General features: G+C 54.2%; 1 protein-coding gene across 1 annotated transcript; it reads left to right on the top strand.

Moving 5' to 3' along the window:
• The first annotated feature begins 14,740 nt into the window (after positions 1-14,740).
• Positions 14,741-61,400, top strand: PDILT (protein disulfide isomerase like, testis expressed). The gene is made up of 12 exons (XM_028136999.2): positions 14,741-14,875; positions 21,520-21,724; positions 28,652-28,858; positions 32,560-32,693; positions 33,577-33,714; positions 37,032-37,142; positions 37,221-37,346; positions 51,665-51,862; positions 55,737-55,857; positions 58,526-58,704; positions 60,044-60,133; positions 61,011-61,400. Exons 2-12 carry the CDS (start codon positions 21,526-21,528, stop codon positions 61,278-61,280), a joined length of 1,773 nt encoding a protein of 590 aa, XP_027992800.2. The 5' UTR covers positions 14,741-14,875; positions 21,520-21,525; the 3' UTR covers positions 61,281-61,400.
• The last annotated feature ends 8,951 nt before the right edge of the window (positions 61,401-70,351 follow it).

Here is a 70,351-nt window from a genome sequence, read left to right as displayed (position 1 = left end):
CACTCCTGTTTGACATAGTACTGGAAGTATTAGCCATTGCAATTAGACAAGAAGAAGAAATAAAAGGAATCCAAATTGGAAAAGAACAAGTAAAGCTGTCTTTATTTGCAGACGACATGATATTGTACATAAAAAATCCGAAAGACTCCGTCAAAAAACTAATAGACTTAATAAATGAATTCGGCAATGTAGCAGGATACAAAATTAAAGCCAAGAAATCTATGGCCTTTCTATACACCAATAGTGAACTTACAGACAGAGAGACTAAAAAGGCAATCCCATTTACCATCGCACCAAAAAAATTAAGATACCTAGGAATAAACTTAACTAAGGAGGTAAAAGACCTATACACAGAAAACTACAGGACACTGAAAAAAGAGATAGAGGAAGATAGGGTCACAGGCAAAGTCTCTTCAAATTCAAGAAGATAGAAATTATATCAGATGGAAGAACATACCATGTACATAGATTGGTAGAATCAACATCATTAAAATGTCCATACTACCCAAAGCAATCTACACATTCAATGCACTCCCCATTAAAATACCAATGGCATATTTCACAGACCTTGAAAGAACTCTCCGAAAATTCATCTGGAATAAAAAAAGACCCCGAATAGCCACAGCAATCCTGAGAAAGAAGAATAAAGTAGGAGGGATCTCAATACCAGATTTCAAGCTGTATTACAAAGCCACTGTTCTCAAAACAGCCTGGTACTGGCACAAGAACAGACATATAGATCAATGGAACAGAATAGAGAATCCAGATATCGACCCAAACCACTATGCTCAATTAATATTTGACAAAGGAGGCGTGAACATACAATGGAGTCAAGACAGTCTCTTCAATAAATGGTGTTGGGAAAATTGGACAGATACATGCAAAAAAATGAAACTAGATCAACAACTTACGCCATACACAAAAATCAACTCAAAATGGATACAGGACTTAAACATAAGACGGGAAACCATAACAATACTAGAGCAATCCACAGGCAGCAAAATCTCAGACATATGCCAAAAGAAATTCTTCACTGACACTGCCCCTAGGGCAATGGAAGCTAAAGAGAAAATTAACAAATGGGACTACATCAAAATAAAAAGCTTTTTCACAGCAAAAGAAACCATCAACAAAACAACAAGAAGGCCTACTGCATGGGAGAACATATTTGCAAATGGTATCACTGATAAAGGTTTAATCTCCAACATCTACAGGCAGCTTATACAACTTAATAAAAGGAAGATAAATGATCCAATAAAAAAATGGGCAACAGACCTAAATAGAATCTTTTCAAAAGAAGACAGAAGGAAGGCCAAGAGACACATGAAAACATGCTCAACGTCACTAATTATCCGAGAGATGCAAATCAAAACAACAATGAGGTACCATCTCACACCTGTCAGAATGGCTATCATCAACAAATCAACAAAGGACAAGTGTTGGCGAGGATGCGGAGAAAAAGGAACCCTCGTGCACTGCTGGTGGGAATGCAGACTGGTGCAGCCACTGTGGAGAACAGTATGGAGTTTCCTCAAAAAACTGAAAATGGAACTCCCATTTGACCCAGTAATCCCACTCCTGGGAATATATCCGAAGAAACTAGAAACACCAATCAGAAAGGATATATGCACCCCTATGTTCATAGCAGCACAATTCACCATAGCTAAGATTTGGAAACAGCCTAGGTGCCCGTCAGCAGATGACTAGATCAGAAAACTGTGGTACATCTACACAATGGAATACTATGCTGCCATAAAAAAGAAGGAATTCTCATCATTTGCAGCAACCTGGATGGAATTGGAAAACATTATGTTAAGTGAAATAAGCCAGTCAATGAAGGAAAAATACCACATGATCTCACTCATTTATGGATAATAAAGAACATTATAAACTTAAACAAAAAGATAGATACAGAGACAGTAAAGCATCAAACAGACTGTCAAATCACAGGGGGAAAGTTAGGGAGAGGTGGGGGAGATAAGAGATCAATCAAAGGACTTGTATGCATGCATATAAGTATAATCAATGGATGCAAAACTCTGGGGGGTGAGGGCATATATGGGAGTGGGGTGGGGGGTGGCAATGGTAAGATATGTACACATATAATACCTTAATAAAAAAATTGGAAAAAAAAATGGAACTGTCTTATGACCCAATGATTCCACTTCTGGGAGTTTAGCCTAAGAAACTGGGAGCACTAATTTGAAAGAATATATGCACCCCTATGTTCATTGCAGGGTTGTTTACAATAGCCAAGATTTGGAATCAGCCCAAGTGTCCATCAGGAGATGACTGGATAAAATGGAATATTTACTTGGTCATAAAAAAGAAGGAAATCTAACCCTTTGCAATGGCATGCATGCACCTGGAGAGTATCATATTAAGTGAAATAAGCCAGTCAGAGAAAGACAAGTACCATATAATTTCATTCATATGTGGAATCTAATGAACAAAATGAACTAACCAACAAAATAGACACAGACTCACAGATAGAGAGCAATCTGACAGCTGTTAGGTAAGTGCTGGGAGAGGGGGTGGAAGGATTGAGTAAAAATGAATAAAAAAGAAGAGAAAGAACTCATGGACATGGACAACAATGTGGTGATTGCCAGGGACGGGGTTGGGGTGGTGGAGGAGGGATAGGTGGGATACGTGGTGATGGATGGAGACTTGACGGGGTGGTGAACACACAACACAATGAACAGACGGTGTGTTGTGGAATTGCGCACCTGAAAGCTGTATACCTTTGTTAACCAGTGTCAACCCAATACATGTAATAAGAGGGAAAACTAAAATGTACAGGCTATTTCATATTATTGCACTTTTTAATAATATAAGGCACTTTATTTTATGTAAATAAAGGATTATGTATATCACACAACAGGTGTGGTGCCAGTTGAGTCAACCATAAAATTAAATGAGATGTGTATGGTAGAACAGAATTAAACTCAGCCTACTTCAACCTTCATGGTCTACCCTTGCAAGTACAATTTACATGTTATAACATATTTACCCTTGTAGCTTATTGTGAATGACTGACCAGTTAAAAGCAATGGCGTTTTAGTAGGACAATATCATCAGTGTTCATTTAAGAAAGTGTGGGAATTTATTAGACTAATTGAAAATACTAGTCATGCCCTAGTGGACTGAAGGCTCCTGAGTTTGATTCTGGTCACAGGCATGTACCTCAGCTGCAGGCTCCTGGCCCTGGTCGGGACATAAGGGAGGCAACCAACTGATGTGTCTCTTGGTGTTTCTCTGTCTCTCCCTCTCCCTTCCACTCTCTCTAAATCAGCAGAAAAATATCCTTGGGTGAGGATTAACAAAAAAAGAAAAAGAAAAAGAAAAGTAAAGAAATACTAGTCATGCCTTGAACACTCTCTATCTAGGGTCAGAAACAGTTCAGCTTTTGCTTCCTCCCTTAGCTTCCAGCTGTCAGCCAGGGAACCCTTCTGGCAAGATCTACCAGAAATGGCTGATGACTTTAGCACACCGCAGTGAGCCATAAACAATTATTTTAGATGGTGCAAATGGATTAATTGCTCCAATCAAAAGATATAGGATGGCTGAAAAGATAACAAAATAAGAATCTTACATATGCTGTCTACAAGAGACTCACTTCAGATAGAAAGATACACACAAATGAAATTAAAGGGGTGGGAAAAGATATTTCATGAAGACAGAATTGAAAAAGAAATCTGAGGTAGCAATCCTTATACTAGGTAGAAGAGATTTTAAACGAAGGCCATCACAAGAGACAAAGAAGGACCCAGCAGCTCCACTTCTGGGTATTTCCCGAAGAAACCCAGAGCTCTACAACAGAAGGATGTGTGCCCCCTATGTTCACTGCAGCATTATTTACACCAAATGAATGGCTAAAGAAGTGGTGCATATACAATGGAATATGACTCAACCACGAAAAAGAATGAAATCTTGCAATTTATGACAATATGGATGGGCCTAGAGGGTACTGTGCTGAGTGAAGTAAGTCAGGAAAGAAAAACGCCGGATGATTCCACTTCTATGTGGAATCTAAAGTCAAAATAAATGAACAAGCCCTGGCCGGGTGGGTCAGTTGGTTGGAGCGTCGTCCTATACAACAAAAGGTTGCGGTCTCAATTCCCGGTTAGGGAACATACCTAGGTTGAGGGTTCGATCCCTGGTCAGGGCATGTACAGGAGGCAACCAATTGATGTTTCTCTGTCTCTAAAAAAAATAAAAAAAAAATCAATAAAGACATATCCTAGGGTGAGGATTAGCAAAGAACTAAATGAACAGCAGAATAGAAACAGACTCACAGGTACAGAGAACATTGCGATGGCTGCCAGGTGGGAGGGGGTTGGGAGGTGGGTGAAAGGTGAAGGGATTGAGAACTACAAATTGGTAGCCGGAGAGCATGGGGATGTGGAGTGCAGCCTGGGAGCATCAGGAGATAACCTAGAACATTGTGGTAACTGGATAGTGTCAGACGGGTAGTATTTTCTAATCTATCTGCAAACACAGCTGCTTCATTTTCTTTGTCTTATTTTATTTTTAAATTTCAGCTTCAATTCAATGTTATTTTGAATTGGTTTCAGTGTATAGTGTAGTCGTTGGAGAATCATGTGCTTTGCAAAGTGCCCCCCGGTATTTGCAGAGCCCTCCTGTGCAGCCTGTTTCCTTCTTGGTGCTCACCACAGTTTTGCATTATTTGCATTCTTCTTTTTTAATTCTCACCTGCGGACTTATTTTTACTGAATTGTACAGAAAGAGGCAGAGAGAGAGAGAGAGAGAGAGAGAGAGAGAGAGAGAGAGGAACCTTTATGTGAGAGAGAAACATCCTTCCATTGCCTCCTGTGCGAACCCTTGACTTAGACATGTGCCCTGACCGGGAAGCCCACCCACCACGTTTCGGTGCATGGAGACACTCCAGCCAACGGAGCGGCCGGCAGGGCCATTTTCTTTCTATTTGATGGACAATGTCCCCTCCACATGAACCATGAACCTCACCAGGGCAGTGCCATGCACTGAATGTGTCTCCCATAATTCACTGGTGGCTGTATCTGGAGAAGGGGACTTAAAGAGGTGTCACGTTAAAATGAGGCAAAGCACATACATGCACAACCTCTGCACACAGACAGCAGGCGGTGATGGCAGAGGGAAGGAGTGAGGGAGCGGGGTGAGGACATCAGTGACAGGGTCAGCAATAAGAATAAAGAAAAAATGGGCATCAGGGTGGGTCCTGATGGAATCCCACTGGTGTCCTTATAGGAAGAGGAAAGCGTAGGACACAGACTCGCAGGGGAGAGGCCTCCGGGGAAACCGACCATGCGAGCTGTGATCTGGCCTTCCAGCCAGCAGAACTGGAAACACATTCCTGCTGTTCAGGCCCCAGGCTGTGGTGCGGGAGGGGAAGGCCCGGGAGCCGCACTGCCTCACTCATCGCTGCACCCCGGCCCAGAGAGCAGCCGCTCAGCAAACTCCGACTGGAGGGAGCAGGGGGCTGGTCCGGAGCAGCACGGAATCTCCCCGCGTCCACCTGCTGCCTCTCGGAAAGGCTGCCCCGCTGCCTGCCGGAACCCTCCTTGTTCCGGGCCTGGGACGGGCCTGTAGCTCACTGGCGTGGGCGGGGATGTTCCGGGGTGTGTGTGTGTGTGTGTGTGTGTGTGTGTGTGTAACTGGCCAGGAGGCAGAGCGTCATTTTGGGGGATTGTTTCTTTAAAATGATGTTTTCATTAAAATACTTGTAGCTAGTCACTGAGACAAGTTGGAAAATAGAGACATGGAGAAAAAGAGAAAAAACTACCATCTTATTTCAATGCCCAGGAAAATCACTATTAACATTTTAGTGGATTTCTTTCCGTCTTTTTTCATCTACTCTTCTTCCTCATCTCTCAAAGCTGTGACTCCCACTATGCACATATTATTTTTAGTCTGACCCAAAACTCATTGAGCTCAAATTTCCCTAAGGGCGATTTTAGTGGCTGTGAAATACGTTACTGAGTTCGCTTACTACAAGTCAGTGAATCACTGGCCTATGGTTTGAATTGTTCTTTCCTTCCTTAAGAAATTCATGGCTTTAGATAACATTACAGTCAATATCTCTGAGTCCTTTTTGTAGCGATTCCCAGATGGAATTTCTAAGCTTAAACGGTGTGACCATTTTTTATGGCCCTGGATATAGCTACCAAATGGTTTTACCAAAAGGGCCACGTGGTCGCACTCCCGCTGCCAGTGACGGAGCTCACAGGTGCCCCGAGGCTACCCGGCGTCCTGCCCTGAGGGCAGCTGTCACTCCGGCAGCGGGACCCGTGGCAGCCGCTGAGGACGCCCGGGCAGCGGGAGTCGGGAGCCGGGCCCGGGCCTCTGCAGGGGCCCTCGGGTCAGGGCCGCTCCTGCGTCCTTCCAGGTCCCAGGGGGTCGGGCGATGCCTGTTTGGAAACGAAAGCCTTTGATGTCAGGAGGGCAGCAGGGAAGGCGAGGCAGCAGCGGGATTATTTGTCCTCACCTTCCAGGCCTGGCCCGAGAGGGAGCCAGGGAGGGAGCCCCTGGGTTTCCCCGCCTGTCTGTCCTAGAACCCCGGACGCCGACCTTCGGGGCACTCGCCTGGAGCAGTCAGCCCTGCACGTGCCCCTGGGGTCCGGTGAGTTCCTCCGGGTCGGAGAGGAGCAGCTGGGCCAGGCCGTGCGTGCCGGTACCGCCTGCGGGAGCCAGAAACCGCCGCCTGCAAAGGAGGCCGGGACCCTGGGACCGCCTCCCCCGCCTGGCAGCCAGGGCGCCGCTTACGGGTCCTGGGGCGCGGCTGCCTGCCTTCCCTCACCCACTACCGACCATGGGGGGCCTGGCTTCTGCGATGGATTTCAGACCCCCACCTTTCCCCTCCCCCCCAGGGCACGCGGGGAGCCAGCGCGCTTCCGAGGGAGGCGCCGCCCAAACTCCGGACAGAGGGCTGGGGCGGCGGTGAGTTTTCTGTGTTTGCCATGGCTGCGCAGCTTCTGTCCCAGCACCCTGAGGCACACGCACCCCGACTCTCCGACAGCATCGTCCCGGCAGGCTGCGCCCTGCAGCCGCGGGGAGGGTCCCCAACTGCAGCACCACAGGGCCAGAGCGCCGTGGAGGAGTTCAAGGCCAGGAGGTGCCGTCTGTCCACAGCGCGCAGCTCCGCCCGCAGCATCCTCAGCGCAGCCAGGGCCCGCACACTCCCCGCTGCTCGCGGCTCCGGCCCCCGGGCAGCCTGGCGATGCCTGAGACCCGCTGGCCGCACTCCTCCCGGACAAGCAGCCATGCATTTGTGGGCTCGCCCTCTGTAATGGAAGAAGTCTGTCAAATGACGCTGGCCACCACTCCACCCTCAGAAGGGCCCGGAGACTGGCTGCACGCAGGCGGTGAGCTCGGCCCGGCTCTGCTTTTCAGGCCGCAGAGCACACGGTTACCTTCTGCTCAGGAGTCACCAACGGTAACTTGCGTTTGAGCAGCGAGGAAAGAGGAGAAAACCAAACCCCGAGTCCCAAAGTTTAAGGAAAAAGGAACAAGTGACTCAGAAGAGAAAGGAACATGCCCACCAGGGCGCCGATGCCGGAAGTCCGCTCTCGGGCTGTCCCTGTCTCAGTCTGTATTGCCACCGGACAAGCATCTGTCCTTCCGGCTCTCCTACCAGCCAAGGCTTCTACCTACCAGCGGGCACGCAGGGCAGCGCCTGGGCGGGTACAAAGCGAGGGGCACGGTGCTCGGCACAGAGCAGTGCCTGCCGGCGGCCTTCCCTGAACTTACCAAATAGCAGTTGGAACGGAGGGGCCGTGCGGGTCTGTGGGGACCACCCCTCTCCTCCTGGGGCCCGCGGCTGCCCTCAGTGCCCGCAGTCTGGAGGGGAGACCTGGGTGTCAGCCCAGCCAGGCCTCACGCAGGTCGCCAGCCGAGCCGGCATTCTGACCTCACCTGACCGGGGAGCCTGCCCGCCTCACGTCCCTGGGTGGGGACGCTTTCCCAGCGGGGCCAGCCTTGGCTTCAGTGCCTTTTTATCCGCACAGTCTACAGCCTGGAGAGAACTGGCGCCGGTGAGGAGCAGCCCCCCCCCCCCCCCCCCCCCCCGGCTTGCTTCCCGCCTTGCCTTTCCCTCCCTCTTCTCTTAGCCTCTCTTCCTCCCCCCCTTCTCTTCCTTCTTCTGTGTTATCTTCTTTCCATAGTGATCGAACGTTTATCGAGCCCGGCCGGCCTGGCTCCGTGGTTGAGCATCGACCTATGAACCAGGAGGTCACGGTTCGATTCCCGGTCAGGGCACATGCCTGGTTGCAGGCTCGATCCCCAGGGTGGGGCGTGCAGGAGGCAGCCGACCAATGATTCTCTCTCATCATGATGTTTCTATCTCTCTCTCTCTCCCTCTCCCTTTCTCTCTGAAATCAATAAAAATATTAAAAACAAACAAACAAACAAACGAAACCCATTTATTGAACACTCTAAAGGGCATTCACACACAAAGAACTCACTGTGCCGCTGCTCCAGCCCTTGCCCCTGTAGTTCATCCTCAACCCAATATCCATCTTTTAAAAAATGTTTTTATTGATTTTTTTAGAGAGAGAGGAAGGGAGAGGGAAAGAGAGCTAGAAACATTGATGAAAGAAGGAAACATCAATCGGCTGCCTTCTGCATGTCCCTCCCACACTGGGGACTGAGCCCACAACCCAGGCATGTGCCCTGACCGGGAATCGAACCGGCGACCCCTGGGTGCATGGGTAGACACTCAAACACTGAGCCATGCCAGCTGGGCCTCAGTGACGCTCTTTTTCCAGTGATGCTTTTTAAAAATAGGTCAGATCATGACACTTCTATGCTCAAAATACAGCAACGTTCCTCCAGAAGTTAAACATAAAATGATCATGTGACCCGGCAATGCCGCTCTGGGTATACACCCACAAGAATCGAAAGCAGGTCTCACAGAGACATTTGCGCGCCCATGTTCATAGCAGCGTTATTCACAAGAGCGGAAAGGTGGGAGTGGCCGGGTGTCCTGCCAACGATGGATAAAAGGATAAAAAATCCGGGTGGGCTGGCCTGGACGGCGGGCTGGTACTTAGCCCTGCAGAGGACGGCGTCCTGCACCTGCGAACATGGCGGGCCTGGAAGACATGCAGAGGGACATAAGCAAGGCCCGGAAGGAAAGTGCTACATGGTCCCACGGATACAAGGTTCCCAGATAGTCACGTCCAGAGACAGAAAGCAGAATGGTGGCTGTCAGGCCTGGGGGAGAGGGGAGTCACTGTGCAGTGGGTGCAGAGTGCCAGTTGTGTAAGCTAAAACATTCTGAAGATGGACGGTAGAGTGGCTGAACAACAATGTGGCTATGACACTGAACCATACACCTAAAACGATTATATTCCAATAGTAAATGTGTGTCGTGTATGTTACTGCACCTCCAAACACCTTCAGTGGCTTCTCTCTCAGCGTGAAGCCACGCCCGTGGACCCTCCCGGATTTGCCTCTTGGTTAGCGCCTGACCTCAGCTCCTGCCGCTTCGCCCCTCACCCACTCCTCCAGCTCACTCGCCTACTTCCTGTTCCTTGGACCCACTAAGCCAGCTGTCCCCGGCTCCTCCCACAGAGCCAGCCCAGAGCTGTGTGGGAATGCTGGGCCGTCTTGGGGTCCTTGTGAGGTTGCCAGGGGTCCCGGCTCTGGGTCCTCACAGGTATTACTGGCAGTAAAAACAGTCACAGTAACAGTGGTATTTATGACGAGCCTGGCCACCGTCTCAAACATGCTGTGCGTGTGAGGTGATGTGCAGGCAGCTTCAGCTCCCCCGTGTCTGACCCCACAGCCGGCCCGGGCACAGGAGGTGCTCTCATCATAACGCGCCGCAAATGAGGAAGCTGAGGCTTACCGATGACTAGCGGAGGGAGCCACGGACGGGAGAACATATTTGGCAACGATACATTTGATAAGGGGTTAATCTCCAAAATACGTAAGGCACTCATACAACTTAGCAAAAGGAAGACAAACAATCCAATTAAAAAATGGGAAAGGGACCTAGACACTTCTCCAAAGCAGGCATACAGGTGGCCAAGAGGCATATGAGAAAATGCTCAAAGTCACTGATCATGAGAGAGATGCAAATCAAAACGACAATGCGGTACCATCTCACACCTGTCAGAATGACTACCATCAACAAATCAACAAACAACAAGTGCTGGCGAGGATGCCGAGAAAAAGGAACCCTCGTGCACTGCTGGTGGGATTGCAGACTGGTGCAGCCACTGTGGAGAACAGTATGGAGTTTCCTCAAAAAATAAAAAAATGGAACTGTCATTTGACCCAGTGATCCCACTTCTAGGAACATATCCCAAGAAACTAGAAACACCAATCAGAAAGTACGTATGCATCCCTGTGTTCATAGCAGCACAATTTACCATAGCTAAGATTTGGAAACAGCCTAAGTGCCCATCAGCAGATGAGTGGATAAAAAGCTGTGGCACATCTACACAATGGAACACTATGCCTCTGTAAAAAGAAGGATCCCTTACCCTTTGAGACAGCATGGAGGGACCTGGAGCATATTATGCTAAGCAAAATAAGCCAGTCAGAGAAAGACAAGTATCACATGATCTCACTCATGTGGGATCTAATGAACAAAATAAACTGATGAACAAAATAGATCCAGAGACATAGAAGCATGGAGCAGAGTGCAGGATCTCAGAGGGAAGGTGGGAAGAGATCAACTAGAGAACTTGTATGCATATATGCATAACCCATGGACACAGACAAAGGGGTGGGAAGGCCTGGGTGGGGGGTGGGGGACTAGAAGGAGTCAATGGGGGAAAAGAGGGCACATATGCAATATGTTCAACAATAAAGATTTAATTAAAAAAATGACTACATGACTCACCGAGAGAGCCCTGCTGGAGGACTGGCTGGTGGAAGGAGCCACAGCCCTGCCATAATTCTGTCCTTTCAGGCACAGTCGCAGTCCCGCCTCATCCTGGCGACTGGTCAGCTCTGTGATGGGTTTCCTGGTTTGGATTGGGCGGTCTGGGCAGTTACTACAACCTGTGACCGAGGGAGTCTTTTCACCCACTGATTCTCTACACCAGCTGCACCTTAGAATCGCCGGCCACGTTTGTAAAAGAAAAAGCATTGCCTGCCCCCCCCCCCCCCCGCCTGGAGAAAATGAAATCAGAGCCTTTGACAGTGGGCCTTGGCTTTGTATTTTATTAAAAACTAGAGGCTGGATGCACGAAGTTCGTGCAAGAGTAGGCCTTCCTCCCCTGGCCGGCTTCCCTCTGGCACCTGGGACCCAGGCTTCCCTCACAGCCCCGGCTTCTGGTCTAATTAGCATATTATGCTTTTATAATTAGCATGTTATAGATTACTTAGGTAATTCTAATAAAAGCCCAACTGAGCTCCTCTGATGGCAGTTCATGGAAACCACCGGACGATCTCCTCATGTTCACATTCCCGGGCCCTTACGCAGCCACGTCAGGGTGGGTGGTCAGTGCGGAGCCTTGGAATCGGTATTTAAAACAGCAGCACAAATAAATATTTTAAAAGATAATTTTATGGTAAAACGTTTACATTTTAGTGCAGGAAAGAACGGGGACGGAGGGTCTCCGGTTTGATTTCCCATGTTCTGAAACCTTTAAATATATCATTGGTTCTTAATCCCTATACTTCCACATGTGAGGCGTGGCCAGCGCGGCAGGTGGGTGAGCATCGTGCTGGGCACCAAAAGGCTGCTGGTTTGATTTCTGGTCGGGGCGTACACCTAGGTTGAGGCTTTGATCCCTGGCTGGGGCATCTGATCTCTCTCTCTCTCTCTCTCTCTCTCTCTCTCTTTCTTTCTCTCTCCCTCCCTCCCTCCTTTCCTTCCTCTAAGCATGTCCTCCCCTGAGGATTAAGAAAAACAAACAAACTTACACAGCTGAGTATTTTCTGTTCCTTTCTGCTGCTATTCATCATATAAAAATGTAGCATAAAATATATTATAGAAAAACACATGTTAAAAATATAATATTTTGGAAAAATACATGCTATATTATTTGTAACGCATGCTTGTGGGTCTTATAATCCTAAAAATTATAACACATTTAAGTGAATGTGACACGTAGTTCTCTCTGTTTTTAGTTATTACAATGTTATTGACTCTATCTCTTTGCTGTACTTCACGTCACCATGACAATTTGTAACAACCAATTGGTCCTTCTTAGAACCGTCACCTTTCCAACCGCCCTCCCGACAGCCCTCCCATCTGGCAACCATCACAACATGCTCTGTGCCTGTGAGTCTGTTCTCTTCCGCTTGTTCATTTATTTTGTTTTTATTTAATTTATTTTTTAAAATATGTTTTTATTGATTTCAGAGAGGAAGGGAGAGGGAGAGAGAGAGAAACATCAGCGATGAGAGCAGTCATTGTTTGGCTGCTTCCCGCACGTCCCACAATGGGGATGGAGCCCGCAACCCGGCAAGTGCCCATGACTGGGATTGAACCGGAAAGCCCTCAGTCCCCAGGCCGCGAAGAGTGGGCAGAGCCTGAAACGGGCAGTGGGCAGGGGCGTCCTGCCAGCACACTCCTCACGGCTGCCGGTGCCCGAGTTACAGTCCGGCTCCAGGGTCTGGAGGGGTCCTGGACCTGGCGAGGTGTCCCTGAAAGTCCAGGTCGCACCCTAACCTGGGACGGGAACAGGAGCTGGACTGTTTAGCAGCAGGTACAATAGTGGCAATAATGCAAGCCAAGCCATAGCCCCTCCCGCTCTGCTCCCAGCCCTCAGGGCAGCAGACAGCAAGCAAATCGGTGGCTGCAGGGCTGGTGCCGAGCGGGTCAGGGAGTGACCGCAAGTGTCCCCAGGGACCCCGTGAGGGTGGGTTGGGATTGCGCCGGTGGCTGCACTCTGTACACTTACTGCCGCCACCAGCAGCAGCAGCAGCAGCAGCTGTGCGAGCCGCCACGCGGTCGGCCTGGGCCTGCGGCCGGGCTGTGGTCAGCGGGACTCTGGGGACAGCGCTGTCCTGAAGTGTGTGCCAGGGCCTTGGGTTAAATATTGCCACCGGCCAGGTTCAAGCTACCGAAGCTTTAACAGCCAGCTGCAAAGTCCGCGAATATTAACAGCTCTGCGCGAGCCTCAGCCGGCCTGGCAGCGCTGCCTGCCCTGGTGCTCCGTGGTTTCTGCCGGAACATTCCCTGCCGGGTTCACTGCTCCTGCCCTCGGCCTCCTTACAGGGCCTCGCATGACCTCCCTAACCCAGCCGGACCCCTCCCGCTCACACCACTGGTCTCCGTTCTCTGCTTGATTTTCCTTCTTAACTTCTGTCACTTTCTAACATTCAATCTATAATATTAAAAGCGTAATATGCTAATTAGACCCGACGACCTTCCTGAAGAAGTCGGGGCTGTGAGGGAAGCCCAGGTCCCGGGTGCCAGAGGGAAGCCGGTGCCAGCAGCCGGGGGCAGGAAGGCCTCCTCTCGCATGAATTTCATGCATCGGGCCTCTAGTATATGTATACTTTTTCTGTTAATCCTCACCTGAAGATATTTTTTTTCATTAATTTTACAGAGTGGAAAGGAGGGAGGGGGAGAAAGAAAGAGAAAGAGAGAGAGAATGAGAGAGAGAGAGAGAGAGAGAGAGAGAGAGAGAGTGCTACCACTGAGCCACACTGGCCAGAGCACATTCAGTATATTTTATTTTATTTTTTTCTGTTAATCCTCACCTGAAGATATTTTCCATTGATTTTTAGAGAGAGTGGAAGAGAGAGGGAAAGACAGAGAGAGATATTGATGTGAGAGAAACACATCGATTGGCTGACTCCTGCACGCGCCTCAACCAGGGCGCGGGCCGAGGAGGAGCCTGCAACCAAGGTATGTTCCCTTGACTGGAGTCGAACCCGGGACCCTTTGGCTTGCAGGCTGATGCTCTATCCACTGAGCCAAACTGGCTAGGGCATATTCAGTATATTTTAAAAAACATTTGTATTTTTTCAAGCTTTATTGCAGTAAGATTGACAAACTACAGTGTGCATATTGAAGGTGTGGGATGAGAGGTGACAGTTCCCGGATTCGGTTGGTGCGCACACCCGCCCCTCACCCAGCGCCCGCAGGCCCAGGCCGCAGGCTCCGCAGGAATGACGGCCCGGTGCCCACTGCCTGTTGTCCATTAACACGCGCTGACGCCACTCCCCGCGGGAAAGCACCGGCGGAGGCGGTCAGTGCTGGGGAGAGGCGTCTACAAAGACCTGGGGGCGGCGGGCAGCGGTGGGAAAGGCCTGGCTGAGAGCCGTCCAGGAGAGGAGCGAGCGCGGGGCGCAGAGCTGCCCGCAGAGGGCGCTGCGGTGCTCGGGCCGGTGCTGGTGCCGGTCCAGCGAGAGGACTGGCAGGGCCCGCGGAGCTGGGCCCAGGCCTGAGGCGGGCTGGCTTCCTGCCGTCCAGGTCCCAGGCATCTCCTGTGACCCTGACAGCGCCCCGGGAGCCTCAGAAAAGCCCACTGACACCCCCAGGTCACAGCGCTGCTCAGGGGCAGAGCCTGGGAGTCAGCGTCCAACCTCGAGGCACCAAGTTCAGGGACTTCTGTGCCACCCCCATTCCGACAGACGGTGGTGGTGGGGGAGCTGTTACCCCCACTCCCTCCTCCCCTCTCCCCCCCCTCCCCCGTCCCCCGCCTCCAGGACCACTCCTGCCAGCAGGACAGGGCAGGGCAGTGCAGGGCCCTCTTACTCAACAATGGCCATTCTTCTCCCCACCCCCCAGAACCCCAAGCTCAGAACACAGCTGCCAGGCTGTGTGGTCTCGGTGTCCAGGAGGGACCCCGTTTCTGCCTCCGGGTCCCTAGAGCCCCCAGCCCGCTGCGGGCCCTGCTGGTCGCCGGAAGCCAGGAGCTGCATTGGCCACGACTCCCGCCCCACGCGAGCCAGGCTCTCCCAGGTCGGTCCCGTGGAGGGGCAGAGTGAGGACAGGCCCTGTGTCCGCCTTCCTCCTGCCGAGGGGTACAGATTTCAGCTCCGATGGCTGAGCATCAGGCCCCCCACACCCCGGGAGTGTGAACCGTGGGCTCGGTTTCTAGCAGCAGCGCTTGTTAAGGCTCCTCCAGAGAGTGACGCGGGGCTGTGGGCGAACTGCGGAGGGAGCTCGAGGAGAATGGAAGGAGGCCATTCGTTCAGTCACTCACTCAGCAAACCCCCTGAGCTCCAGTTGGGGCGTGGGGGGGGGGGGGGGGCCACAGCGGCGGGCCGCGAGGAGGAGGAGTGTCAGTGCAGAGCCGCGGAGAGGCGGGAGCCAAGTTCAAAGAAACGGCTGTGGCGGCGGTGCTGGGAGCAGGGGGGGCACGGGGCGGCGGTGCTGGGAGCAGGGGGGGCACAGGGCGGAGGTGCTGGGAGCAGGGTGGGCACGGGGCGGCGGTGCTGGGAGCAGGGTGGGCACAGGGCGGCGGTGGTGCTGGGAGCAGGGTGGGCACGGGGCGGCGGTGGTGCTGGGAGCAGGGTGGGCACAGGGCGGCGGTGCTGGGAGCAGGGTGGGCACGGGGCGGCGGTGGTGCTGGGAGCAGGGTGGGCACAGGGCGGCGGTGGTGCTGGGAGCAGGGTGGGCACGGGGCGGCGGTGGTGCTGGGAGCAGGGTGGGCACAGGGCGGCGGTGGTGCTGGGAGCAGGGTGGGCACAGGGCGGCGGTGCTGGGAGCCGGGTGGGCACGGGGCGGCGATGGTGCTGGGAGCAGGGTGGGCACAGGGCGGCGGTGGTGCTGGGAGCAGGGTGGGCACAGGGCGGCGGTGGTGCTGGGAGCAGGGTGGGCACAGGGCGGCGGTGCTGGGAGCAGGGTGGGCACAGGGCGGCGGTGCTGGGAGCAGGGTGGGCACGGGGCGGCGGTGCTGGGAGCAGGGTGGGCACAGGGCGGCGGTGCTGGGAGCCGGGTGGGCACGGGGCGGTGGTGCTGGGAGCAGGGTGGGCACGGGGTGGCGGTGCTGGGAGCAGGGGGGGCACGGGGTGGTGGTGCTGGGAGCAGGGTGGGCGCGGGGTGGCGGTGCTGGGAGCAGGGTGGGCGCGGGGTGGCGGTGCTGGGAGCAGGGTGGGCGCGGGGTGGCGGTGCTGGGAGCAGGGTGGGCACGGGGCGGAGGTGCTGGGAGCAGGGTGGGCGCGGGGCGGCGGTGCTGGGAGCAGGGGGGGCGCGGGGCGGCGGTGCGGGGAGCAGGGGGGGCACGGGGCGGCGGTGCTGGGAGCAGGGGGGGCGCGGGGCGGCGGTGCTGGGAGCAGGGGGGGCACGGGGCGGCGGTGCTGGGAGCAGGGTGGGCACGGGGCGGCGGTGCTGGGAGCAGGGGGGGCACGGGGTGGCGGTGCTGGGAGCCGGGTGGGCGCGGGGTGGTCCTGTCTGTGCTGATGCAAAAGGAAGTCTCCGCTCGGAGGGCAGTGCCAAGGGCGTAAGCGGGCCAGGCGGTGGCCACTGCTCCCTGTACCGAGGCCACAGGCCAGCGGATGTGCGGGGAGGCGGGAGGTGAGCACGCAGGGCTCGGTGCCGCCAGCAGGGAGCGCCCCTCCCGTCAGCCGGCTCTCACCACACTCACTCACCAAAGTGTCCTTCATGGCGCTCCGGGCGGGTGGGTGGACCAGAGTCCGGGCTGGAGTTGGTGGGACTGGGCTGAGGGCGCCGGGGACACAGGGCAGGTGTAGGGAGGGCCAGGGGGTGAGCCGGAGGGGATCCAGAGTTGGGGGAGCCCTGTGGCGAGGCCAGGCTGAGGGGCAGCCAGTCTCAGGAGAGAGCGCGGAGAGGAGGAGCGTCTCCCCGGCCCCGCCACGCCCAGACGCCATAGAGCCCGCACTTGCCCCTTCTGTCACCTGCAGCTTCGGAGCAACCTTCCCTGTGTCCGTTTAAACGTCCGCACCCACCCTGCCCCTGGCTCGCTGGTGGAGTGTCGGCCCTGACTGCTGGCGGGTTTGAGCCTGGTCGGCACGTGCAGGAGGCAGCCGGTCAGTGTTCCCTGCCACATCGATGCCTCTCTCTCCCTCCCTCCCCCCCTTCTCTCTCCCTCCCTCCTCCTTTCAATGAGCATAGCCTTGGGGGAGGATTTTAAAAAATGTGCACAGTCCCCTCACTTTATCACTTCCCAACCCCGGTTGGCTTGTTCTCAGCACTCCTCGCCTCTGGCACGCCACGTACGCTCCCACCACCGTGGTTCCCGTTCTAGACCACGGCTCCCGAGCCAAGAAATACTGTCTATTTGGTTCGCTTCCGTTACCCCAGTGCCTAGAACGGGACTTCGCATGCATGAAGATTAAAAAAGTACTTGATGAGTGAACAAATGAACCAATGCGTGAACGAATGAGCGGATGAATGAGTAAGATGGTGACTGGAGCTGGCAGGTGTCTGACTGAGCGGCTCCCCCGCCGGGCTGGGTCTCTGCCCGTGAGACGGCACTGGGAGCGCTCGGGGCCCTGCCCCAGGGGCCGGGCACAGGAGCCCCGCCTCCCTCCTGGCCTCCGCTGCCCCTTCCCACCCACTGCCCAGCAGCCGGACACTGCCGAGGCCTGTGAGGGGCCTGTGAGGGGAGCCACCGGGCGGCTGCCGACCGGTTAAGGCAGACGGCACCAGAGGGTAGGCCTTGGCCCGTGAGTTTGGCCAAAAAAGGACTCAGATCCAAGACTCAGCTGCAAGGCAAAGCTTCTTTAGAAAGTCCCTGCGGTCGCCCGGCCGGCGGCTCGGCTGGCGGGCATTGTCCCTGCGCCCGAAGGTCAGTTGGAATCACGCTGGATTCCCGGTCAGCGCACGTGCCTGCTTTGCCGGCTCAACCCCTGGCGGGAGGGTGCAGGAGGCAGCCGACCGGTGTTTCTCTCACATGGATGTCTCTCTCTCCCTCCCTCTTCCTTCCTCTCTCTCCAAAACCATTAAAACATTATTTTTAAAGAGAAAAGCACAGGGTAGGAGAAGGGAGCCAGTGGGCCGTGTGGACTCCGGAACCAAGTTGCAGAGGCCAAGGAGGGCCTTGGCGCTCAGGAGGGAGAGCGAGGAGAGCGGCTCCCTCCATCTTGCGGGGTTTCCGTGCCCCTAAGCAGGCGGCTGGGGCTCTCAGGGGAGGTCGCACGGGACAGCCACCAGCCTTCCGGGTGCCCTTCCGGGTCCTGGTGCACACAGCTGGCCCGCGCCAGGCAGGGGTCATCATTGCCGCCGGTCCTGCCGTCACCCTGGCTCCGCTCCCTCTGCTTTGGCTGCTTTTCGGGGCCGGGAGCCGAGACAAACCGAGGCCTCAGGGGCACCTCCAGGTTGACCACAGCCGCCCCTGTGGCCAGCGGCCCGAGGCTTCGTTCCTGAGCTCAGGATGCGGGTCAGACCCTCAGTGTCCTGAGGGCTTCGCGCTTCAGGGGGGTCGTGCACCGGCTCGTGGGGAGTCTGTGAGGCTGTTCTCCTGCCCCTGCTCCTCCCCCGAGGCTCTGAACCACATGGCCAGCAACATGAGAGGTCAGGGGGGAAGGTCATGGGAGGAGAGGTCAGGGGAGGAGAGGTCAGGGGGGAAAGGTCAGGGGAGGAGAGGTCAGGGGGAGAGGTCAGGGGAGGAGAGGTCAGGGGAGGAGAGGTCAGGGGGAAAGGTCAGGGGAGGAGAGGTCAGGGGGAAAGGTCAGGGGGTCTAAAGCTATATGTTCGGGGAGGAGAGGTCACCGGGGGAGAGTCCTACTCTACAATATTTGTGTTCCCAGTCTTGCTTGTTGCTAGGCACCGGGGCTTTCTGCCCTGGTGACGGCCTGTGCCTGGCCTATGGCACCTCCTGTGCTCGTGTCTGTTCACTGCTACTATGTCAAACCCACAGACTCACCGCTGAATGACCCGGAGGCTTCAGAGGTCAACACAGCCAATTATAATACGTTCATCTCGTTTGGACCCCAGTTCAAACAAACTTAAAAGCTGCGAGATCATCAGGGTAATTCACATACTGTCTGGATAGCAGATATGAAGGAGTCATTACAGTTTCTAAGTAGGATGATGGTATGGCAGTCATGTTTTATACTTAGGGATCAGTGCTCTGCTGCCTGGGACTGGCTTCAACCCCCCAGCGCGGGAGACGGTGAGGCTGAGTGGAATAAGACGAAGCACCAATTCTTTATCATGTCTCACAGCTCCCCGGCGAGGCAGGCGCAGCTCCCCCCACTACAGAGGGGTGCTAAGTTCTGAGAGTGGACTTGGTTTTTTGAAAATCTGTGAACACTTCCAAAGGCCAAGATCCCAGGAGTGAGTATAGATGTGGGTGTGACGGCAGTGCTGAACGGCGATTTAGACTCGAGGTTAGCGAACCGGTAGAGGCCAGGGAAGTATTTCTGGCTTTGCTGGCCACAGAGGGTCTCTGTGCAAGTACACACTCACTTGTTTCGGCGAAAGCAGCCACAGACAACGGCACAGACGAGGACGGCGGTGATGCAATGACAGTAGTTGTGCAAGAATAGGCAGGTAGCCCAGCTGGCCTGCTCTGCTCAGCCAGAGGCCGAGACTCAGACACACCTGAGTCCAGCTCCCCGCCGAGCGCGCTTTCTGGGTCGGCACTCGGTAAAGTGGGCGTCGTGGCTGCACCTGCCACAGGCAAGCCGGGAGGATGAGTGAGCGGGCGCGAGGGAAGCCCGAACATAGCTGAGCGCATGCGGTTTATTTGTAACTCCGGGCAGGCGCGAACTGGGTACGGGGTCCGCAGGCTCAGAGACGGGCTGGGCTTCAGTGCAGAGAAGAGACCGGGAGGGTCCTGCACATTGTGATTTATAGGAAATACAGATATTGGGTCATTCACACGAGCAAGATATATTTGTCAGGCACAGCAGCCTTCGTCATGTTCCTGCTCTCACTCCCAGACCCTTGGAGTGTCCTGAGAGGAGAGCCCTGGGCATCTTGTATTCTGACATCTGGTCTCTGCTTCTCATCCTGGGATCCCTCAGAGCCCTTCCCACACCGGGTGCTGTCAACGAGGCGACTGGGAGAGCCCAAGGCTGGGCTGGTTGCCAGGGGACTGACCTCCAGGGAGGGGAGGGGGCCGGGGATGGGGCCAGTCACCACTGACAATGATGTCATCTGTTGTGCCTCATAATTAGCCCCAGAATCACCCGGGAAGGCCGGCTTGGCGAGCTTTCAGATTGGGGAACAAGACCACCCCAAGTGCTGCCCTGCAGGACCCCAAACCCCGTGGAGACAGAGACCCTTTGTTTGGGACCTGGCCCTGTCTCTCGTCACAGGGCTGTTCCTTGAATATCCTTTGCGCCAAAGGGTAGCCTAGCGAGCACACGGGCTCCCTGAGCGGTGAGCACCCAGCAAATGCCGGAGCCCGAGGGCGGGTGCAGGACGGGTTCCCAGCCCGTCCGTCCGTCCGTCCGTCCGTCAGAAGCACAGGGAGGACTGGGACTGGGACTGGCCTCTGGAGTGAAGGAAGGCCAGGCCCGCCCTTAGCCCGAGGCTGTGACAGGTGGTGGCGTGGGAAGCTCCGGAAGCTGAGCTACAGGCTCTTACAACGCTCAGCGCTGAGACTGGCTCACAATTCTGAACCATAAGGTTGCATTAGATCTATTTTTTTAAAATCCTCAGCTAGTTTGCCAAACACCTTTCCCAGGTAAACATTCATTCATTCATTCACTTGTTCATTTTCTTACCATGAATGCCAGATGCTAGGAATACAGCCGACAACAAAGAAGTGAAGATCCTCATCGACTGACCGTGAACTGACCAGAGCATGTCTGCTGTGTGCTCTAGCGAGGACACGCGCAGTCTGTGTGCTGCACAGGAAAGCGTGTGTGTGGCCTCTGAGTGGTAGGGAGACATACGTTGTTATGGAGACAGGTAGCTTCTGCCCCCCCCCCCCCAGCCCCAAACAAACAAACAAACAAACAAAACCCAAGAGAAAAAGAAAAGGAAGCCATGTTACAGATCTAGTATGTACTGTTATGGGAAGACACTTAGAATGACTCCATGTTAGTGAGTGAGATCATCGGACACCAGACAACATGCACATCTGATTCTACAGGGGCTTCAGCACCTGCAAGGACTTATCCAGACTCTTCACAGCAGCTTCGCAGGAATGGGGTTATGGGAAAGATTTTTATTTTCTACTTAACATGTTTTTATTGTATTGGTTGGCATTTTACAAGTATGTACTCTAGTCATGGCTTTTAAAAGACCTCATCACACTAAAATGGGGCACATGGTGGGGGGTGAGCTCCCTGTGTAAGGGGCATTCAAGCAGGAGCGGGAGGAGCAGGAGCAGGAGCTGTGATGGGAGATGGACCCGTCATCTCTGAGAGCCAGAGCTTCACCGAGGACTCATCGCTGAAGGACTTGCTTAGTGGCTGGGAGCCACTGGGCTCAGCTGCTGGCCTGGGATTTGGCTTCCTGCTGCCCTGAGTGGGGCCCTGCGGCTCTGAGTCCTCCTGTGCCAGGTCCTGGGGCTACTCGATGCGTGGCCTCTCCTCCAGGGCACTGCCAGCTGCGGGCATTGCTGGGGAGACAGTGGCTGTGCGCAGGCCACGTTCTCGGGACGCCGTCGGGGAAGGAGGGGGAGGGCGTGATGCCGCCGCCCGCCCAACCCCTGTGTTGCTGAGGGCCTGGCTTCTCGCCCGCAGGCCGGCATGGCGCTGCTCTGGAGGGCCCTGCTGCTGGTGGGCTCCTGCGTGTCTGCAGTCCAGGCCTGGCCGGAGGGGGACGGCGAGGACGTGGACGTCATGCCCCAGCCCCTGCACATCGCACAGGAAGGCCACCTGATGGTGCTGACACCCGCAGGCCTGACCCAGATGCTCAACCAGACCCGCTTCCTCCTGGTGCTTTTCTGTGAGTGCCCACTCCGGGGGGCAGGGGGAGGTGGGGGGAGACCTGCCTCCTTGCTCCTGGAGGACAGAGGAGTTTATGTATTGCTACACATGAGAACGCATGTTATTAATATGAAAAAGCCATGAGTATGTAGCATCACTCCCCATCCCCAGAGGAGAGTGCCAGTGCAGGGAGATGGCGCAGTGTGCATTTGGGTAGCTTTCCCCCGCCAGCCTGTGCGCCATCGATGAGGCGGAGCGGAGGGAAGGCCTTCCTGAGCAGGAGACCGGTCAGCGGGGGCCTGGGGCAGGCGGGCCGCAGCCCAGGCGAGATCTGGGAGGAGAGCGTTCCGGGCCGCAGCAGCAGCAGCGAGCGCAAAGGCCGAGGCCGCAGGCGCCGAGCTGAGCTGCGGCTGAAGAGACGCAGTGGGCGCGGGCTCACAGGGCGAGCAGCGGAGCCGGGCGTGTGGGCCATGGCGATGGCCAGGGATGTGCTGGCTGGCCCCAGGAGCCCACCGGAAGGCCTCCCCCCGGGAGCACCTGGACACTGTGAACTGCCCTGCGGGGGAGGAGGCTTATTCTCAGAACACTGTTTCCTGCGTGAGCGGGAACCGGGTTTGAATCGCGGCTTCTCATCCTCAGCAATATGGGCACTGCTGGAGACAACTCTTAGCTGTGTGCGGGGCAGGGGGGGAGGGGGCAGTGCCTGTGCATTGTGGGGGTTTAGCAGCACCCTCAGTGTCTCCCACCAGAGGCATGGCACTCCAGCTTGAAGAGCAGAAATGTCCCAGACATGACCACCAGTCTGAGAGAGGAGACTCCTCTTCCTGTGCCGGGAGCTAACCGCCAGTCCCCGCTCTGGCTGCTCCCCCGCCCCTCCCGACTCGCCTGGTGCTCAGGAAGGGGCGGGCTCTCTGCTAAAGGCGGGCAAGCACTGGCTCTAGGCCCATTGCCACGACCATGCCTGCATTCTGCGGGCAGAGCACAGCCTGTTCACACTGCTCACCCCACGCCCAGCGCCAGCCACGGGCAGGCCGCGCCTGGGCTGGGTGCCGATGCGGTCACCGCCTTCCTTCACCCAGAAACCAGTGGTCTGCTGGGATCCAGACATCTCCATGGGACCCCTTCCAACAGGGAACCCCGTCAGAGCTAGGCCGAAGGTTGGCCACCCAGGTCACCACAATGGTTCACGTGGCTTGGCACTTCCGTGCCGGCGCTTTGCTTCCATGTAGGATCTCCTCAGGTGCAGGACCCACTAACTTCTCATTATACAGAGAAACCAAGGCACAGAGATGGTCTAAAAATGATCTTACTTGGGCCTCAAGCACCATAAGCCACGTGACTGTTTCATGAGCGAACCTAAGGATTTCACGTTCAGTGAGTGCCCAGCATGTGCCAGGCAGTGACCAGGTGGCTCTCAGGACCAGAGGAGGCTGTGCCCAGAGGAGTTCCTGGCCTCCCAGCAAAGGCTCTGACCATGCACAGCCCGCCAGGCCCCGCTGCACAGGCAGCAGCGTCCATCCAGGCGTCGCCATGCCCGGCCACACTAGCGTGTCCAGTCGGCCAGGGCATGGCCATAAGCTCTGGGGCCTGAGGGGCGTATGCATTCATCTCACCTTGACATCCTCACCCCTGCCTCCTCCTGGTTGTCGGGCCAGTGACCTGGGAGTCCCTGGTTCCTCTCCCACTCCCACTGCGGATCTGATCTTGGCTCAGTGCAGCCAGCTCCCCCGCAGCACCTCCAGGCTCCGGCCTCTTCTCCCCCCTCCATCGCCTCTCCCGGGCTGTTAGTGCCTTCAGCCCCCCTGGGCCCACTCCTCCCCTCTGATTTAATCTCCGTGTAGCATTCAGAGAACCCAGCCAAAAGGAAGTCAGATCACATCTCACCCTGCCTCAAACCCTCCAGTACCTTCCACCACGCTCAGAGGAAAGACCAAAGTCTGTGCAGTGGCCTGCAAGGCCCTATCTCAGGGCCTTTGTGCTTCCCGTTCCTCTGCCTGGCACACTCCCTTCATATACCCACATGGCTTGCTCTCACCTCCTTCAGTTTTAGGGAAATGTCCCTGCTCGGCCTCCCTGCTCAAACCCAGTCCCCCTGACCCTCCGCATTCCCAGCGCTGCTGCTGCTTTCTCCATGGCACTTACATCTGACCCAGAATTAGCCCACTTTTCTTTCTTTTGCTTATGATCTGCCTTCTCCAATGAGAGCGGGGGTTTCTACCTGTTCACTGTTCAATCCCCAGCACCTACAGCAGTGCCCAGCTCAGGGCAGATCCTAACTTAGGGTCTTGTGCTTGCCGTCCGGCTGGGTGGGTGGCTGGCTGGGTGGATGGGTGGGTGGGTGGATGTCTGGGTGGGTGGATGTATGGGTGGGTGGGTGGGTGAATGGGTGGATGGCTTGGTGGCAGGGTGGATGGGTGGGTGGGGGGGTAGATGGGTGGATGGCTGGGTGGGTGGATGTCTGGGTGGGTGGATGTGTGGATGGGTGGATGGGTGGATGTGTGGATGTGTGGATGTGTGGCTGGGTGGCTGTGTGGATGGCTGGGTGGATGGGTGGGTGGGTGGATGTCTGGGTGGGTGGATGTGTGGATGGGTAGATGGCTGGGTGGGTGGTTGTCTGGGTGGGTAGATGTGTGGATGTGTGGATGGGTGGATGTGTGGATGTGTGGCTGGGTGGCTGGGTGGATGGCTGGGTGATGGGTGGATGGCTGGGTGGATGGCTGGGTGGGTGGGTGGCTGGGTGGATGGCTGGGTGTTTGGCTGGGTAGATTGGTGGGTGGATGGCTGGGTAGATGGGTGGATGGCTGGGTGGGTGGCTGGGTGGGTGGGTGGATGGCTGGGTGGGTGGCTGGGTGGATGGGTGGATGGCTGGGTGGGTGGCTGGGTGGATTGGTGGGTGGATGACTGGGTGGATGGGTGGATGGCTGGGTGGGTGGGTGGATTGGTGGGTGGATAGCTGGGTGGTGGATGGCTGGGTGGTGGCTGGATGGATTGGTGGGTGGGTGGCTGGGGGCTGGGTGGGTGGGTGGATGGCTGGGTGGGTGGGTGGGTGGGTGGATGGCTGGGTGGGTGGGTGGCTCGGTGGGTGGGTGGATGGCTGGGTGGATTGGTGGGTGGATGGCTGGGTGGGTGGCTGGGTGGATTGGTGGGTGGATGGCTGGGTGGGTGGGTGGCTCGGTGGGTGGGTGGATGGCTGGGTGGGTGGGTGGGTGGATGGCTGGGTGGGTGGGTGGATGGCTGGGTGGTGGATGGCTGGATGAAGCCCCATTACTGTTACAGGCAGGTCCTTGCCTCTGGCTGTCAGCTCCTGGCTATCACAACCTTTCCCTCCCTTTGTGTGGGAGCCTGAGCTGGTGTGGAACTCCAAAAGCCCCCGCCCCGGTGGACAGCCATCCCCTGTGTTTCTCTTGCTTGGAGCTGCTTCCCTTAGAAGCCCAGGCTGGTGCTGAGGGAAGGGTACTGAAGGCAGTGATGGGTCAAGGCAGGGGGGACAGGCGTCCTCTGTGGGGGAAAGCGCCGATTCCCACTCGCTGACGGGGTGTTTGGTGAACAGGACCACTCACCTCCTGGCTGTGGAGGGCGGGCAGGGGCCTGTGCCGGCTGCCCGGGCTGGCTTTCTGGTCTCACTTCACAAAGGACTTCTCTGTAGAACTTGAAACTTGCAAGTGGGGTGCTTCCTGTTCTCCAAGTGCCCCAGATGGACAAGGGTGTTGGAAAAAGATAAAGGTTTGGGCTTAAAAAGGAGCCAATGGCCCCCTTCCCTGGCTCTACCCCTGCCCAGACACCAGGCAGTGAGGGCCCAGGTGTGAGGGCCCAGGTGTGAGGGCCCAGCAGAGTGAGGGCCCAGGTGTGGGGGCCCAGGTGTGAGGGCCCAGGTGTGAGGGCCCAGCAGAGTGAGGGCCCAGGTGTGGGGGCCCAGGTGTGAGGGCCCAGGTGTGAGGGCCCAGCAGAGTGAGGGCCCAGGTGTGGGGGCCCAGATGTGAGTGCCCAGGTGTGAGGACCCAGGTGTGAGGGCCCAGGTGTGAGGGCCCAGCAGAGTGAGGGCCCAGGTGTGGGGGCCCAGGTGTGAGGGCCCAGATGTGAGGGCCCAGGTGTGAGGGTCCATCAGAGTGAGGGCCCAGGTGTGGGGGCCCAGGTGTGAGGGCCCATCAGAGTGAGGGCCCAGGTGTGAGTGCCCAGGTGTGAGGGCCCAGCAGAGTGAGGGCCCAGGTGTGAGGGCCCAGATGTGAGTGCCCAGGTGTGAGGACCCAGGTGTGAGGGCCCAGGTGTGAGGGCCCAGTAGAGTGAGGGCCCAGGTGTGAGGGCCCAGCAGAGTGAGGGCCCAGGTGTGGGGACCCAGGTGTGAGGGCCCAGGTGTGAGGGCCCAGCAGAGTGAGGGCCCAGGTGTGAGGGCCCAGCAGAGTGAGGGCCCAGGAGTGAGGGCCCAGGTGTGAGGGCCCAGCAGAGTGAGGGCCCAGCAGAGTGAGGGCCCAGGTGTGAGGGCCCAGCAGAGTGAGGGCCCAGGTGTGAGGGCCCAGGTGTGAGTGCCCAGGTGTGAGGGCCCAGCAGAGTGAGGGCCCAGGTGTGAGGGCCCAGGTGTGAGGGCCCAGCAGAGTGAGGGCCCAGGTGTGAGGGCCCAGCAGAGTGAGGGCCCAGGTGTGAGGGCCCAGGTGTGAGGACCAGGACATTTCCCACCCTCGGCCCAGCCAGAAATTTTTTAATTTAAATTTTTATTACAGTGCTAGAGGTCTGGTGTATGAAATTCATGCATGGCAGGGGCGGGGTGGGGGGGTCCCCTCAGCCTGGCCTACACCCTCTCCAATCCGGGATCCCTCAAGGGATGTCCAACTGCCGGTTTAGGCCCGATCCCACAGTTGGACATCCCTCTCGCAATCCAGGATTGCTGGCTTCTAACTGCTCACCTGCCTGCTGGCCTGATCCCCCAACTGCTCTCCCCTGCCAGCCTGATCCCCCTACTGCTCTCCCCTGCCAGCCTGATCCCACTACTGCTCTCCCCTGCCAGCCTGATCCCCCTACTGCTCTCCCCTGCCAGCCTGATCCCCCAACTGCTCTCCCCTGCCAGCCTGATTGCCCTACTGCTCTCCCCTGCCAGCCTGATCCCCCTACTGCTCTCCCCTGCCAGCCTGATCCCCCCTACTGCTCTCCCCTGCCAGCCTGATCCCCCTACTGCTCTCCCCTGCCCGCCTGATCGCCCCAACTGCTCTCCCCTGCCAGCCTGATCCCCCTACTGCTCTCCCCTGCCCGCCTGATCCCACTACTGCTCTCCCCTGCCAGCCTGATCCCCCAACTGCTCTCCCCTGCCAGCCTGATTGCCCTACTGCTCTCCCCTGCCAGCCTGATCCCACTACTGCTCTCCCCTGCCAGCCTGATCCCCCTACTGCTCTCCCCTGCCAGCCTGATCCCCCTACTGCTCTCCCCTGCCAGCCTGATCCCCCAACTGCTCTCCCCTGCCAGCCTGATCCCACTACTGCTCTCCCCTGCCAGCCTGATCCCCCTACTGCTCTCCCCTGCCAGCCTGATCCCCCAACTGCTCTCCCCTGCCCGCCTGATCCCCCAACTGCTCTCCCCTGCCAGCCTGATCCCCCTACTGCTCTCCCCTGCCAGCCTGATCCCCCTACTGCTCTCCCCTGCCAGCCTGATCCCCCAACTGCTCTCCCCTGCCCGCCTGATTGCCCCTAACCACCTCTGCCTCAGCCCCGCCACCATGGCTTTGTCCGGAAGTTTGTCCGGAAGACATCCAGTCTAATTAGCATATTACCCTTTATTAGTATAGATAATTGGCATACAATGTTATATTAGCTTTAGGTATACAGCATAGAGATTTGTTTATATACCTGACGATGTGATCATCAGGCTGTCACAGTACAAATCTTAAAAAAAATTTTTTAAAAAAATATTTTTATTGATTTTAGATTGGAAGGGAGAGGGACAGAGAGATAGAAATATCAATGATGAGAGAGAATCATTGATCAGCTGCCTCCTGCATGCCCCCTACTGGGGATCGAGCCCACAACCAGGCATGTGCCCTTGACCAGAATCGAACCCTGGACCCTTCAGTCTGCAGGCTGATGCTCTATCCACTGAGCCAAACCAGCTAGGGCTCACTCTAGGGGGTGGCCTCAGAGGGTGGGGAGCATCACAACCTCTCCTCCCCTCCCCCCAACACACACTGGCCTCCTTACTGGAGAGTCCCCTGCATATTTTATGCAGTGGGAGGGCTGTGGGCCATTTGGCCTGTCAGCTCCTGGACTTGCCACAGGAGGGCGCTCCTGCTCTCCTGTCTCCCTGCTGCTCCTCTAGTGTCTGACCATAGAAATCTTACAATAATAATAGCAGCTATTACATATGTATAGTATAATATGTAATATGTTAAAATTTATTTTATGTATAATTATGTATATAACACACATACAGTGCATGTTATATTTATACGCATATTATCTATATATTATTACTATATGAATGTACAATAACAGCACGTGCTGAGGGGTTGGCAGGCTGGTGGGGGTTAGAGCCTCCGTGTGGTGCGGATCCTGGCTCGGCGCTGCCACGTTGTCGTCAGTTTCCTCATCTGTGCAATTGAGATAATAAGACGTGCCCACAGGGCACTGGGGGGACTGATGGCGTAACCCACGTAAAGCTCTTAGGCACTTCTAGCCGACGGTTCAGCGAACCCTTTGGTGGGACAACTCCAGGAGGCAGCCACTCTCTCCCCACTTTCCTCGGAGGACAGTGGGGCTCACAGAGTAAATCACCCAAAGCTGCATCGTGTCCAGGATACCGAAAGCCCCTCCCCCAAACCTGACACGTGTCTTCCCCACTGGGCCCTGCAGGACCCACGTGTGCCATTTCTGAAAGCAGAGTGCGAGACAGGCCGGACCGGGCTCTCCCTGGGGGGGAGGGGGGAGCCTCAGGGCTCAGCGAGCCTGCCTCACCCTGGCTCTTTCAGACGACCCGTCCTCAAAGCGATCCAGGAGCCTCGCCGCGGAGCTGGGCAAAGCCGTGGAGATCGTGGGCAAGGGCAAGAACGGGGTCGGCTTTGGCAAAGTGGACATCGTGGTGGAGAAGGAACTTCGCCAGGAATTTGATGTTCAGAAGCCCCCGGAGCTGAAGCTGTTTTTTGAAGGCAGCAGGCTGGCGCCCATCAGCTGCAAAGGTAACGGTGCCCCTGTCAGCCACGGCAGGTTAGCGGCGGACACACCAGCACCAGTTCCGGGGCTTAAGAGAATCACAGACCAGTCACTGCTCCTGCAAAACCCAGTTAGCCGCCAGAGCGGAGGGGGGCTCTGCTCCTCAGCGCCGTTCACAGACCCAGCCTCCTTCCGGGGGGCTGCCTTCCCTTAGGGCCTCGAGCCCCCCGTTGTCTCCTCTGGGTCCCGCCAGCGATGGGCAGGAGGCAGGGAGCACTGCTGGTTGTGCTCATGGCCCAGGTCTGCGGTGGCAAACAGCACTTCTCTGCTCCTGCCGCTGACCAAACCCTGCTCCAGGGCCCACCCCGACCCGCTGAGCAGTGTGTGCACAGGGAAAGAAGAGTCAGTGAGCGTGTAGCTACATTTCTACAGCTTGCATCTCAGCTGGCGGGTTCTAGAAAAGCACCACGAGGTGGCACAGTGAGGTGCATGGTTTATAAACCACCAGAGGTCAGCGTGAATTCCTAACTCCACTGGACCCCCTCCCCAATCTTCTACTCTAGAAGCATTTTGGAGTAATTCTGGTCCCAGGCCAAGGAAGCACTGGCTGCCAAAGGGAGACCGAGAGATGACGGACAAGACAGGCTTGGGACAGGGCGGCACCTGACTCTTGCTCCTGTCACCATCCACTTCCGCCGCTAACCCAGTCATTCAGTGACTCAGCGCCCTTCCGCCGGGATGTGGAAATGCTGGGAGGATCTGTGCCTCCGTGTGGCTCTTGTCGGGCGTGGCTTTAAAAGTGTTACCTGCAGGCCCAGTGGCAGGTGGTAAAGCCCCGAGGAGCCCCGGCAGTCAATACGTCAAGCCTTCGGGCCAGGTGATCTCTGCTGATGCAACGGGCAAGCAGGCCTGTGCCAGCAGGTGGGGTGGCGGAGTGCGGGTAAAACTGAAATCAGTGGGCGGCCAGACGGAGCCGAGGGCGGCCGGGCGGCTCCTGCTGCGCTGCGCTCTGAGGGAGCGGCCGGTAGGGTTCCTCTGATCAAACGACTGTTTTCCTGACCCCAGTGCAGGGCCTGGAAGGCTTAGGTTCCGAAGGGGCAGGTTTGGGGTTCGAGCGGGCAGAGTTGCAGGGCTGTACGGGAGGCGGGCTGGGGGGCACCGGCCCGTATGTTTGCCGGGCTTTCCCACCCCCTTCTTCCTCAGTGCCCCCAACCAGAGAAAGCAGCAGTGGGTGCGGAGGGAGGGTGAGCCGGGCCGGGATTGTAGGCTGCTCACTGGCGATGAGAACTTGGCCCGGCCTTGCTCTCTCAGGTCCTCAGCAGGACAGAGTGGGCGCCACTTCTGCCGACTGGCAGGCTCCCTGAGCTGATAAGGGCGACAGCGTGACTTTTGTGAGACTCTGGGGGAGGCAGGCGGGCTTAGTCTTGTTGGGGCAGAGCCCCAGACCACAGGTCCAGCTCCCCAAGGCTGGAGCGGGACTTGGCCTTGGCTGTTTTTGAGGGAGGGGATGTAGGTGCCTCTGGGCACCAGTGAGGGATGCGTGCACAGCTGTAGCCTGGAATGTGTGCACAGGGCAGCCAGCCAGTCACCGGCCGGCACCCCACCTGGGCACACTGTGTCCTCTCCTCAGACCCGAGCGCCAGGACACACTGCCCAATGGGCAGGGCCTGATTGGAAGGCCCTCGGGGAGGAAGTACTGCCAAGTTCAGAGCTACCTCAGTCCCATGGGGTCCAGAGGGGCAAAAGGAGTTCACGGATCCCATAGAGCAGTGGTTCTCAACCTTCCTAACGCCGTGACCCTTTAATACAGTTCTTCATGTTGTGGTGACCCCCAACCATAAAACTATTTTCGTTGCTACTTCATAACTGTAATTTTGCTACTGTTATGAATCGTAATGTAAATATCTGTGCTTTCGGCAACACGGATGATTCTCCCAGACATGACGAAGCCAGACCTGGAAGCACACACCGTGCGGCTCACAGAGCAGGCGCACTAAAGCAGTCCTCCGAGTGAGGGTGGAAGCTACTGCAGGCGGGGGGCTGGGAGGGGCCGGGAGGGGCAGGGGGGCATCGGGGCTTCTGAGGGACTGGTGATGCTCCATTTCTTGATCTGGGTGGTAGTGACTCAGGTGCGTTCATTTTGTGACAATTCATGAAACCATTCGTTGTAATCTCTTCACCTTTCTGCAGGTAAATATACTTCATCATAAGTGTTTTTAAAGGCCCAATGTTCTCAGGAATTATAGGCAAAGACACCAAAAATAGTCCTTTCCGGTTGATCTACCAGCTCAAGCATTCATCAAGCCCCGTGAGCAGTGTGCCCTGGTGCGGGCTAGCTCCCCCCTCTCCTGGCCGCCTCCTGTGTCATTCCTGTGCATCCTCCAGTTTTCAGCTCTTAAGTGCCTTTCTCCAGGAAGCCTCCCTGATGTCATCGTCTAGGTCAGGGGTCCTCAAACTTTTTAAACAGGGGGCCAGTTCACTGTCCCTCAGACCGTTGGAAGGCCGGACTATAGTTTAAAAAAAAACTATGAACAAATTCCTATGCACACTGCACATATCTTATTTTGAAGTAAAAACACAAAACGGCAAAAACACCCGCATGTGGCCCGCGGGCCGTAGTGTGAGGACGCCTGGTCTAGGTCATGCAGCTTTGCTACTGGCTCATTGGACTCCGCTTTCCAATATTGATTTGGTTGTCCTTGTTTGTGTCATTATCGTCTGTCCTTCACAGAACGAGCGCTGCAGAGCTGGCAGTGTGTCTTCCTGCTCACCATTTGGGTCCAGCCCCAAGAGCAAACACAGCGCTTAGTAACTTAATGGCACTCAATGCGTATTTATCACATGATTGAAGAGTGACACAGTTGATGAGTGAGTCAATGAATGAAGCCCTATAGATGTAGCCCACAGCTACTCATGACAAACATTGCCTTATGAACTCATTTACAAAGCTGCTCTGTAGCAGGCTTTGAGAGAACACATTTTTCATTATCTACCATAATGTGGAATTGATGATCCCAGCAAACACATGTCCATCTGTAGCCTGTAAACTTTCTGGCAAGCCATCATGTCTTCCCAGACATGGCATCTACCTTACAGTTTTAGAAGCGAAGATCTTTGTGTGCTTGCCCCCCGGGCCCCCCCGCCCCCCCCCCCCCACACACACAACAGCTGAGAATGGAAGTCAGGATCCATAACAACCTTACACACATTTGTGTCTTGACTCAGCAATTGGAGACACACGGATATGATAGAATTTTCCCAAGGTCATAGGCCAGCTGGTCTTTTGATTTATATTTTTTTATGTATATTTAAAGAATCTACCTTGTGGTCACTTTGGAGGGTGAATAAGAAAAGAAGGCTTGCTTCCTCCTCAGTGTGATCCCCAGGTTCACTAGTGGGGTGGCCAAGTTCAATTTCCTCAGCTGTAGAAAAGGGAGAGTAACCATATCTGTCCCTCAGGGCAGGGTTGCTGTGGGATGTGATGTATGAGAAACCTCAGGTCCTTGGTAAGTGCTCAATCAGGTTTACCTGCTGGTTACTGTTCATGCCTTGAGGCTTGGGGGCGGGGGTGGGGGTGGGGGGGAGTGGAGAGGAGCAGGAAAGCTGACCTTGGCCTTCAGGGGTGGGAGCCCAAGATAAGAAGCTTCTACACCTTCAACTTGGGAAGAACAGGCTTGCTACACAGTTCACGGGAAACCGTGGGACCCACTTAACTGTCTCTCTCCAGGAGTGGTTGAGTCTGCTGCCTTGGTCGTTTGGTTGAGAAGACAAATTAGCGAGAAAGTGTTTTTGTTCACTAACATCCACCAGGTGACAGAGTTCGTGAAAGCCAGGCCCTTGGTGATCATTGGCTTCTTCCAGGTACTGAGTTCAAGAGTTGGTGTGGCTTTTCAATGGGCGAGAAGTCCCGTGCCTGGCGGGGCGACGGGGCGGGGGGGTGGGGGCAGGGATGGGGGAGAGGAGAGGAGAGGTTAATTCCTTGGGTTAATTCCAATTCTTCATTTTCCAATGAACTGGTTTTCTGGGGGAACTGCAGAGCTAAGATGAAGAGAGAAAAAAAGAAAGCTGAATGGGGTAGGCAAAGCTGATGAGAGAGGCGGACAGGAGTGGAGAGATTGAGTTGGTTTGATAGTATAATTGACCATTGGGGTCTATTTAGAATAGCATTGAATAACCAACATTTTCAAATTGTTTTCCCATTTGGAGAATGGGTTTCTTTACATCTTACCTCATTTCCTGTAACTTGGATGACTCCTCTCCTTGTCAGTGAAGTAAAAATCCTGGCAAGTTAGTAAAAACCCTGGGAGAGGTTACTCTCTCGCCCGTCCCACTTTTTGAATGGGGTTTTTGGCCCCAAATTTTTAAGCTAAAAAATGACGCTGAAGCTACAGCCATATCTTGATACCAAATTTATATTTGATACTACATGTGGCCAATCAATTGCCTCTTCTGAAAGCAATTCAGGAATAAATGTTACAAAGTCCCAAGCCCTCTAATATGTGGGGAAGGTCTACGCTATCAGCTCTCTCCACTCAGCTCTGTGAATTTGCCTATTCTGGCCTTAGTCATGGCCATAAAAGTATTCTGGGTATGAAACCTCCATAAAATGTGATTGAGGTGACTCAGCAAAACCTCAAAAGTTGGAAAGGTAAGGAGACAAATTGGTCACCACTTCCACCTTGACCTTAAGTGAGCCAGCATCTTGCATTTCGACCAAAACATTGCCATCGTCCTTCCCGAACAGGATTTAGAAGAAGAAGTAGCAGAGTTGTTCTATGATGTGATCAAAGACTTCCCAGAGCTGCCGTTCGGAGTGATGTCGATTAGCAATGCCATTGGGCGTTTTCACGTCACCCTTGACAGTGTCCTGGTGTTCAAAAAGGTAGGTCTTTGGCCCATTGCTATTGAGGGATCTCTAGTCCAAAACAGGGGACTGTGCATGTATGCATGGGTTTTGGGTACCAATTCTGGTTCTGCCACTTATGAGCTAAGTGCCACTGACAAGTTGGCTTTTGCAAAATCAGTTTTCTGACGCTTTTCTGGCTTTGTAGCCCTCCCATAAGCTCATCCTCCTTTCTTCAGCAAATGAGTGCTGCTAAGGCCCAGTCTTCTGCCTTGTGTTTCTTCTGGTCCACCCACCCTCATCCACCTCTACCAGCAGTCACTATTCAGACACCCAGTGGCTCACAAGCCTCCACACTCCAGCCAGATGTCTCTTTTCTCCACACCTTTGCGTCCATCACCAGATGTCTCAACATGGCCAAGTCTTAATCTCCCTCTGAGTCCTCTTCCAGGGTTTTTCTCTCTCGAATGGTACCACCATCTCTCCCATTACCCATCTGAGCAAAGCCAGACAGCCAGGCATCATCCTACACCGCCCTCTTCTCCATCCCTCATAATCAACTCATCACTCCAACCCTACTGATTTTAAATCCAAAATCCCTTGCATCTATCCATTTTTCTCTACTGCTTCCTTCCAGATGAAGTGACCATTATTTTCCACAGCCCAATGCAACATTCATCCAACTGATCTGCCACATTCCTTTTTGTCCTCTGATGAGCAGCCTTTCAAAAATTCAGATCTATTGGTCATCCCTCCTCCTCTCTGAAAGCCCATTAGTGATTTCCTATTATTAATCCTATTATTATAGGGAAAAGACTCAAGTCCTTAATGAGACCCACAAGGCCTTCCACAGTCTAGCCTCTATTACACCTTCCTCCTTCCCCTCTGGATCTAGATCTGAGCTATCCAGCATGGCGGCTGCTGGCCATTTATGACTATTTACATTAAAATGTTAGCTCCTCAATCCAATTAGCTTCATGTGGATAGTGGCTACTTCATTGGGCAGGTAGAGTCACAGAGCATTTCTGTTTTCACACCAAGTCCCACTGTGGTCCGGTTCCTGGAACATGCCTACTCCCTCCCCACACAAAGCCAAATCCTTACAACAACCATGTTACTTATAGATGTGGCTCAGAGAGGTTGGGTTACTTGCCTAAGGTCACACAAGAGGTAGGTAGAGACATACCCAGAGCTGACTGACCTTTAGAGAAGACTATGAGCCCATGGAAATCACTGAAAAGCTTTAATTCAGAGAATAAAATAACTTGATTTGTGTTTCTCGAATGGGACAACGCAGAGTCCAGAAATAGATCCAAATACATATGGGGATTTACTATATGATATCTTAGGTTAATAGGGAAATATATGCTATTCAATGACTAGCCATTGAAAGCAAAACACTAAAGCTAAATTCATATATCATTCCTTTCACCACAAACTAAATTTCAGGTTGATCCCTGATTTAAAAATATAACAAGAGACTATGGAAGGGCTAGGAGATACCGCAGGGGAGTGTGCTTTGTGGGAAAGCTCTTTATAAAGCACGACAGAAACTCCAGGAACAAGGAAAACAAATACTGCTACATTCGGACCACATAAAAATTTAGAATGTCTGAGAAAAACCCCAGGACAAAACCAAAGCCAAGTAGCCAGCTTGGAAAGTGCCTTGGGGAGAGATTTGGCCCATCGAATGGTTAAGGCCACGGCCCTGGCGCCAGACTGCCTGCATTGGACCTGGGCTCCCCTCCCGCCAGCTTAGAGACCTTGGGCAAGGCTCTTCACTGCTCTGGGCCTCAGTTTCCTCAGCGGTGAAGCAGGAGGACCACAGTGTGCAGATCAGGAGGGGTTCTGAGGACTGAATGAGTCAGGGCATCTAAAGTGTTCAGAGTGGTGGCTGGTACCACACGAGACCTCAGTGAGTCCAGTTAGCACTATTAGAATAGGCTTAGGACCAGAAAAGACTGGACTTTATCTAGAGGACAACAGAGTCTATGAAGTGTTTAAGCAAGAGAATGAGACAATCAGATTTTCATCCTAACAACTCACTGTGGCTGAAGTGTGGGGTGGACTGGAGGACAGCGAGGGGAGAAATTAGAAGACCATTGGGAATTTTTTCAGGAGTCCAGAGAACAGGTATGGACTAGAGGGTGGGATTGGTGGAGAGAAGAGAATGAGATAAAGGGAGAGAAATTAGGAGATGACTGATTCTTTCTCCTTCCCCCATACCCAGACTTTGATCCTGGGCTACAGAGAATTATAGTGTTCCCTCTGCTGACCAAGGTCCTTCTGAGAAGAAGTCATCAAGCAGGATTAAACATGCATAGATTAAACATGCATAGATTAGGCATAGAGACCCTTAAGACCTGATGGAGGCCTGACCTGAAGGAAGGAAGGAAGGAAGGAAGGAAGGAAGGAAGGAAGGAAGGGAGGAAGGAAGGAAGAAAGGGGGGGAGGGAGGAAGGGAGGAAGGAAGGGAGGAAGGTAGGGAGGGAGGAAGAAAGGGAGGAAGGAAGGAAGGGAGGAAGGAAGGAAGGAATGGGAGGAAGGAAGGAATGGGAGGAAGGAAGGGAAGAAGGAAGGAAGGTAGAAAGGGAGGAAGTAAGGGAGGGAGGAAGGGAGGAAGGGAGGAAGGAAGGGAGGAAGAAAGGGAAGGAGGGAGGAAGGGAGGAAGGAAGGGAGGAAGGGAGGAAGGGAGGGAGGAAGGAAGGGAGGAAGGGAGGGAGGAAGGAAGGGAGGGAGGAAGGGAAGAAGGAAGGAAGGAAGGTAGGGAGGGAGGAAGAAAGGGAGGAAGGAAGGAAGGGAGGAAGGAAGGAAGGAATGGGAGGAAGGAAGGAATGGGAGGAAGGAAGGGAAGAAGAAAGGGAGGAAGGAAGGGAGGGAGTAAGGAAGGAAGGGAGTAAGGAAGGAAGGAAGGAATTGGAGGAAGGAAGGGAGGAAGGGAAGGAGGAAGAGTCCCTGACTACAGTGGAGTTCTTAGAAGAGTTATCAAAGTCCCTTAGCAGAGGACCCTGCATGTCCCAGAAATGGGTTTGCCTTCATACCCCTAACACATTCAGTCCTTGGTCAGGAACCCTGTGTGAGTACCGTTCAGCACGGCACTGACACTCTGCGGATTTCAGAGCAAGCCAGCTGGGGTGTCAGTCCACTGCACTCCTTGCCTTTGTGGATCAGAGGTTTTCATGCTGCCACACACCCATGGCCCACAGGCCAATCGCCCAGCTGCCCTTACTGCTGACGCGCCTGGATTCTCGGATTGCATTGTCATCAGGGGCTTCCTTTAGTCCAAGCGGAAAATGTGCTATTTATGTTTATTATATCATGGGAGCTGCCGCTGCCAATGCTTCCTTTTGTCCCAGGGGAGAATCGAGAGCCGCCAGGAGCTCATTAACGACAGTACCAACAAGCTTGTCCTCAACCAAGTCATACGACAGCACCTCACAGGCTTCGTCATTGAGTACAACGCTGAGGTCAGTGAGCGGAGCTTCCCCGGGGAAGGGCAGCTGGGCACCTGTGGGCGGGGCGTGACCCGTGTCCTTGTCCTACAGAGTAAGGATCTGATTTATGAACTGCACATCCGGAATCACATGCTACTTTTTGCCTCCAAAAGCTGCAAGTCCTTCGGTGCGATAATGCAGCATTACAAGCTGGCCTTGAAGGAGTTCCACAACAAGGTCTGTGTGGCACCGTCTTTTCTTTTGTTTTAATTTTTAAAATAATCTTTATTGTTGAGAGTATTACAGATGTTCCTCTTCCCCCTCCCATCACCCCCTCCACCTGGTTCCCACCCCACCCTGTTGTCGGTGTCCACAGGGAAGCATATATGCCCATCTAATCTTTGGCTAATCCCTTCCTACCCCTCCGCCCACCCCTTCCCTCTGAGATTTGTCAGTCTGTTCCATGTTTGCATGCGTCTAATTCTATTCCCCTCCCCCCCCAAAAAATGTAGTTTTATTGATTTCAGAGAAGAGGGGAGAGGGAGGGAGAGAGAGATAGAAACATCAATGATGAGAGAGAATCATTGATTGGCTGCCTCCTGCAAGGCCCCAACTGGAGGTTGAGCCCACAACTCCGGTGTGTGCCGTTGGCCAGAATCAAACCCAGGACCCTTCAAGCTGCAGGCCAATGCTCTACCCATTGAGCCAAAACAACTAGGGCTAATTCTATTTTATTCATTAGTTTATTTTATTCATTAAATTTTTTCATTTATTTTGATTTTTAGATTCAATTTTTGATAGATATGCATTTATATTTTCTTGTCATATTTTTTATCTTTTTCTTCTTCTCCTTCTCCATTTCCTTCTTCTGCTATGTCTTCTGGAATTGGCAGAGTGGCCTTGTATAGTAGGTGTCCAGTAGGGCCCAGTGGCTCAGCCTCCCCAGTCACCTGAGCTGGGCACTCTAGGTGCACCCCTGTGTGGGCTGTGTGCACAGTCTTGTAGTTGAGCCTTGATTGCTGTTGGTGTCATTGGGAGGAATTGGCCTCCAGGCCAATTGGCTGTGAGGACCAGCTACAATTGCAGTGAAGAGCTGCTGTGCAGGAGATACCCCTATGGGACAGGACTTGCTTCAGTGGGGCTTAAGTGTGTCCCTTGTGGATGTGTAGAGTTGTCATCTCATATGGTCTGAAATTGTCCATTGGGTGCATTGGCTTTGGGGCCCCCTGGGAGGTGCAAAGTCAGCCACTGCCTGGGGCGACTGGGCAGGAGCTACAGAGAGATCTGCAGATGGCTGCTACTTATATTGGCCCACAGAATGTTCAGACGAGGCCCAGCTGTGAAGCAAGGTAGGCTGGTGCTAGTGCTGGGTCTTGGGCCTCTTATTGATAGGTTTGGGGCATGCTGACTCCAGCTGCTACTTGTTTAAGAGATTTAAGCAAAGTCTGAAGCCTGAGCCAGGACAGGCCATTCACATGGAAAAGCAGCTGCAAACAACTTGGATGGGGCTGCCAGTTGGATGGGGCAGAGTCTAGGGAATCACCAGGGTGGAGCGAGCAGTGTGGATCATGCTGATGGAGACTCAGATATGGCTACCGCTCAGCTCTGCAATGGGGAAGGTATCAGCACAGGAATAATGACCCCTGTGAGCAACCCTTTCTGGGAGAAAGCCGCCCAAGTTCCTGCGCTAATGGCAGACCATCCAGTTCCTCCCTGTATGTCCCTGGATTCCCCCAAAGCTGCCACCTGGCACTGGAGGTCAGAGGAGGCAGGACCTTGTCAGTTCATGTGCTGGCCCTTTAAGAGAATACCTGGGAGGAGAAACCAAGATGGCGGCATAGGTTAAACACCTAACCTACAGCCGGATACAACAATTTCAAAAATACAACTAAAAGTCAAAACGGACATCATCCAGAACCACAGGAAAGCTGGCGGACTGAAATGCCCACAGCTAGAAGGAAAGAGAAAACCACAAGGATAATCAGAGGAGCCGTAAAAGCCTGAGGTATGGAGACACGGGCGGAGACACGAGCACGCGCGCGTGCGGGGAGGACGGAGCCGGAGAGGAAGGGGCGGCTGACGGCCTGGCCGGCGTTCACTAGCAGGAAGGAGATAAAAGCTCCAGATTGCGCTGAACACCAGCTCCAACTGCACTGAACCCCAGTTCCGGGCGAAACCCTGGGAAGCCAGGTGCACGCTGGGGGAATGAATCTGGGCTGTGGGGCGCAGGCACAGAGGAGCGGCGGAAGGCAGAGCTCCAGAGGCGCGCACGGGAAGGTGCGCAGAGGAGGGAAGGTTGCCTGTGCCGCTGAATTGCCCTGCTGGGAAGGAGACAAAAGCGCCAGACTGCACTGAGACCCAGTTCCAACTACACTGAAACCCAGTTCCAGGCGAGAATCTGGGAATCCAGATTCATTAGGGGAGAGACTAGACTGTTTGGCAGCGGGCGAAACTCCAGGGCGCGTTTCTCTCAGAGGTGTTTGCAAGGAGTACAGAGGGACACAGACACAGGAACCTCATAGGGCGGGGCTGACAGGAAGCCAAGGTTGTAGGCTCCACCCTGTAACTCCGCCCCATCCAAGCTGAGCACAGAGGCTTTTTCCTGCTGAGTGCCTCAGGCAGTAGCTGACCTACACTACATTGGAGACCCAGAAACGAGGGCATCTAGTGGTCGGTGTGAGATGACACCAGATTTCAACCACTCGCATAAGGGATACATTCAAGAGGCAGACTCAGTGAGCACCAAAGCATTGCTGCACCAAGACCGGCTCATAAACATGTCTCCTGCACAGCAACTCTTCCTATATAGACAAAGAGGGTCCTCATGGCCAATTGGCCTGGAGGACAATTCCTCCCAGTGACACAACAACAATCAAGACTTAACTATACAAAGGAGGACCAAGATGGAGGCATAGGGTGGAAGCCTGATCGTTGCCTACCACAACAATTTTGAGACTACGACGGGAGAGCAGAGCAGACACCATCCAGAACCACCGGAGGGCTGGCTGAGCAGATGCTCTACAACTAGAATAAAAGAGAGGGGTACACGGGATGATGCTGATGCCGGTGACCCAAAGTCCACACTTTAAGAACTACAGCTCAGGCGACACAATGGCGGCCTGGAACGTGCTCGGCGCAGTTCCCCCGGCGGTCTCCGGCTGAGGGGACGGCTCCACTCGCTGCCAAGCACGGACAGATGAGCCCCTGGGAGACATGGGGTGGGAGACTCCGTGCTTGCTGACCTCCGAGTCCTTCAAGAATCTCAACGCCCCGGATGCGGCCAGGTGCGCACACTCGGCGACCGGCCACCGCTGCAGACCCAAGGGCTGACACAGCGACACCGGACCAGCCCGCCGCCGTGCATCGGGCACACCAGAGCTTCGCCGAGCCCGCTGCCCAATGAATTCTGTGGCAGCCGCCCTGGAGCTCTGAGAAAATGGCTGAAGGAATTGCTGAGAGGGAATTGACCAACAGGAATTGGGATCAAGAAGACGAAACCCTGCTGAGACCCGGGTCCGGGCGAGGCTGCGAGCCTCTGGGCTCAGGTGTGGTCACATGCCCTTGAGTCTAGGTGAGGCCTCACACTCCTGGGTCTGGGTGAGGCCACTCGCCCCTGGGTCCAAGTGAAGCCAGATTCCAGGTTCGGGTGAGGCCATGCGCCCCTGGGTCCGGGTGAAGCTAAATCCTGGGTCCGGGTGAGGCCGTGCGCCTCTGGATCTGGGTGAGGCCACGCGACCAGGGGTCTGGGAGAGGTCACGCGCCCCTGGGTCCGGGTGAGGCCACGTGCCCCTGGGTCTAGGTGAAGCTAGATCCCGGGTCCGGGTGAGGCCGTGTGCCCCTGGATCCGGGTGAGGCTGGGTCCCGGGCCCGGGTGAGGCCATGTGCCCCTGGGTCTGGGTGAGGCCATGCGCCCCTGGGTCTGGGTGAAGCTGGAGCCCGGATCCGGGTGAGGCCATGTGTCCCTGGATTCGGATTAGACTGGGTCCCGGGTCTGGGTGAGGCCTCGCGCACCTAGGTCCGGGTGAGGCCACGCGCCCCTGGGTCTGGGAGAGGCCACGCGCCCCTGGGTCCGGGTGAGGCCATGTGTCCCTGGATCCAGGTGAGGCCGCGCGCACCTAGGTCCGGGTGAGGCCACGCGCCCCTGGGTCTGGGAGAGGCCACATGCCCCCGGGTCCAGGTGAGGCCATGTGTGGCTGGATCCGGGTGAGGCTGGGTCCGGGTGAGGCCTCGCGCACCTAGCTCCGGGTGAGGCCTCGCGCCCCTGGGTCTGGGAGAGGCCACGCGCCCCCAGGTCCGGGTGAGGCCACGCTCCTCTGGGTCGGGGTGAAGCCGGATCCCGGGTCCGGGTGAGGCCATGTGCCCCTGGATCCGGGTGAGGCTGGGTCCCGGGTTCGGGTGAGGCCGCGCGCACCTAGGTCCGGGTGAGGCCACGAGCCCCTGGGTCTGGGAGGGGCCACGCACCCCTGGGTCCGGGGGAGGCCACGCGCCCCTGGGTCTGGGTGAAGCTGGATCCTGGGTCTGGGTGAGGCCGTGTGCCCCTGGATCCGGGTGAGGCTGGGCCCCGGGCCCGGGTGAGGCCACGCGCCCCTGGGTCCGGTTGAGGCCGTGTGCCCCTGGATCTGGGTGAGGCCACACACTCCTGGGTCCGGGTGAGGCCACACGCCTCTGGGTCCGGGTGAAGCCGGATCCTGGGTCCGGGTGAGGCCGTGTGCCCCTGGATCCGGGTGAGGCTGGGTCCTGGGCCCGGGTGAGGCCGCGCGCCCCTGGGTCCGGGTGAGGCCGTGTGCCCCTGGATCCGGGTGAGGCCACACGCCCCTGGGTCCGGGTGAGGCCATGTGACCCTGGGTCCGGGTGAAGCTAGATCCCGGGTCTGGGTGAGGCCGTGGGCCCCTGGATCCGGGTGAGGCTGGGTACCTGGTCCGGGTGAGGCCGCGCACACCTAGGTCCGGGTGAGGCCACGCGCCCCTGGGTCTGGGAGAGGCCATGTGCCCCTGGGTCCGGGTGAGGCCTTGCGCCCCTGGGTACGGGTGAAGCTGGATCCCAGGTCCGGGTGAGGCCAAGTGCCCCTGGATCCGGGTGAGGCTGGGTCCCGGGCCCGGGTGAGGCCACGCGCCCCCTGGGTTTGGGTGAGGCCACATGTCCCTGAGTCCGGGTGAAGCCGTGCCCCTGGGTCCGGCCGAGACCAAACCAGAGGGAGTCGGACCTCCGTTACCACCATTTGTCCACCATCCAGAGCTGAGGGGTCAGTGCTGACATGTACACATAAGGAACTGGTGGACATTAAAATTGGGTCTCAAAAGAACTGTTGGTCCAGAAAGAAACTCAATACAGACTGATTCATTTGCCTGTCAGCATAACTATTATTGCTCGTCTCACATTCAGTTCTTATAAGTATATCTCTAGTGACACATGATCTCGCTCATCTAGGGGAAATGATGAACAACATAGACTGATGAACAAGAACAGAACCAGAAACAAGGAGGCATCGATTGGACTATCGGGCCTCAGAGGGAGGATAGGGGAGGGTGGGGGGAGGGGGGAGAGATCAACCAAAGGACTTGTGTGCATGCATATGAGCCTATCCAATGGTTAAGTTCAACAGGGGCTTGGGGCATCCGTGGGGAGGGGTGTGGGATGGGAATGGGGGGATGAGGACAAATATGTGACACCTTAATCAATAAAGAAATTAAAAAATAAATAAATTAAAAAAAAAAAAAGAATTCCTAACTAAAAGTGAGACATGGCCGGAAGTCACATGCTAGGCCTGTAGCTTTCTTAACAAAAATCAATCTTAAATGAACCTGACTATTGTCTTTTTACTTGTAAGATAACATAACTTTGAAATGCCAACGTAATCTCCCTTTCCAGCCCCCCTCCCCTCCCAGGGCACGAGACAACAAAACCTCTCATTGTTAGCTTGTTCCCCAATACCACCTCTATGTGCTGTAAATGTTAATTATTAGCTATCCTGTACCCACCAATGGAAAGGAAGTTTGTGTCTTTTCATTTTATTTTTTATCTAATGCCAGAAATGTCCCCCACCCTTGCCTTTCTCCTTAATCTGCCACCAATGGATGTCATGGAACCCTCCTTACTTTTTTCCAATCTGTTAAAATTTTGCTTCTGGGAGGCTGTTGTCAGTTTTGCTCAAATAAACTCATAAAAATTCTCAAAAAAAAAAAAAAAAAAAGAGAATACCTGGGACTCCAGCAGCCTCCATGTCACTCAGCCACAATTCCCACTGGTTTTTTTCAGCCTGAAGTTACAGGGTCTTCTCTTCCCAACACTAGAACCCTGGGCTGGGGGGCTGTTGTGGGGCCAGGACCCCTTGCTCCTCACAGGAGGCCTTGGAGATATCCCTCCCTATTAAAACAATGCCACATGTGGGTTTTGGACCAGCTCACTCTGTGCCTCTTCCCTCCTACCAGTCTCAGTGTAGTTTATGCTTTACTTCTCTAGTTGTAGGATTTTCATTCAGGCAGCTTTCAGGCGGTTCTGAATGATGGTTGTTCTGTGTTTCAGTTGTACTTTGATGTGGTTGTGTGAGTACTGGTGTCTACCTACATCGCCATCTTGGTTCTATGGCACTATTCTTTCTTGGGGTTCCTGGATGATGATCCTAGACATGTAGACCCAGACATCATTTACTTGCCTTGCTGATTATAAATGAAGCCAGGAATAAGTTGCATATTAATTTTTATACCAATTTACTGTTTTGCATTTCAGTCCTATGTATTCTTTGCTATTTAATTTTTAATCTTCTTTTTTTATTGTTGACACTAGAAGCCCAGTGCATGAAATTCGTGCATGACGGGGGGTTGTCCCTCAGCCCAGCCTGTACCCTCTCCAATCTGGGACTCCTGGAGGGATGTCCGACTGTCCGTTTAGGCCTGATCCTGGTGGGATCGGGCCTGAACGGGCAGTCGGACATTCCTCTCACAATCCAGGACTGCTGGCTCCCAACTGCTTGCCTGCCTGCCTTCCTGATTGCCCCTAACCGCTTCTGCCTGCCAGCCTGATCACCCCCTAACCACTCCACTGCCAGCCTGGTTGATGCTTAACTGCTCCCCTGCCAGCCTGTTTGCCCCCAACTTCCCTCCTCTGCCAGCCTGGTCACCCCTAACTGCCCTCTCTTGCAGGGTTGATCACCTCCAACTGCCCTCCCTTGCAGGCCTGGTCCCTCACAACTGCCCTCCCTTGCAGGCCGGGTGCCTCCCAACTGCCCTCTCCTGCTGGCCATCTTGTGGTGGCCATCTTGTGTCCACATGGGGGCAGGATCTTGGACCACATGGGGGCAGCTATATTGTGTGTTGCAGTGATGATCAATCTGTATATTACTCTTTTATTAGATAGGATAGAGGCCTGGTGCACGGGTGGGGGCCAGCTGGTTTGCCCTGAAGGGTGTCCCTGATCAGGGTGGGGTTCCCTTGGGGCGTGGGGCAGCCTGAGCGAGGGGTCTGTGGTGGTTTTCAGGCTGGCCACGCCCCCTGGCAACCCAAGTGGAGGCCCTGGTATCTGGAATTTATTTTCCTTCTACAATTGAAACTTTGTAGCCTGGAGCAGAGCCAAGCCTGCTGCTCCCTCTGGGGCGGCAGCCATTTCTGTGGCAGTTAATTCACCTTCTACAATTGAAACTTTGTTGCCTTAAGCGGGTGAGCCCGGCCAGGGTGTGCAGAAAGCTTTGCTTCCCCTGTTGCCGCCAGCAACCCTGGCCTGCTCTCTCAAGCTCCATTCTGCCGCCATTTGTTTGAATTTGTTTACCTTCTATAATTGAAACTTTGTAGCTTGAGTGGAGGCTTAGGCCTGCAATGGCTATGGGAAAGCTTGGCTTCCTCTGTTACCTGGGAAACCTTGCTCTCTGTGGCTGTAGCCATCTTGGATGGGGGTTAATTTGCATACTCGCCCTGATTGGCTAGCGGGCGTGGCTTGGCTGGTGGGCATGGCTTATGTAGTGGAGTGATGGTTAATTTCCATATTACCATTTTATTAGAGAGGACTAGCTTTCCCGTTGCAGGAAAAATCCTGCAATAGGATTTCCTGCTGCACTCTACCCCGCCTCCGTTCCTCCCTTTTTTTTTTTTTTTCCGTTCCTCCCTTGTCCCCCGCCCCGCCTTCTCCTCCAGCCCACCCGCGTTTCCCTTCGCCCCCGGCCCCGCCTCTGCCCTGCCCTTCTCTCCCCCCCCCCATGGCTTGCTTGCTTCTTCGAAGCTTTACTCCCTTCTGCAGCTCTTGGCTTCTTTGGACGCTGTCTTGATATGCAAATTAGCTGCCATCTTTGTTGGGGTAATTTGCATACTCGTCCTGATTGGTTGGTGGGCGTGGCTTGGTTGGTGGGCGTGGCTTATGTGTAGCGAAGGTGTGGTCAATTTGCATATTTGTCTATTATTAGATTAGATTACAAATGTCCCCCCTTTTTACTCCCTGTTGCTCTCCTCCCCCCAGATTCCACCCTCCTCTACCTCTGGCTGTAACCACATTGCTATCTGTGTTCCTGGGTATGCATATATGTTCTTTGGTTATTCTCTTCACCTTCTTTCATGCAGTTTCCCCCCTCCCCCTCTCCTCCCCTCTGACATCTGTCAGTTTGTTCCATGTACCCATGCCTCTGGCTCTCTTTTGATCATCAGTTTATTATGTTAGATTCCACATATATGTGAGATCATATGGTATTTGTCTTTCTCTGACCCCGAATAGTTGTAGCTATTTGGGGTCTTATTTTGCTTAGCATTATAACCTCCAGGTCCATCCCCACTGTCACAAAGTTAAGGGTTCCTTCCTTTTTAAAGCTGTGTAATATGCCATTGTGTAAATGTACCACAATTGTTTGATCTATTCATCTACCAATGGACACTGGGCTGTATCCAGGTCTTAGCTTTGTAAATAATGCTGCTATGAACATAGGGGTGCATACTTATTTCTGATTGGTGTTTCAGGATTCTTAGGATATAGTTCCAGAAGTTGGATCACTAAGTCAAATGGCAGTTCCATTTTTAATTTTTTAAGGAAACTCTGTACTGTTTCTATACCAGTCTGCATTCCCACCAACAGTGCATTAGGGTTCCCTTTTCTCCACATCCTAGCCAGCGCTGTTGTTTGTTGATTTATTGATGGTCGCCGTCTGGCAGGTGTGAGGTGATATATCATTGTCATTTTAATTTACATCTCTCTGATGATTAGTGACACTGAGCATTTTATTCATGTTTATTGGCCATCTACATATCCTCTTTGGAGAAGTGTTTATTTTGCCCATTTTTTAATGGTATTGTTTGTCTTCCTGGTGTTAGGTTGGATAAGTTTTTATATTTTTTGATATTAACCCTTTATCAGGTATGTCATTGGTGAACATGTTCTCCCCTACAGTGGGTTCTCTTTTCACTTTGTTTATGGTTTCTTTTGCCGTGAAGAAGCTTTTTAGTTTGATGTAGTCCCATTTGTTCATTTTTTCCTTTGTTTCCCTCAGCAGAGGAGATATATCAACAAAAATATTGCTACAAGAAATGTTTGAGATTTCACTGCCTATGTCTTCTGGGATTTTCTCCATTTGCAGTTTATTCTTGTGTGTGGTGTAAGTTGGTGGTCTAATTTCATTTTTTTGCATGTATCTGTCCAATTTTCCCAACACCACTTATTGAACAGACTGTCTTTACTCCATTGTATGCTCTTGTCCCTTTTATGTAATATTAATTGACCATAGAGGCATGGGTTGATTATATATATGCCTGTTCTTGTGCCAGTACCAGGCTGTTTTGATTACAGTAGTTTTTAGTATAACTTGATATCTGGTATTGTGATTTCTCCAACTTTGTTCTTCTTTCTCAAGGTTGTTGTAGCTATTCCGGGTCTTTTTTGGTTCCATATAAATTTTTGGAATATTTGTTCTAGATCTGTGAAATATGCCATTGGTATTTTAATAAGGTTTGTGTTGATTCTATAGATTGCTTTGGGTAGTATGGACATTTTAATGATGTTAATGATTCCAATCCATGAACATGGTATATTTCACTTAATTGTATATTCCAATCCATGAACATGGTATATTCCACTTAATTGTATATTCCTCAGTTTCTTTCTTCAATGTTCTATACTGTTCCAAGTCCAGGTTATTTACATACTTGATTAAATTTATTCTTAGTTACCTTATTTTTTTTTGTTGCAATAGTAAATGGGATTATTTTCTTAGTTTCTCTTTCTGATAGTTCATTATTAGTATATAGAAATGCAATTGATTTTAGGATATTGATTTTGTATGCTGCTACTTTGCCAAATTCATTTATAGATCTAGTAGTTTTTTTGGTGGAGTCTCTAGGGTTTCCTATGTATAAGGTCATGTCATCTGTGAACATTGAAAGTTTTACTGTTTCCTTTCTAATTTGGATGCCTTTTATTTCTTCTTCTTGTCTGATTGCTGTGGTAGCACTTCCAGTACTATGTTGAATAACAGTGGTGAAAGCAGACATCGTTGTCTTGTTCCTGATCTTAAGGGAAACCCTTTTCATTTTTGCCCATTGACTATGATGTTGGCTGTAGGCTTTTCATATACGGTCTTTATGTTGAAGTATGGTCTCTCTATTCTCACTTTGGTGAGAGTTTTTAATCATAAATGGGTCCAGTATTTTATTGAATGCTTTTTCTGCATATGATCATATGATTTTAATCCTCCATGTTGTTTATGTGATGTATCACATTTATTGATTTGAGAATATTATAATAGCTTTGCATCCCTAGAATAAGTCCCACTTGATCATGGTATATGATCTTTTAATATTTTTCTGGATCCTGTTTGCTAATATTTTGTTGAGGACTTTAGCATCTATATTCATCAGGGATATTGGCCTGTAATTTTCTTTCTCTGTAGAGTTTTTATTTGGTTTTGGAATTAGGAGAATGCTGGCCTCGTAAATATAGGGTGGAAGCTATCCTCCTTCCTTCCTTCCTTCCTTCCTTCCTTCCTTCCTTCCTTCCTCCTTCCTTCCTTCCTTCCTTCCTTCCTTCCTTCCTTCCTTCCTTCCTTCCTTCCTTTCCTTCCTTCTTTCCTTCCTTCCTTCCTTCCTTCCTTCCTTCCTTCCTTCCTTCCTTCCTTCCTTCCTTCCTTCCTTCCTTTCTTCCTTCCTTCCTTCCTTCCTCTCTCTTTCTCTCTCTCTTCTTTCCTTTCTTTCTTTCTTTCTTTCTTTCTTTCTTTCTTTCTTTCTTTCTTTCTTTCTTTCTTTCTTTCTTTCTTTCTTTATCTTTACTTATTTAATTGTTAGTTAATCCTCACCCAAGGCTATTTTTTTCATTGATTTTTAGAGAGAGTGGAAGAGAGGGAGAGAAGAGAGAAAGAGGACATCGATGTGAGAGAAAGACATCGATTGGTTGCCTCCTACATGCACGCCCTTGAACCCACACCCAGCTAAATGCCTTTGACTGGGAATTGAACCCTGACTCTCTGACCACTGAGCCATGTTGGCCAGGACCCGCCTCTAATTTCTTTGGAATAGTTTGAGGAGGATAGGTGTTAGTTTGTCTTTGAATGTTTGGTAAAATTCATCTGTGAAGCCGTCAGGTCCAGGACTTTTGTCTGTTTGTTGGGAGTTGCTTTTTTTTTTTTTTTCTTTCTTACTGCTTAAATATCATTAGTTGTTATTGGTCTATTCAAGTTTTCTGATATTCTTGATTGAGTTTTTCAAGATTGTATGTTTGTACGAATTTGTCCATTTCACCCTGGTTGTCCCATTTGTTGGCATATAGTTGGTTGCAATATTTTTTTTTACAGTCCTTTGTATTTATGTGATGTCAGTTGTTTCTTGGCTCTTTCTTTTCTTTAAAAAAAATTTGTTTTCATTTTATTTTTTCCATCGCCTTTTATTTCCTTTATGCCCTATTCCACCTCCACCCACCCCACCTCTGCAATCGCCACCTACTGTCCATGTCCATGAGTTCTCTCTCTCTCTTTTTCTTTTTTTACTCAATCCCTCCCCACCCCTCTCCAACCTCCCCCCCCTCCCCCCCACACACACTCCACCAGAGCTGTCTGCCTGCTCTCTCTCTAGGAGCCTGTCTCTATTTTGCTTGTTAGTTCAGTTTTCTCATTAGATTCCACATATGAGTGCCATCATGTGGTACTTGTCTTTCTCTGTTGCTTATTTCACTTGCATAATGCTCTCCAGGTGCATCCATGCTATTGCAAAGGGTAAGATTTCCTTCTTTTATACAGCCGAGTAGTATTCCATTGTGTAAATGTCCCACCGCTGTTTTTATCCACTCATCTTCTGATGGACACTTGGGCTGTTTCCAGATCTTGGCTACTGTAAATAACCCTGCAATGAACACAGGGGTGCATATATTCTTTCAAATTAGTGTTTCTGGTTTCTTTAGATAAATTCCCAGAAGTGGAATCGCTGGATCATAAGGCAGTTCCCTTTTTAATTTTTTGAGGAAACTCCATACTGCTTTGCACAGTGGCTGCACCAGTAGGCATTCCCACAACAGTGCACTTTACCCCTTTCATTTCTGATTTTATTTTTTTTTGGTTCTCTTTGTTTTTTGATGAGTCTGATTAAAGGTTCACCAATCTTGTTTGACTTTGAAAGAACAAGCTCTTGGTTTCATTGATTTTTTGTATTGTTTATTTTTAATCTCTATATCATTTATTTCTGCTCTGATCTTTATTTCCTTCCTTCTTCTTATGCGTGGCTTTTCCTAGTTCTTTCTTTGGTTCTTTTAGGTGTAGAGTCAGATTGTTTACTTGGGATTTTCCTTGCTTCTGGAGGTGGGCCTGTAGTGCTATGAAGTTCCCTCTCAGGACTGCTTCTTCTGTGTCTGAGCCCCCGTGCCTCTTCCTTTCCTGCCAAACCTGTGCTCCTTCTTCTCTCACCTTCGCTGAGTCTGCTGTGCAGACACACGGCTCCGCTGCCTTCCCTCTGAGAGTGTGTCCATCGGAAGCGGCCGTGTGAAGCAGCACAGAGCGTCTGGCAAGTGATTACGTTTCTAGGCTCAGGCATCGCACACACTGAGGTCAAATTCTCCTCCTGTTACAAGTGGGTTTTGTCCTGGGTGAGTTCCTTAAGCTCCCAGCCTGTCACCTCAGGTGTACAAGGGAGCTCTGTGGTAAGAGTTAGAGGTGCTTTATGTAAAGCAATGGGCAAATGCGCAATGAATGGTGCTTATTATTACTGTGGCCATTCTCGTCGTTAGAAACCAACCTGTTTTTCTGAAGCACCATGCCTGTCCTCCCGCGGTTACCCCACCTGGACGAGGGCGCGACTTACTTCCCTTTTCTCTTTATTTTTACAAGAGGCATTTTTTTTCTTTTGAAGAAAATGACTGAAATTTAAACAAAACAATGAAAAACTCTGTAACTCCAAATAAACATGGAGTGAAGCGTCCAGGCCTCAAACCTATTTAGTGGTTCATGTCCATTCCGCCCATTAGTGCCCCGATGACGCTCCAGCCACAGCGACGCTGCTGGTGAACGCGTTCCTGGTGTGCGCGGTGGGCGCTTGGCGTGTTGCGGTGATTGTGCTGACCACAGTCCGCTTGTTCTCCCTCCGGGTGTGCCAGCTTGTTCCCTCGTTTGCTGTCTGCTTCCCCACAACATGAGCTCCATGGATGTTGTTGAACGAATGAGTGACGTCACGGATTTCCTTGCTATGAAAGAATTTAGAATACTGACGCGTTGACATGTGTTGAGCATTTTCTCCCTCCCAGTCACTGAACACAGCGTTTACATACATCGTCCTGTTTAGTTCTCATAGCAGCCCTGTAAGGTGCGCGCTCTGAAATCACCTCTTTACAGACAATGAAACCGAGGCCCAGAGAGGGGAAGTTCCTGTTTTGCTCAGGACCTGGGATGAAGCCCAGGACCGCCTGACGTCCTACGTGTGTGGATGGGGTGCAGGGCAGTGCGCAGGTGCCGGCGGCCTGCCTGGTGGGGGGAGCCTCCGGAAGCCTCCGGGCACGGTGGGCCCTGCGTTTGTGCCCTCCCTCCGCTGCCCCCAGTTTCCCCCTCCGTAAGGGACTCAGTTCCTTCCCCCTTCATGACCTCCAGTACCCACGGACGTAGGTGTGGTTGGGTTCTGATACCCCGAATGGCAAGCTGGGACTCGCTCATTGCGGGTTCTCATCTGACAAAGTCTAAAGAATACATTCTCGGACTGAAAGACTTTAAGAAAAAGTGTGGAAGTTTATTGCAAGCATATACAAACCCCCCTGGGGAGGAGCCCCAAATGGGAAATCCTCTCTCTCTCAAATGGATCAAGCCTAGTCCAGTGAGTCTCTGTCTGCGGGTTGATAAATGCTCGCAGCTTCTTTGTCAGTTCATCCACGTTCTGATCGGACCTTCCCTGTCTTCTGTGCCCTGTGTTCTTCCTAATTGGCCCCTGGCCCCTGTTCCCTGCATGGTGTCAGTGTCACGGTTTCACAGCCGGCCCGTGCCCCCTCCCCCTTCCCCTTCCCATGTAACAGTCTGTGGACAATCTGGCGGCTGGCGTGGTCCCCACACGTCACTATTCGTTCCTCTCCAGGGACCCCCTTCCCTAACTGCCACTCCTGTCTCTCACATCCTTTCCATCTGACAGATCCTCTTCATCCTGGTGGATGCAGACGAACCCAGAAACGGACGTATCTTTGAATACTTCCGGATCACAGCGGTCAATATCCCGTCTGTCCAAATCCTAAACTTAAGTTCTGATGCGAGGTACAAAATGCCTTTCGAGAGCATAACCTCCCAAAACCTCAAGAAATTTGGGCGCAGCTACCTGAATAGAAGTGCCAAGGTAAGTTTGTTCTTAAAGAAGGTTTATCCAGAACCTCAAAGTCACTCTTTTTTTTTTTTTTTTTAATCTAATTGTGCTGGCTCGGTCATCTGAATGAAGGTGGAGAAGAAAGGTGAGTCTCAGGCTGCAATGTGGGGAAATACCCATATCCCACCTCTGCTCTATCCAACGTTTGATCTGTCCTGACCCTCTAGTTCCACTATTAATTCTTTATACTTAAAGTAAAGGCATTCCCTTTGCAAGATTACCGATATAAATGTAGGCAGCCCCAGGGCTGACACCTCGTTTCAGATTCTGATGTAAGAGGTTTCCTTGCCTGTGGGGGCTGCCCGGCAGCCGCTGAGCGACGGATGAACAGATAGATTACTTCGACACAGTTTTCTGTGTAAGAGAGGCTGAGGGACTCTTACTTTAGTTGTAAAAGCAGTCCTGTTCGCCGGCCTCACTGGCCCTTATTGTAACGACAGCCTGAACTCAGATTAACCTCTAGACACAATCAGCAGGGAAAGCATCCTTGAGAAAGCACCTGCTTCTACAAGGTCAGGTCTTTAAACAGAGAGATTCTAGCAAAACACCCGGGGATCGGACTTGTTTGGAAAGGTCAAGGCAGGGGCTGCTGCCTTCAGAGGCCCCGGACCCTTCAGAGAACCCTCCTTCCAGGCCTTCCAATCAAGTCCCCTGCTTCCCGACACTTGGCCTGAGGGTAGGGGCTTGCTTGGGGATGGAGAGGGGCTCGACTGCAGTGAGTACTCAGGGTTCAGCCTCACCGGCTCAGGATCTTGATTGGAGGCCGGAAGGGAGGCTATTTTGCTAAAAGCGGGGAGAGGCTGCCCAAGGATGGTGCCTCCCCTGCTGCAGCACAGCCTCTCCGGCTGCCTCCTTAGCGCCTGCTCCCCGCCAGCTGCCTGTGGAATCAGGTGGCCATAGTTTTATTTTCTAAATGGGGACACTTTTGAGAGCATTGGTGGCATTCTTTAAGCGTATTCTGGAGCAACTTCCCAGGCACCAGCGTGTACGGTGACCTTTGCTCTGAGGCTTCTGTCCGTGGCCTTCTGTCTGTGTCCCCACAGACGACTTCCCCTGCAGCCCTCAAGTGAAAGCTGTTCTCTTATGCACATCGTCCTGGGCCAAGTCTGAGGCTGGTGTCCTCCATGCCTCCGCTGGGTCACGTCTCCTCCTCCTGCCTTCAGGACGCCCTCCCCCAGGTCCTCCGGACCCCATGACTGTGGACTGATCTGCTCCTGCCTCCAGTTGCTGCTGCTCTCTGATGATCCTCTTCCACCCTCGGGGCTTTCACTTTCATTACAGACTTCCCTCCACCCTGACTCTCATCACTTCCAGGGATGCCAGTGTCCCAAACCCGCTCCTCCTCGCCCACAGCTGGTGTGTCCTGCCGGGGAAGCCACGTGCTCCACGGCCACGCTCGGGAGGCGGCGTTCCCTCTGGAAGCCGAGTGCCAGCTTCCCGTCCTCCTGGCTCCCTTCTCCAGCGCCCACAGGGTCTCCAGCGCCTGCTCCCCCCGCACAGCTCTTTAGTGCCCTCCTTTGTGGGCCTGGACTCCACGGCGCTTGGCTCTGAGGCCGATTCTCTTCGCTCCTCGATCCCTGCCCACCTTCCACCTCTTCTCCACCTGGAGCATTTACCAGGCAAAACCACAGCCTTGGCTGAAGCCACTCGAGTTCCTTGCTGCTTCCGGGCCAGCGCTGGAGCAAGAGCGTCACTGTGAGGCAGGCTGGCCCACGGCGTCACCAGCCAGACCTCCCACAGGCTGAGAGCTGTCCTGACAGCTCGGGGTGACTTCCTCTTGGTTCATTCTCTCAGTCTCGGGCCCTGTGTCTCCTCATGCCTCTCTCCACGTCCAGTCTCAACTGAGCACTCTACTCAGATCATTAAGAAAACAGAAGGCTTTAGGGAGGCCCCTCGCTTTCCATCACCACGTCTACAAGCCTACTTGGAGCTCTGCCATGCTCTCTCTCTCTGCCCTCTGGTTACGTGGCAGAGGTGCCCATCTCCCTGTCAAGGGCCAACAGGTCCTCTTGTGCCCTTGGACTAGAAAGGAACATCCTTCATGTGACTTATGAGATCTGTCCGGTATGCCCATTATTGATTCTCCATCATTGTCACCATGTCCCATCTCCCATGCCCAGTCCTCACACCATTTATGCTCTTTTGGGAAGAATCTTCAAGTCCTTTCTACAAGCTGGAGTGGGGATGAGAGCGGGAATTGTGGGAGAGGAGGCTGTTGAGCTGGGCAAAGGCCAGATGGCAAGGACTTGTAAGCATATGAGGGATCTGATAGCCTAAGAGCAGTGGGAAGTCTGAACTGCTGGTAGGAGAATAAAGGTGTGGAGAGGGTGAGGAGGAGATGCTCGAGGCACAGGGGGCTGTGGGAGGGATTTAGGTGGAGATGAAGGCTACCTGGACTCGGGTGGTAGCAGTGCAGACAAAGAGGAAGGTGTGGATTCAAGACGTGTTCAGAAAGCAATGTTTGCAGACAAACATGTATGTGCTGAGATTGACACCACTTCCTCCAAAGAGAAGCAAGTGCTGGGCTGTTCTTTCCTTCCTTCACTCACAGACTGTTCATTGGGGTCCTGTATTTACCCAGCAGCGGTGAAGGAAGCAGTGCCTCATGATACTCTGTCCTGTGTGATAGAGACACATTAATCAAATACCAGAAAAAGAAACATAAGGAATCAAGCTGAATAAGTGATACAAGGAACAGCACCAAGTGTGAGAGCATGTGGTGCAGGCGCTGAGCTGGTCTGGGGAGAGTCAGGGTACGGCCCCGCAGCGTCGTTCTGAAGGGTAACCCTGAGTCCCCAGGGAGAGGCGGGAGCAGAGCGGTGAAGCCTGGGGGAGGCTCTCGGGCGAACAGCAAAGCACAGGCCTGAGGCGGGAGGACGGCCAGCTCTCTGGGAAATGGAAGACCGGTACGTCTGACAAAAGCACAGACGAGGGTGAGGAGCTTGGGGAGCTGGGGGACCAGGTGTGATGAACGGGTCGTGTAAATTACCTTGGCTTTGGCTCTCGGTATAATGGGGGGCAGCTAATATTTTGTGGGGGGAACAAACTCAAGATATTGAAGACGTGAAGCTAGCTCTCAGCGAAGGTTCCTGAGAATCATGTACAGTCAAACCTCGTTTCTCGAGTCTCCCATCTCAAACAATTCCAAATTGTTCACAGAAAAAATGTCTCTGTTGTTGAACCAAACTTCAACCATTAGCACAATTTTAAAACATAAAGGCATCCAGAGTGCTGATGTTGCTAAGGGTGGGGAAGAAGCAATGGCCCCGGCAGCTGAGGAGGTAGACACCCTGCTGTGGGTTTGAATAAAGGGAGAGCAGCGAGCCCCTGACAGCTTCAGAGGCAGTGGTCTGTGAACAGGCGGAGATGCCGCATGCTGACCCGGGAGACACCCCTGAGCCAGTGCAGAATGTGACTCCTTTAAGGCTGGGAGGGGGCGTTCGATGCATGTGAAGAAGGAAGTGTTTGTTTACAGATGAAACAGCACATTAGACATGCACTGTGTGTAAGGAAGGTCAAAACGGAGTCATTTGGGGTCTGGAAAGGATGAATTACACTTACATTAGTTCCTACGGGAAAATGACTTGGTGATCGAACAAACTGCTTCTCGAACCGTTTGGAGCCTGGCCTCCTCCTCAGCCTCTGACCCCCGTTAGCCCTGGACAATCCACCTGACGTCAACTCATGATAGACCTCAGCCTCACACACGCTTTCCCAGGGTCTTGTAAGAACCGGAGCACATGTTCCCCGGTTTGCAGGAGGGCAGGAGGGTGGGGGGCGGCGGGGGGAGAAGGAGGGATTGCCGACCCTTCTCTGGAGACCACTGACCTCTCCAAGTGCTTCCTAGAAACATCAGCCCAGTGAAGAGGTCCCGCCGCACTGGGACCAGGGGCCGGTGAAGCAGCTGGTTGGGAAGAACTTCGATGCCGTGGTCTTGGACAGGGAGAGGGACGTCTTCGTGCTGTTCTGTGAGTGCTCCGCAGAGGCTGCAGGGGCCGGGGGGCGGGGGGGGGGGGTTGGCCCAGAAGGTACTTCTCAAGTGTCGTTCCTCAATTCTCGGGCACCCAAATCTCCCAGATCTATCTCAGCGCCATCCAGGGTGGTCTTCGGACACCCAGAAAGTTTGGATCAAGATGCTGTCAGCTAACAAGGCAACTGGCCCCCAAATTAAATTCTTGGAATGTGTGAAATGCCGTCCCCATACTCCAGGCCTGTGGCTTTTGTTTCTGTTTTTATTGACTTCAGAGAGGAAGGGAGAAGGAGAGAGAGAAACACCAGTGACGAGAGAGAATCATCCATCAGCTGTCTCCTGCACGCCCCGTACTGGGGATCGAGCCCACAACCCGGGCCTGTGCCCTGACCAGGAATTGAACCTCGACTTCCTGGTGCATGGGTCAATGTGCTGCCCCTGAGCCACACAGCCAGGCCGGTGGCTTTTAATTCGGATAGCGCACCCAGCCCTGCTGAGCGTGCTTTCATTTCACCCTCACCGCGCTTTGGAAGGAGCTGCTCTCACTGCTCCCACTTTGCAGGCAGCGAGGAGGTACTGGAACCGGGGCTGACCCTGGGCCTGACCCCCGTGCCTGTGCTGTCACCGCGGAGCGGCGGGTCCGGTGTGTGCCGCTGATGGGGGTTGTATTTAATCCCTGAGCGGTGTGCCCAACCTGGGCACCCAAACCGCACCCGGAGAGCACTGAGCAGCGGGTCTGGCATTGTCAGCCCGGATAGGGACAGCTCTCGTTGCTGTTATCGTCCCTGAGTTCCCGGGCTCATCGACGGACCAGGCCCTTTCCTCACTTTTCTCATTTCCACGTGACATCCAGCCTGGGGACCTTCTCCTGCCAGGGACACAGAGAAGGGTGACAGTGAAGGTACTCAGACATCCGCGTGTGTAACTGACGGAGCTTCGCTGATTGAGCCCGTACACCAGTGGTTCTCAACCTTCCTAACGCCGCGACCCTGAAATACAGTTCCTCACGTTGTGGTGACCCCCAACCATAAAACTATTTTCGTTGCTACTTCATAACTGTAATTTTGCTACTGTTATGAATCATAAATATCTGGTATGCAGGATGTCTTAGGTGACCCCTGTGAAAGGGTCATTCGACCCCCAAAGGGGCCGCGACCCACAGGTTGAGAACCGCTGCCGTACAATGAGCCAGGCATGAGCTTGCTGTTTCCACACGTGTCATTCCTCCCCAGAACAGGCGTCTTAGGAAGGCTGGGTGGATCCATCCATGACCCAAACCAGGGCAGCCGGCCTCAGAGGTCAGGGACGCCCCCAGGTCCACAGGAAGTTGCAGGCAGGAGTTCAAAGCGAGCTCCGTCCAGTGCATCACTCCCTGGAGGGTGGCCACGGCTGGATGGCATCACCAAGGCCCCCAGCGCTCACTGGAGTGGCCTCTCATCCGCAGGCGGTGCTCACGGCCCGCGAGGCGGGGTACGCGGGCCTGCTGCCCGTGACCGAGAGGTGGCCTGCCGTGCTTGCCGGCGCCTGGAGGCCTGGGAACAGGACAAGCAGGCTCCTTTTCTCCGAAGCGGGGCTGCTGGACGGTCCCTGGACGTGGCTGTACGCGCCTTCCCGCTCCACGCGGCGCCCAGGGGCTCCTGAGGAGGCGGGCAGGGTGCTGCTGAGAGCAGGCCGTCTGGCGGCGTCTGGCTGGTCATGGAGGGTGATCGGCCCAATGCAGTGTCTGGGCCCTGAGGCCCCTCTTCATGCGGAGAAAAGCGCTTTAATGGAGGGAGGAAAGGCGAGGTCAGATCACCTCTCCATCCTCAAGCCGGTCCCCGACTTCCCTCCCGAGGACGGGGTGCCGGGCCAGACTCACAGCTCCTTGAACTGCCCTTTGAGGGAGCCCGGCGGCCCCTCTTCAGGGGCAGACGTACTGACCCCCCCTCCCGCTCGCTTCCCGCCGCCGCCTCCCGGGCCCGGAGGCAGGTGGCACCACGTCACACGTCAGAGCAGCCTGCCCGTGACTTGCACTTCCTCTGGTTAATCGACTAGGTGACCCGGGGCTGGGACAACTCCTGAGCTCACACACACATGCACATGCGCGCACACACACACACAGGCAGGCAGGCACACACATGCACACATAGAGGCATGCACACACAGGCACACACATGCACACACACTCGCACACACATGCACACACAGGCATGCACGCACACACAGGCACACACACAGGCATGAACGCACACACATGCACACACATGCACGCACACAGGCATGCACGCACACACACAGAGGCACACACATGCACGCACACAGGCATACACAGACACACATAGGCATGGATGCACACACATGCACACACACATGCGCGTACATACACACTCTCTGGCAGAGCATGAGGCATCATCTAGCGTGAACATGTTTCTTGGTTTTCTTCACCGGGGGTGGAAGCTGTGCTAAAGGCCGTGAGGAGCAGAGGAACCCTCCCAGCACGGGAGTGCGCCGTGGGCGGCAGGGCAGGTGTTCACGGTGACCAGGGGCATGCTGGGATGGGAGGACCTGTGTGCTATTGAAATAAAGGGGGGCGCCGTGTCAAGGCCGCGAGCCTCACTAGGACCCGGGCCGGCGTAGCCGGGAGCTTTGAGGGGGCGCCGGGGCCTCACACAGCCCTTGCCTTGCAGACGCGCCCTGGTGCCACCAGAGCAGAGGGCTGCTCCCCGTGTGGGAGGAGTTGGGCACGAAGTACCGAGACCACTCCACGGTCAGCATCGCCATGATCGACGTCACCGCCAATGACATTCAGCTGGAGCCCCTGGACCGGCACCCCTTCTTCAGGCTCTTCCCCGCCCACGCGCAGCAAGTGAGGCCGGGGTCTCGGGCCGGGAACCGCATGTCGTCCTCATGATGCGGTCTCTCCTAGTCCAGCTCTGCCCGCGGCCAAGCCCGCCTCGGGCTCGGCTCTGGGCACAGCATGCTGTCCTGCTCAGAGCGTTTTCCACTCACTGTCACTGGCCCAGCTTAAGGCTGCGGCTCAGCCCTGACCCAGGCACCGTGGCCAAGGGGATGTGGGGGTTTGGATAGGGCAGGCCCGGGCTCCATGGTTCCCTGTGGCACCCAGACTCTGGGGGGAACTGCCAGGTGAATGCTGGGGTGCGGTTGCTGGGAGAAGAGAACGCATGGTGAGAAACAATCCCCGTCTTTGACACTTCGGTGTTAGAGTCAGCGATGACACCCCTGTTGAAGGAGCGCACTCTCCATGCTGCTTGGCCCAGTGGGGCCGGTGTCCATCAAAGAATGACAGCCAGGGGCCCTCCCAGAAGAGCGGGGCTGAGGTGGGGTGGTCATGACCTGGGCCCATCTCCACCTCCATAGGGATTGGAGAGGCCAGGTTCGGGAGGACGGAGGCGGCTGGGAGGCGTTAAGCAGACACGGGTCTTGGGGAAGAGTGAGGGTGTCAGGTGAATGAGGGTGGGAAGCATAAGGGTGGCCACAGCCGTGAAGGGCGTGCCCCCTCCTGGGCAGCAGATGTGCGGGGAGGTGGGGAGTGAGCTGGGTCCCCAGGCTGCTCTCTCGCAGACCTGGAAGCTGACGTTAGACCCGTGGCGGTGAGCAGCTCCCTCTTATTAAAGGCGCAGGAGGAGGAAGTGGCGGTGCTGAGCGGCGCGTGTGCGGGAGGGTTTGTGAACGAGGAGCTACTCTTCCTCCTCTTGTAGTAATAGAAATAGCAAAAGCGGGGCGTGTCACCGCGAGCAGGCCGCCTCAACGCTCCCATCCGGAGCCCATTCAGTCCTCATGCCGGAGCCCATTCAGTCCTCATGCCGGAGCCCATTCAGTCCTCATGCCGGAGCCCATTCAGTCCTCATGCAGGAGCCCATTCAGTCCTCATGCCGGAGCCCATTCAGTCCTCATGCCGGAGCCCATTCAGTCCTCTCGCAGCCGGGCCTGCATGCTGCAGCGAGGAAGGGAGTGAGAGAGCGAGCACGCGGCTAGCCCACAGCGCTGAGGGAGGAGCTGAGGGAGCGCTGCGGGGCCCGCCCGCCCGCTGAGGGTCTTATCGTTACTTGGAGCCTTGGTAATGGGGCTCAGCGGCCAAGGAGCCTGCCCGTGGCACGCAGGCAGTTGGGAATGCCACCCATTCGTCCATGCAGCGATCGGGTCTCCCGCAGGCAAGGCTGCCTGACTGTCCGCTTCCTCCCCAGGCGGTACTGTACACGGGAGAACACACCGTGCAGGGCTTCTCTGACTTCCTGGAAAGTCAGATCCAGGCCAGGACTGAGGGGGGAGATGAGGTAAGGTGAACAGCACCCCGGATTCTTATGTCTCACAGAACAGGAGCTCAATGGGCTAGGGAAGTGTGTGCCCCATGACCGTGTGCCCCCTGGGATAGAGGGTAAACAGTCAGAGCAGGTAGCCGAGGAAACAGATGGCAGACTTAGAGACCTGGGTGGTGGTGGGGGGGGGGGGGGGGGCAGAGGCTCTGAGGTCGCACAGGGCTCCCCAGGCTGCGCCCCAGCCTCCTGTCCCTGCAGCGGGATCCTGGCTCTGATGACATCATTCTCCTGGGACACCAGTCCCCACCCCTCGCTCCACTCATGCTCGTGAGGCCCTCTGGAAGGTGCTGCGTGCATTGGTTAGGCCCTTCCCGTCACAATGTCAGAATCTGCTCTTTGGCTTAAACCACGGAGGGGTTTGTCCCCCTCACCTGGCAGAGCGCCAGAGCCGGCAATCAGACTCTCACCCTTGTCTGTGTCTCTCACCTCTTTCTTCGATGCTGACTTCATCTCCAAGCAGTCGCTTCCACCAATACCTCCCCGCTTAGCAAGCCCCTACTTCCTAACAGTCTCAGCAGATGTCCTGGGTGAGGTCCTACCGCCAGGCCTGGGCCACAGGCTCAGTCCCAGAGCTCAGCAAGGGGCAGCCACACCCAGGGACTTAGCTTGGAGGAAGGATGGCTCCCTGCGGGCAAAGCCACACGTGGGCCCTCCCCCAGCCAAGCCCCTCCCCCAGCCAAGCCAACGGGCCTCCTGCCCACTAGGTTCTCAGGTGACCTTCTTTGGATGATTCCAGGAAAAGGGGGTTGGCAGTTACCATCACAATCATCACCTACGTTCTGCCTCTTTCTTTCTTTGTCTCCTCCTTCCTCCCCTCCCTCCTTTTCTCTGATAGCTAACGTCTGTTGAGCAAAGTGAGGTGATAGAAGAGGAGGTATTCTCTAAGGAAGAGTTTCCTGAACAGACGTTGCCTGAGCTGGAGAGAGTGACCAAGTTGGAAGAGCCAGCTGGGCAGAAGGAAACAACTGAGGAGGAGGAGGAGGGGGAGGAGGAAGAGGAAGGGGCGATGGGGAAGGAGGGGGAGGGGGGGGAGGAGGGGTTGGTAGCTAAGCCGAAGGAACCACCAAGACCAGAGAAGAAGCCAGGAGTGAAGGAAGAACTGTAGCTTTCTCCGAGCAGGAGGGCAGGTGCCGTCCAGGTCACGGCCTGCCGCCCTGAGGGGCCAATCGCACTGCGTCTCCCTGCGGCGGGGCGGGCTGGCTAATAAAGGCGCTGGGTTTCCGTCTGCTCTGGTCACGCCTGTGCCGCCTGCAGGAGCCTATGGCCTGGAACGCAGACGGGCTGCGAGGGAAGCCCTCGGAGCAGCACCTGAGGGCCCGCTGAGCACTTAGCCACGCGCGCACACCAGCTCCCCGGCGGGCCCCCCAGTTTGGCTAAAACTTCCCCATGAGGGGCACTGCTTTGTTTACGTTGCATTTGGCCACAGTAAGAAAGAGATCCAACCCCAAACGGGCCCTCACTCTTCCACGGTCAGTAAGTGACCCAGTCTCTCCAGCAGCGAGGCCCCAGCAGAAGACTCCACTCACTGCCTCCACTGACCCACCCACATCCTCCGTGTCCACACCGCCCCCTCCCGGCTGGCTGCACTAGGCTCTCATTGGTTGCTCTACTGCCACTCTGTGCCTCTGGCCCGCCCCCTCCAAACGCCAAGCTTCTTAAAGCTGCTGAAGTGACATTTCACAAGCCTCAGCCAGGCAGGCTTACCACACGCCCTGGTTTTAAACCTGAATGGCATCTTTGTTGCTTTTAGAATAAACTCTCGTCTGTGCACCAGGCCTTCAAGGCCCAGGAAGGTCTGGTCCCGATCTCCTCTCCCCTCCCACTCGTTTCCTAGGCTTTTCCAACAATTCACTCTTCCTCTCTTCGTTATTTCTTCCGCAGAAACGCACACGCAATACACGCTCCTCCCTAGATCTTCCCGCAGCTGTGTCCCCTTCAGCCTTCATCGCAACCCAGTGCCAGCCACCCCCTGGAAGAGGCTTCCCGGCCGCCAGGGTGTGGGAGCATCGGATGGTCTTGTGCACAGGCTCCTGCCCGCGGAGCGTGAGCCGGGAGCAGGCCTGCCTCCCCTGCATTCCCCAGCCCGGACTCTGCCTGGACACAGTTGCTGCTCAATAAGTGCTCATGGACCGAGTGGGTCCCACGTCAGACAGCAGAAATACAGGCCCCGGCCCCCCAGCCCGGTGCCGCAGGGCTGCCCTGACCCAAATGAGACCGGGGAGTTTCCTAGCCTTGCCCGGCGGAGACCACACACTGAGTGGCTCACAGCAGCACAGAGGTATTCGCTTCCAGCTCTAGGACCAGAAGCCAGGCCCAGTCCCACAGCTGGCCTGGGGTCCTCGGGCCGCCCCCTGCCGCGCCCCGGGATGTGCTTTTCTGGCTTCCGGGGGCTGCTTTTGTTCCTTGGCTTGTGGCCTCTTCCTTGAGTCTCCCTGGCCTCTGTTTCACCCTCACACCTCCTGCTGCTCCGACTCTGACCCCCCCACCCCCGCCCTGTACGCATCACGGTGAAGGCTGCCTGGAGGCCTCTTCATCCCCAGACCCTGAACTGAACAGAGTCCGGTCCTCTGTGCGACACGCACGGGTTGGGAGATGAGCCACAGACACACCTTGGGGCCGTTCTTCAGCTCACACAGACTCGCACTGCTCCTTGTGTTGTAGGGTACCCCATCTTACAAAGGACGCCTCAAGAAGTCAAATTATGGAGTCATTTATTAAAGGCCGGCGGCTGACGAGGGATGAAAGCGCTCCAGACTTCGCAGCCCTGAACAGCTGGCCACATCTGGCTTATATGGGCAGAATATCACAAAGGTATCGGCTACATCCCCGGGGCACGGGGAGACTGAGCAAGGGGTCCAGGTCTGGATGCAGGAAGCCAAGTCCACAGCGTTTGCTGCCCAACCACGCTCCCCGCCACAGCCCCCTCAGGTGGCCACGTGCCGAGACTCACCACCTACGTGGTGAGAGCAGGGAGCCCTCAGGGCCAGCTCTCTGTCCAGAGGTTCTGTTTTGTGGGAACCACAGCCTGGCCCACTCGCACCATGAAGTGTATCTGTGACGTCACGAATGAAAAGTGCAACCTGTGAGCCGCCCCCCCTGCACTTGTACGCGTGCCCCCAGCCCTCGCCCGTCTCCCCAAACCAAAGGCGTGGGGCCACAGAGCCCAAAGGCATAGGGAGCGGCGTCGGCTGTGCTGCTCTGCACAGATGGGTGGGGGCTGGCGGGGGACCACGCTCCCGCTGGTCTGCAAGCTCGTCTTCTCGTGCCAGACTGACATTTTGTTGTTAATCCTCACTGGGGGATACTTTCCCATTGCTTTTCAGAGGGAGAGAGAGAGAGAGGAGAGAGAGAGAGAGAGACATGGATGTGAGAGAGACACATTCACTGGTTGCCTCCCGCATGCATCCCGCATGTGTCCTGACAGGGGCCCCGACTGGGGGTGGGAGCAAACCCATAACCCAGGTATGTGCCCTTGACCAGGAAACAAACCTGTGACCCTTCAGTCCAAGGACAGATGCTCTAACCACTGAGCCCAACTGGCCAGGGCCGAGGTTGGCCTTTTAAAGCACCACGTGCTCCCTCTCTGAGTTAACTTCAATTCTTCCCAGCAGCTCTGTGAGGCCCGCACCTTATGTCCACTTTCTCTAGTGGGCACAGAGGCTCAGAGAACTTAAATGACTTTCCTAAGACCAACAGGCACCAAGGTGGAGATGGGCATGAGCTCAGGTGTCCTCCCCCCTCCTGCCTCTCCGTCCTCCAGCCCGGCCTGAGGCAGGAGGCGCCCTGCTGAGGGTCGGCCCCTCCCCAGAGCGGGGCCACATGTAGTCTCCCTCATGGAAGGGATCTGGTCACCCTGTCCCTGCAAACCTGCTCCGGGGCCAGACTCCACAGTGGGGGCGGCACAGACCAAAGCCATGTCCCGAACGTGGTCCCATCCGGCGGAAAGGGGCGGGGCCGCTCCGCCGGTGCTCCTGGTGGAGCATGTTCTTGGAGGTGAGGAGGGAGGACAGGACCAGTGCCGGGCGGAGGGGCTGGAGCCGGTGATTCTATGGGGTGAGGCGAACTGTCAGCTGCCTTAGTTGGCCACTTCTCACACATGCACTCATTCGTGGCCTGCATTCCATTACTACTGTGTGCCAAACCCCAAGCTGGAGGCTGGGGATCTTATAGGGAGCAAAAACAGATAGATAGATAGATAGATAGATAGATAGATAGATAGATAGATAGATATAGATAGACGATAGATGATAAATAAATGATAGATGATTGATAGAAAGGTGATAGATAGATAGATAGATGATGATAGATAGAGATAGACAGATGATAGATGATAGACAAATCATCTGTGAGAGGGCCTGCACCAGAACCTTCCTCAGGGTTTGTGCCGGGTCCTGGGCGCACAGGAGAGTCAGCCTCTGGCCTCAGCCCTCCGCTATGGGATGCCTGGGCCTGGGGCTGTGCCTGTGCACATGGACCTGCTGTCCCTCATGGTGCACACAGCACTGGCATGCACAGACAGGAACATATGAACATACACCGTCCAGACATGTTTGCACACACACATGAGGCCACATGCATGCCTTCCTATTTGCACACTCAGATGCACAGACAGCTGGAGTTGCATGTGCACGCGTGCGCGCGCGCGCACACACACACACACACACACACACACACACACACGTTGCAGACATGGTCACAATAGACTTGCACACCTGCTAGATCCGCACCCTGGTAAGCTTCTTGGCTCATCTCTAACTGGCGGTTCTGAGGGCCTTGACTTTCACGGCCACGGGGTGGTCTGACGGGCTTGGGGGAAAAGTGAATTGGTCACTGTTGCCTTCGTGGCTCCTGGCGCCTAGACCGGAGGGCGCATCTACACCAACCTGGTGTTCGCTCCGAGTGTACCCGTCCCCGGAGCGTGACTGAGAGGCCTGGCCTCGGTGACCGCCCAGGCGCCGAGGATGGGGAGCAGTGGCCCCTGCACACAGGGCCCTTTGAGGGGGGCACGCCCAGTGACCGAGGAAAGGCTGTCTCCTTCCAACTGATCCCTGGGAGGGCGCCTTTCCTGGTTGGCTTTTAGGACAGGTAAGGAGGTTTCCCTTCCTACGTGACCCACCAGAGAAGTGTCCTTTCCTAACGGGCCAGTCAGGAGAGGCGTCCACACTTCGCTTTCGCCAAGGCACCCCAGTGCTGCCAGCGGCCCCCCCTAACCTCGGTCCTTCCGGGCTCGCGAAGGGCTGGCCGCCTCTGCTCCTGGCGGCCGCCTTGACCCTGATGTTGCAGTGATTGGCAGCTGCCTGTGGCGGGGCGGCGATGCGGAAGGGGCTCACACTCCATCCGGCCTGCTCTTATTCTCTGCCTTCCACCCTCGCTACCACGACACGGCCCGTGTCTTTACGTGCTGCCTTCTCTCTAAACGGGACTGTGCCTGCCCTCGAGCCAGCCTCCTTAACAATGTGGCGAAACAACGATTTTAAGAGCGCCCAGTCTGCGAAGCCATTCACACACCCCTTGGCATTCCTGCGCACCCACTCTGTGGCATTGTTCCTGTGCCGCGGACCCCGTGTGAGGAGCCCCAGCCTCCTGCCCCGCCTGCAAGGAGTCCCCAGTGTGGTCAACTCTGGTGCTGCTGTGTGACCTTAGACAAAATGCACAGAGTCTCTGAGCTTCACCCACCCATTTATTCATCCACCCGTTCATTACTTAGTACTGAGCACCTACTATGTGCTAGCTGCTGGGGTTACAGCATGAATGTAGGCGACACTCCCCGCCCTTTGGGGTCTTAAGGTCTGGCAGGGGAAGGAGACGGTAACAAGCACGTCGGGCATTGCCTAAATGGAGGAGACGGGGCTGTTTCTGTGACGGGGGCAGTAGCGATGCCCATAGGGCTTACTCAGTTTTCCAGCACCAGATGTGCGAGGCTCTAGGCTGGTGCTGGTGAAACACCAGTGAACCAGACAGACACAGTCCCTGCCTTCAGAGGTCTCACAATCCTTAGAGACGATGTACCTGGATGTTCTAGGGTCCCTCCCCTGCACTGCACGTCCCCCTCCCAGTTCCCAAAGATGCAGACCTGCTCACACAGCCACAGCAGCAGAGAGCAGGCCCTGCGCCCCCGTCAGGAGGGATGCTTTGCAAGGGGGATCTCCTGGGAGCTCCTTGGAGGCACAACCAGAAACAAGGGGCCGCTGGGCCGAGGGACCCAGACATCGCAAAGGTCTCTGACGTCTTTGCCAAGTGGGCAGAGGAAGCCGGTGCTGATGGGAAATGTCTGCCCGGACGCCAGCTGCGGCTTTCCAGGAGCCTAAGGTCCTGACGCAGCATGAGAGCTGGTGGCCCAGGGAAAGCCACACGTGGCGCATCGGAAAAGGGGCCTGCAGGGACAGCCTGTCTTGAATTAGGGACCTCTTATCACACGTAAACACACACCGAACCCCACGCCTGCCGCTTTCACAGGGAGCTCTGCGTGGGACCACGTGCGCAGCCCAGCTGCCTGGAACCAGTCTACGGTCGTGTGCCTGGCCGGACCAGGTGCAGGCTCATTATACTCCAACTCGGGTACCAGGGGGCACATAGAAAAATAAAACCACGGGGCAAAGAAAGGAGATCCGAATTTATCCGTTTGTCCCTCTGTTTCTGTTCCTTTCCTTTATCTTTTCCTGCTTTCTTCCAGTTATTTAGCTCAATATTTAATAGATATTTTGAGCATAAATTCAAAGCCAGACTTTTCTAGGCAGCAGGGAAATAGCAACTAATCAAAACATAGCCCTTGCTGGTGAGGAGCTTGTTTTTGAAAGGGGTGTACATTGAAACAATAACTATTAAAACGTCAGGTGGCGATAAACACTTTTGGGGATAAAAACGAAGGGTAATAGAAATATAGGGTGTTGCCTCACATAGGGTGATGGGGAAAGTCTCTGATGGCAGAGCTGAGAGAAGTCAGAGGATGAAGGGGGTACCTGAGGAAGAACACTGCAAGCACGGGGAGAGCAGATGCAAGTGCCCGAGGCAGGCTTTTGCCGCGCTCCACCAAGGCTTGACAAAGGCTCGGACTAAGCCATAAACGGGCATTACCCACAGGAGAGGCTCTGAAGCATCCATGTTGTGATTTTGTCACCTTGTTTACTCAATAAGTACTAGGTACTGGTTAAAACTGCAAAGACAGGATTCCCGTCCACAAAGATCGTATGGTCTTCAGAGAGCAAGGCAAGAGGGTGTGATTGAAATCAGCTCAGACAGGCAGGAGCAGACAAGAAAAGCCCAGCAAGCCTGTGGGTTTCGGGAAGGCTTCCCGGAAGAGGCAGACCTAAGTGATAAGTAGTAGGAGGCTGGGAGTAAAGGGACTCGAGCAGAAGGAACATGCAAAGGTCTAGTTGTAGGGGAGAGTCTAGAGAACCGCAGATTGACTAGAGCAGAGGGCATGTGGGGGAGAAGCTGTGGACCAGCAGGAACTGTGGACAGGGCAGGTTCCAGGAAGCACAGGGTGCCGGGAGTGGGGAGAATGCTAAGGTGTGACTGTGGCATCTGGCTGCAGGGAAGAAGCCAGGTTTCCAGTTTGGGTGACCAGGTGACCTATGAAAGCAGTGGTGCCATTGGTTAAGATAGATGACGTGGGCATCACAGGAATGGCAGCATGGGAGCTCCCCTTGGTCTCTCCTCTTTGAAGTTTCAACAATTTGAACAGCCTCAATGCAACAAAGGATTCCCTGCTCAACACACAAGCAAGCCTGAGATGTCCACACACTGAAATATTTAAGGTGGTCAAATGAGAGCAAGAGGGGAAGACGAGGGGGGAAGGGCTGAGACAGCCACGGACCCACACTGGGGCCAGGAGCTCACAGCGGGGCTCAGCATACAGCAAGGATGTACCCGGTTGTGGCTGGTGCTCCCTTCAGGCTGGAGGAGCAGAGAGCTTCGGTGGGCACTCCTGCAGGAGCCACCGGTACGAGCTGCAGCTGAGCCCAGAGGCCAGGAAGGACATGGCATGGGGGTGCTGTGTGGTTGTCAGGGGTCCACGTCCGGGCGGAGAAACAAAGGCACGGAGCCCTGCCACGCTGCGCCCTCCTGGAGCTCGCCTCCCTTTGCCCTTGGCATCAGGCTGGAGAGCACATTCTCTGCAAACCCAAGAACTGGTGCTCCAGAACCACTTTCCTCCCTGAGCAAAGGGTGCGCTTTGTGACTGGTTGTGGGGTTGGGCATGGCAGAGGGGAACCCCGTAGAAGTCTAGGTCACCATTACTGGGAGGGAAAAACAACAAAGGAGCTGGCAGGTTTCCCAGTCCACCCCTCCCCCACCCATGCACCACCACAGCTACAATGCTGGCAGGGCCTGGCTGTGGAGGACAGCACTAGGATTTCACAGAGCTAAAGCCTTGTGATTCAGTGCCATCAGTGCCATCTGCTGGGAAATAAGAGAAGTCCTCATTTTGTTAATCTACTAGAGAACTGCCACTCACATATTGATGCCTAGACAGAGAAGGGATCCATCAAATACCATGAATAACCAAGGTAGTGAGGCATATTGGAAATAAAATTAAAAATCTCCAGAAAACAAACTTAAAGACATAAAAATATGTGGCACAAATGAAAGAGAATTCAAAATTGTAATTCTGAAAATACTGAATAAGATGCAAAAAAAATATAGATAGGCAATTTATTGCTCATAGAAAACAAATCAATGAACAAAATGAGTACTTTACCAAGGATACTGAAACTTTAAAAAAGAACCAAACAGAAATTCTGAAGGTGAAGAACTCAGTAAAAGAGATCAAGAATGAAGCAGCGAAATAGAATGGAGCAGATGGAGGAAAGAATTAGTGATATTCAATACAAAAATATTGAAAAAAAAGCATAAGAAAGAAGAAGAGAGAGACTTGAGCATAAAACACACAAAAACTCTACAAGAACTATTTGACTCCATTAGAAAGACAATCCTATATAATAAAAGGTTAATATGCAAATAGACCGAATGACGGAACAACCAGAACAACCGAACAAACGGTCGCTATGACATGCACTGACCACCAGGGGTCATGCACAGAGCATGGCGGGTGTCGGCCATGGTGGGATGGTGGAGCAGGTGAGCGGGGGCGCCAGACCAGGTGGGGCGCCAGTGGCTGTCATCGGTGCGAACCTCTGGTGGTTACTGAAAATTCTTTGCTCCTGTGCACCGCGGTCCTGCCCAGTGCTTGCACCTGCTGCCAGTGTAGGCCCCACTTGCACCTGCTGCCGGCGCTGGAACTGCTGCTTGCATCCACTGCCGGCGCCCAGCGCCAGCCCCGATCGCTCGGTGCCGTCAGCAGGTGCGAGCGCAGCTGCTGGCCCCAATCGCCTCTCAGGGCTTCTCCACCTCCCCCTGCTCCTGAGGGGCAATTGGGGCAGCAGCTGCAGCTCACACCCACTGACAGTGCCAGCCCCGTTCACACCCACTGCTGGCGCTGGCCCCAATTGCTCTGTGCCTTCAGTGGGTGTGAGTGGGGCTGGTGCCTTCAGCATGTTGGAGCAGCGGTGGTGGGAGCAGGGTTGCTGGCAGACAGGGGACCAGGGGGCTGCAGCGGGAGGGGCCAGGCAGGGGGATGGATGATGGGCCGAGACCCACCCCTGTGCCTACCGCAGCCTTGCAGCCCACAGTTCCTTTCAAAATGCATGAATTCGTGCACTGGGCTCCTAGTATTAGAATAATAGACACCCCAGAAGAAAAGAGGGAGAAGAAAATGGGCAACCTATTCAAACATAGTGGATGAGAACTTCCCAAACATATGGAAAGAACTAGATCCTCAAATCCAAGGAGCAAACAGAACACCTAGATACTTCTATCCAAACAGGCCCTCTCCAAGGCACAGTGCATCAAAACAGTGGAAAATTAATGACAAAGAAAGAATTTGCAAGGCATCCAAGGAAAAGAAGAAAGTGACATATAAAGGAAAGACCATTAGTTTATCATGGGCTTCACAGAAACTCTATGAGCCAGGAAAGAGTGGAACCAAACATTCAAATGACTGAAAGAGAGTAATTATCAGCCAAAAATAATACATCCAGCAAAGTTATTCTTTAAATATGAAGAGGAAATGAAGAATTTTCCAGACATGCAGAAGCTGAGGGAATTCATCACCAGAAGATCGCCGTTGTAGAAAATACTCCAAGGGTTATTCTACCTGAAACAAAGAACATAATGTCA

The sequence above is a fragment of the Eptesicus fuscus genome, chromosome 4 (assembly GCF_027574615.1).
Source record: "Eptesicus fuscus isolate TK198812 chromosome 4, DD_ASM_mEF_20220401, whole genome shotgun sequence".
NCBI classification, from domain to species: domain Eukaryota; kingdom Metazoa; phylum Chordata; class Mammalia; order Chiroptera; family Vespertilionidae; genus Eptesicus; species Eptesicus fuscus.
This window is presented reverse-complemented; position numbering and strand designations above follow the sequence as displayed.

Excerpts from the sequence above, each read along its gene's own strand:
- PDILT (XM_028136999.2), top strand. The coding sequence starts at position 21,526 with ATGGCGCTGCTCTGGAGGGCCCTGCTGCTGGTGGGCTCCTGCGTGTCT. Across the intron at positions 37,143-37,220 it reads TCATTGAGTACAACGCTGAG|AGTAAGGATCTGATTTATGA; the intron begins GTCAGTGAGCGG and ends CTTGTCCTACAG. Across the intron at positions 37,347-51,664 it reads TGAAGGAGTTCCACAACAAG|ATCCTCTTCATCCTGGTGGA; the intron begins GTCTGTGTGGCA and ends TCCATCTGACAG.